The sequence below is a fragment of the Musa acuminata genome, chromosome BXJ1-4, assembly GCF_036884655.1.
Source record: "Musa acuminata AAA Group cultivar baxijiao chromosome BXJ1-4, Cavendish_Baxijiao_AAA, whole genome shotgun sequence".
Classification (NCBI taxonomy): domain Eukaryota; kingdom Viridiplantae; phylum Streptophyta; class Magnoliopsida; order Zingiberales; family Musaceae; genus Musa; species Musa acuminata.
The window spans coordinates 37583346-37653072 of NC_088330.1; the positions used below are offsets into that span (position 1 = coordinate 37583346).

At 38.1% G+C, this 69727-nt stretch overlaps 10 protein-coding genes across 10 annotated transcripts in view; 8 read left to right on the plus strand and 2 right to left on the minus strand.

The window, feature by feature from the left end:
• The window catches only part of LOC135663587 (uncharacterized), a 6020-nt gene extending 3983 nt beyond the window's left edge, over positions 1–2037 (minus strand). Inside the window, exons 1-2 of the mRNA XM_065176845.1 lie at positions 1154–2037; positions 868–1073 (exon numbers count right to left, since the gene is read on the minus strand). Coding sequence (XP_065032917.1) covers positions 868–1073; positions 1154–1814 — 867 coding nt within the window. The 5' untranslated portion in view covers positions 1815–2037. The remainder of the gene's footprint in view (positions 1–867; positions 1074–1153) is intronic.
• Positions 2038–3230: 1193 nt separating this feature from the next.
• On the plus strand, positions 3231–5804 carry LOC135663571 (protein NRT1/ PTR FAMILY 2.11-like). The gene is made up of 4 exons (XM_065176843.1): positions 3231–3484; positions 3680–3897; positions 4212–4765; positions 4895–5804. The coding sequence occupies exons 1-4, from the start codon at positions 3400–3402 to the stop codon at positions 5748–5750; spliced, it is 1713 nt and encodes a 570-aa protein (XP_065032915.1). The 5' UTR covers positions 3231–3399; the 3' UTR covers positions 5751–5804.
• A 438-nt stretch (positions 5805–6242) lies between these two features.
• Positions 6243–9695, plus strand: LOC103983001 (LRR receptor-like serine/threonine-protein kinase FEI 2). Its single transcript, XM_009400121.3, has 13 exons — positions 6243–6494; positions 6583–6718; positions 6788–6859; positions 7113–7184; positions 7277–7348; positions 7427–7498; positions 7574–7645; positions 7828–7934; positions 8063–8248; positions 8323–8655; positions 8738–8992; positions 9126–9259; positions 9335–9695. The coding sequence occupies exons 1-13, from the start codon at positions 6404–6406 to the stop codon at positions 9554–9556; spliced, it is 1824 nt and encodes a 607-aa protein (XP_009398396.2). The 5' UTR covers positions 6243–6403; the 3' UTR covers positions 9557–9695.
• Positions 9696–11410: 1715 nt separating this feature from the next.
• On the plus strand, positions 11411–17227 carry LOC103983000 (uncharacterized). The gene is made up of 5 exons (XM_009400120.3): positions 11411–11525; positions 15865–16037; positions 16116–16214; positions 16323–16474; positions 16567–17227. The coding sequence occupies exons 2-5, from the start codon at positions 15867–15869 to the stop codon at positions 16946–16948; spliced, it is 804 nt and encodes a 267-aa protein (XP_009398395.1). The 5' UTR covers positions 11411–11525; positions 15865–15866; the 3' UTR covers positions 16949–17227.
• Positions 17228–21612: 4385 nt separating this feature from the next.
• On the plus strand, positions 21613–26860 carry LOC135663618 (uncharacterized protein C6C3.02c-like). The gene is made up of 5 exons (XM_065176846.1): positions 21613–21763; positions 25444–25503; positions 26069–26146; positions 26241–26419; positions 26566–26860. The coding sequence occupies exons 1-5, from the start codon at positions 21742–21744 to the stop codon at positions 26653–26655; spliced, it is 429 nt and encodes a 142-aa protein (XP_065032918.1). The 5' UTR covers positions 21613–21741; the 3' UTR covers positions 26656–26860.
• Positions 26861–28960: 2100 nt separating this feature from the next.
• Positions 28961–38632, minus strand: LOC135663634 (methylmalonate-semialdehyde dehydrogenase [acylating], mitochondrial-like). The gene is made up of 19 exons (XM_065176847.1): positions 38561–38632; positions 38352–38449; positions 38171–38245; positions 37211–37372; positions 37060–37138; positions 36718–36872; positions 36517–36580; positions 35474–35553; positions 34954–35019; positions 33597–33647; positions 33313–33464; positions 33050–33140; positions 31931–32011; positions 31211–31288; positions 30272–30307; positions 30155–30198; positions 29998–30076; positions 29344–29434; positions 28961–29241 (listed from the first exon to the last, which is right to left on the minus strand). The coding sequence occupies exons 1-19, from the start codon at positions 38583–38585 to the stop codon at positions 29132–29134; spliced, it is 1617 nt and encodes a 538-aa protein (XP_065032919.1). The 5' UTR covers positions 38586–38632; the 3' UTR covers positions 28961–29131.
• A 3443-nt stretch (positions 38633–42075) lies between these two features.
• On the plus strand, positions 42076–47121 carry LOC135663650 (glycine-rich RNA-binding protein RZ1C-like). The gene is made up of 3 exons (XM_065176848.1): positions 42076–42151; positions 42328–42459; positions 46082–47121. The coding sequence occupies exons 2-3, from the start codon at positions 42349–42351 to the stop codon at positions 46904–46906; spliced, it is 936 nt and encodes a 311-aa protein (XP_065032920.1). The 5' UTR covers positions 42076–42151; positions 42328–42348; the 3' UTR covers positions 46907–47121.
• Positions 47122–51136: 4015 nt separating this feature from the next.
• LOC135663666 (purple acid phosphatase 2-like) lies at positions 51137–56945 on the plus strand. Its single transcript, XM_065176849.1, has 8 exons — positions 51137–51495; positions 52226–52426; positions 52536–52647; positions 53747–53973; positions 55027–55165; positions 55866–56086; positions 56389–56510; positions 56626–56945. Exons 1-8 carry the CDS (start codon positions 51310–51312, stop codon positions 56816–56818), a joined length of 1401 nt encoding a protein of 466 aa, XP_065032921.1. The 5' UTR covers positions 51137–51309; the 3' UTR covers positions 56819–56945.
• Positions 56946–63469: 6524 nt separating this feature from the next.
• Positions 63470–66828, plus strand: LOC103982995 (cytokinin dehydrogenase 5). Its single transcript, XM_009400114.3, has 5 exons — positions 63470–64296; positions 64374–64501; positions 64962–65237; positions 65475–65737; positions 66217–66828. The coding sequence occupies exons 1-5, from the start codon at positions 63708–63710 to the stop codon at positions 66557–66559; spliced, it is 1599 nt and encodes a 532-aa protein (XP_009398389.2). The 5' UTR covers positions 63470–63707; the 3' UTR covers positions 66560–66828.
• Positions 66829–69121: 2293 nt separating this feature from the next.
• Positions 69122–69727, plus strand: part of LOC103982994 (thioredoxin H1-like) — a 3208-nt gene continuing 2602 nt past the window's right edge. The window contains exon 1 of the mRNA XM_009400113.3: positions 69122–69297. Within this exon, the coding sequence (XP_009398388.1) occupies positions 69211–69297 (87 nt within the window). The 5' untranslated portion in view covers positions 69122–69210. The remainder of the gene's footprint in view (positions 69298–69727) is intronic.

Genomic DNA, 69727 nt, shown 5'->3' on the forward strand with positions numbered 1-69727 from the left:
TTGTTATAGTAATCATTAGCTTTCCTTTATACAATTTGTTCTAAAGAATTATATTGGTAAGGCAACTTCAAGCTACTTCATGACCTTTCCACCAAAAAAAAGAAAACCTTTCCTAAGATTTTCAGTATTCCTTATGGGCATACTTGCAGTACGATATGAACCAACTTTGTTGCTTTTCACAATTGTAAAGGTAGCAATATGAAAAAAAAACAGTACAAATAATATATTTCAATAATAACAAATAAAAATATTTGGTTCTACTTTTAGGGGAACGAGAGTGGGTGTCATAGTGAACCTAGGTGACTAGTTTTCGAGTCATGGAATCCTACATTGATCCTTGAAAATACTACATCAGTGGGAATCATATTTACTCTAACACCTCGATTAATCTCATATCGGAAATGAATAAAACTAAGATTGACTTATAAGGATTTGATGGATATACTATTGTTAACTTCAACTAAAGTATTTTGATCAGTGGTTTAGATCAAACGAAGTTGATGAATCAATTAACTTATTAAACCCGAGTCAAACCCTACCTCATTAATGCAGGTTATACTTTAATAACTTCTATGAGTTCAAAAAATTCAACAATCATTCAATTTCCCTGCAAAAGGATTTACTGTCCTTTTTCTTGCCTCAACAGAAATTTGATCATCAGGAACATATATCTGAACCAACCAACCTGGCATTTATGGAAGTTTTCAGGAGTCTAATTCATCCGTCAGGTCAGCATATGACACGAACCAACCAATGCCATACTTACCGTGAAATCCAGGTGCTAAATGATAAATATAGGAACAAAAATAACACTGCAAACAACATGGGTAGAAGAGCAAATTAGTTCCTGCAAGGCAGAAACTTCACCTTGTGCTGATAACCGACTGGAACAGAGGAATCTTCAGTTTGAACCATGGGTGAAGGCATGGTGGTGGACTCACTGATCTGCACCTGACAAGCAGCGCCGTATTTCCCCACTGCTGCTGCCACATCCCCAGGGGCTTTCATCTCCGGCGTAGTGGTGAAATAGTCTGAAGCCAGAATCTTGTTCAACTTCTCCCTCATTCCAGCATCTACAATTCATAACATAAGAGTCAAAACCAAAAACAAAGGGAGAAGAACGCCAAATGATCATCCATTTACGAGCACTAACAGGTAACCGAAGAACCCGGATGAATGGGCTGATCAACGTTCAGCAGCCAAAGCTTCGCATGCTGGAGGCAGACCTGGAGGGCGTTCTTGTGCGAGATCCCAGAGTAGACCGGCCGCGAGGTGACGAGGGAGCCAATCGCTGAGATCGCGTCGAGGTCCTGTTCCCCCAGTAGATCGGTGGCGTCGTCAGTCACGTAGTCGTACGTCAAACAGCAACCACGCTCGTGGGTCCTTGTCAGCATCGTCGCCGCAAACTCGCTCTGCGGCTTGACGTCAAACAGGCAGCCGAAGTAGAGCAAGGTCAAGAGGTCCTCGACGGCGGGACCAAGCTCCTCCTTGTCGTCGTCCGCGGAAGGGGCAGCAGTGGGTTCTTCTTGGGGAGCGGGGGGAGGAGGTGGAGAGGCGGCGGCGGCGCGTGCGAGCTCCTCTTGGACGGCGACGGCAAGGGGTTGGCGGAGCTTCTCGTACTCATCAATGAGAACGGTGATGGCGGGCTTAGAGCGGAGGACCTCCTCCTGCTCCTTGTTGAGGGGCTTGCCCTGGGCGAGGCTCTCCTCCATCTGCAGGATGCGGTTGTACTTCTTGCGCAGGGCCCGAAGGCGCTTGCTCATCAGGTTCTGCACTGGACCGTCCACAGCTGCCTCCATTCCCGATGACGCCATCACGGCCTCCGCTCTCTCTCTCGCTCTCTTTCTCTCCTTTCTTCCTCTTCCTTCTCCTCCTCCTACTGCTGCTACTACTACTATTACAGTCGAAACCGCTCCTCTTCCGCTTACCACTATCCTGCAACGGCAGCTTCGGTGTCTCCTCCCTCGCCGCCGATGTGCGACTTTTCTAGCGGCGGCAGCAAGGGTTTGGGGATTGGGGTGGGGGGGAGAAGAGAATGATTGACTTTAAGATACGTGCCCATTACTTGTTGGATTGGATCTCTTATATTAAATATATTGATGAAGGGCAGTGTCGGTTTAATAAAAATTGATCGTCACCGGATTGGTATACCTGTTTCATGATTTGGGTTGAAAGATGGACCCCATAAACAGTGTCCAACAAGGCAAGACAAGTAATCCGTTGAACTGTACGTATAATGCGTTACTGATAATATCAATAATATTTTTAGAATAAGACGTTCATTTGTTTTTTATAGTAAAAAACATATTTAATTGATGTATTACTATATGTAGCGAATGATATAAAACGAAGCAACCACACAAAGCGTATTTATGCTTGGTGTGCTTATTTATACTAGTATTTGTTGAGAGTCTAAAGTGATAATGCATTTTTATGTTTCCTTTAGAAAAAAGATTGAAATTTGCTAAGTATGTAGTTTCAGTTTGAATAAAAAGTAAAAAAAATAATTATTTATGATATGTTTATGTTAGGATGGTCTTTGATAAAAGATAGTTTTTCTTTTTTGATGTGATTTACAGAATAAATTATTTGTTAATTATGAAAATTACTTAAAACAATAACAAAAAATGCAAAAAAAAAACAAAAAGATGATATGACTAATATTAAATAACAAATTAAAAAAAGAAAGAAAATTTCAATAACAATATTAAAAAGTGAAAAATAGAAACAAAATAACTAAGAAAGTTATGTCGATAAATGGATTCATAAACTATTGACATGACTTTTTTTCTCTTTCATAAAATTATTGTTTCCTTCAACAATTGATCTTATTATTTACCATTTGTAATATGGAATTTGAAGGCAGATAAAATTTAAAAGATTTACTTAATGACATAGTTATATATATATATATATATATATATATATATATATATATATATATATATATATATGATTAATGATGTGTTAGAATAAATGGTCACAACTTAAAGATGGAATAATTCCATTAACCACGTTAACCTGAGAAAGCTATTTTGGTAAGCATAAGCTGTGAGAGGCCAAAAAGACTTGGTTGATCTGCCATTACCTATTCTTCTGTGGCCGCCTCTTACTCGCTCGCGCTCTCTTTCTCGCACCTGCATATCATCACGTAAACATCGGACATACATGTGGGATACCTTCCGTTCATTAATATAACACAATCGACCACCTAATCCGGATCATCTTCTCTTGTGAGGGACTCCTCATTGGAAAGATCTGAGGGATTCGGACATCGCCATGGAGCTCCCTTGATTAATTTTCCTCAGATTGCACGCCTAGGCCATTGCTCCTCTCAGTTGTATGGAGATCTGAAGAGAAGACAAGGGGGAGGGGGAGAGAGAAGAGCCAAAGGGAACAATGGAGGCCTCCGAGAGCGGCGCGGCGGCCGTCGGCGAGCCTCTTATCAAGCACAGGGGCTGGAAAACCATGCCATTCGTCATCGGTACGATCTTCGTGATCCTGCAATCTCAACGGTTTTGTGTCTTGGAACGAATCGATTGATTCGGTGGCTACTCGATAAGATATTTTGCATGAGATCAGATCGATTGCGTTCATGCACGCATGCATGGGATGCGTCGGGTGATCTTACCCTGTTCCTGTCCTCCTAAGATGAGATGAATGGTGGGCGTGCATGCAGGGAACGAGACGTTTGAGAAGCTGGCGACGATCGGCACGCTGTCGAACCTGCTGGTGTACCTGACGGTGGTGTTCCACCTGAGTAGTGTCGCGGCGGCCACCAGCCTCAACGTGTTCAACGGGACGACCAACCTGGCCACCATCCTTGGTGCGTTTGTCTCCGACACGTACTGGGGGCGGTACGCCACCCTCGGCTTCTCCTCCATGGCTTCCTTGCTGGTACTCACGCTCCCCGCTCTCCTCCTCCATCTCTTCCCGTTTGTTCGCATCTCTCTACGCTATATTGTCTGTGAGGCAGAACCAGTCAACAAGGTGATGATGAACAAAGAAATCGATAATCGTAATTAATAATTGAAGAGGGTGAAAACCAGAACCCGATCACGAAAACTTCGAACTGACTCTAATATTCCTATAACATCAAGGATCGAATAGTTCATCTGGATTTGGGCTTCCAACTCAGGGACCGATAAGCTAAGCCTGAGAATGAGCAACCAGGTCCGATACATCAGTAACATACTGCTAAATCTTGGAAGGGAATGGCGATCATGACGCTCACTGCAGCCGTCTCCAAGTTGCACCCTCCGCCGTGCATACAAGACCAGACGTGCGAGGGACCGACGTCATTCCAGCTGTTCTTTCTCATCCTCGGCTTCGGGCTCCTGGTGATCGGCTCCGGTGGGATCAGGCCGTGCAACATCGCCTTCGGCGCAGACCAGTTCGACCCCACGACGGAGTCCGGTAAGAAGGGCATCAACAGTTTCTTCAACTGGTACTACTTCACCTTGACGATCGCCGTCGCCTTCTCCTCCACCGTCATCATCTACCTCCAGAGCAATGTGAGCTGGACGCTGGGCTTCGCCATTCCTACTATGCTTATGGCCGTCTCTTGCGTGTTCTTCTTCGTGGCGTCGAGGATCTACGTGAAGGTGAAGCCCGAGGGGAGCCCCGTCACGAGCATCGTGCAGGTTCTGGTGGCCGCGTTTAGGAAGCGAGGAATGAAGCTGCCTGATGACCCAAAGCAGGCCCTGTTCAACCCTCCACATGTTAGTACTCTGGTCGCCAAGCTATCATACACTGATCAGTTCAAGTAAGCATGCCGTGGCACCAACACTCGTTCCAGTAGTTTGAGCCTTTTGCTTCACCTATTAACAGAGAAGAAGAAGGACAGGCACTTGCATGATTTGTAATCTGGTCTTTCGTGGCTTCGTGGTGTCAGGTTTCTGGACAAAGCTTCAATTATATACTCCGCTGATGAGATCAATCCCAATGGCTCAGCTGCGAACCCATGGAAGTTGTGCAGCATACAACAAGTTGAGGAGGTGAAATGTGTGGCACGAATCATTCCCATCTGGTCCACGGGTATCCTCTACTACATCGCAGTGGCTCAACAGACCACTTACGTGGTCTTCCAAGCCCTTCAATCCGATCGACATGTCTCCAAGAACCTAGAGATACCCGGAGCCTCCTTCACCATCTTTTCCAGCATCGCCCTCACGGTCTGGATACCTCTCTACGACCGGATCGTGGTCCCGCTGCTCCAACGAGTCACCAAGAAGGACGGCGGCATCTCGCTGCTCCAGCGCATGGGAATCGGCATCGTTCTTTCCATCGTCGCCATGTTCGTCTCGGGGCTAGTGGAAGAGCGGCGGCGGAGGATCGCTCTCCACTATCCAAGCATCGGAACAACCACCGGCGGCGGCGGGATCTCCGCCATGTCTAGCTTCTGGCTGGTGCCGCAACTGCTGCTCTTGGGGCTGTCGGAGGCGTTCAACCTGGTGAGCCAACTGGAGTTCTTATACAAACAGTTCCCGGAGAACATGAGGAGTCTGGCGGGGTCGCTGCTGTTCTGCGGCATTGCCATCGCCAGCTACCTGAGCGGGCTGATGGTGATGATCATTCACCACGCGACGGCGGACAACGGGCAGGGGAAATGGTTGGCGCAGGATCTCAACGAGGGACGACTGGAGCTGTTCTATTATTTCATAGGAGTGATTGGGGCCGTTAACTTCATCTATTTCATTGCGTGTGCAAAGTGGTACAGATACCGAATCCTGGATGGGGAGTCTCATTAGCGTAGTCCACGCTAACGTGCCCTTAATAAAAGAGGTAGATTTCAGAGTCCTAGCTGTGCTTCTTCTTACTTATTAATCTACGTGGATGATCATTTATGACATTTTTACAAGCTTTGAATTCCTGTGATTGAGAGAGGTTATTTTTGCTACAATAATAACTCAAAAGTCTCCCCCCATTAAATCAAAATTAAGAAATATAAGTGAAAAATGAAACGAAATAAAAAAAAATCTAGAAAATGCATTTGGAGGCACTCGAGCACCGCAGTTACCCCGAAAACTCCAGATTCCTCTCCTGCATCCCACGTGCCGCCAAAGGAATCCAAAGCCCGGCGTCACGTGCCCGGGAACCCTCGTTCCCTGACCGTTGTCTCCCAACACGCACGTGCCAGTGCCGGGTTCCGCCCCAGCCCCCCTCCGTCGTTTCAAAATCGTCCACCCCCAACGGCTAAATAACTCTCTTGGACGCCCGGCACGAATTCCGACGCCTTGTCCCCACCCATTCCTCTCTCTTCACCGCATGATCATCTTTTTATCGTCGTCTTTTGTTGGTATTAGGGAGAAGCACACTTCCCAAAACCAACCTCTACCCTTCCTCTGTAACTCCATTCCATTTCCTCCTCCGTTCACTCTGATCGAGCAAGCCAACACGGTGAATGGGGAAGCAGAGCATCGGCTCATGGTGGTTCTGCTGGGCTCTCTACGTCTTCGTCCTGCTCCCTTCCGCCTGTGCCTTGACCGCTGATGGTAATTGCTGACAACTCCATCTTTCTTGTTCTTGTTGTTGGAAGAGGTTTAGTGAGGTGAAGAGGATGGGCTTGGTTTGGGCTGGCAGGAGAAGCTCTGCTGGAACTCAAGCTGGGTTTCAACGACTCCAAGCAGATGCTGCGGAGCTGGCGGCCCTCCGACTCCAATCCTTGCTCCTGGCTCGGCGTCGCCTGCCACCTCTCCGACCTCACCGTCCGCTCCATGTCTGCTCTCTCTCTCTCTATGTCTTCTCTGTCTTTCTATCTCTCTGATCTTTTTGGTTGCTGCTGCAGTAACTTGCCCTACATGCAGCTCGGTGGCATCATATCCCCAAGCATCGGCCGGCTCCGAAGGCTTCAGAGACTGTAAGAACATCGCCTTTCTTCCTTTTAATCTTCAAGGAAAAAAATCTTTGGATGCATGTAAGATATCTACAATGTTCTAACATAATCTTTGTTTAATCTTTTAGAATGTCATTTTTTAGTTCGGATTGATTCTTCACAGGCGTTTGATTGTGACTAGATACAATATTTGCACCAGGAAAGGAGACATGTTTCTTTCTGTGTAGAATATCTTTCATCTCAAGTACTTGATGCAATTATATGGGTGTTTTGGCAGGGCTTTGCATCAGAACAGCTTACATGGGCCCATTCCACCTGAGATCAAGAACTGCTCCGAGCTAAAAGCCCTGTATGCTAACTTCTTCTCTCTTTGTCCATCCTTTCACCGAGTTTGACTGCTGATCTCCATTTGGTTGTGCCGCATTGTGTTGCTTTCTCAAGGTATCTGAGAGCTAATTACCTTCAAGGGAGCATTCCACCCGAGATCGGAGAACTCGCCCACCTCACCATCCTGTATCTCTCCATCCTTCTGATCTGTGATTATGTTTTACCTTTGTCTGGGTCTTTATGAGTTTGATGTGCAAAATGCAGGGACTTGTCGAGTAATCTGCTGAGGGGTGCGATTCCTCCATCAATTGGCCGTCTGACTCAATTGCGTTTTCTGTGAGTCTTCGATGCCACCGCCGTTGTTGGTTCAGCATTTCACTATTTGTTTGACTGTGATTCATCGAAGTGCAGAAATCTGTCGACCAACTTCTTCTCCGGGGAGATTCCAACTGTTGGAGTTCTTGCAAGTTTCAGAAACACCTCGTAAGCCCTTCTAAATGTTTGATCTGTGGAAAATTTCTTGTTTTCATCTTCACATGTTTTGATAAAGTAAAAACTGGGTGGATTATGTGGAGAAATAATTGAGACATTAGCATTTGTTATTGTTGTTGTTTCACAATATTTCTACTACAGAACATGATTCTGATGGTGCATAGATAATGCAGGTTTGTCGGGAATCTGGAATTATGTGGCTTGACAATTCAGAAAGTTTGTCGTGGTTCCATGGGCTTTCCTGCAGTGCTACCACACACCAACACTTTCTCTTCACCAGGCATGTCTCAGTGACACTGTGCTTTCTGAACTCCATTCGGCCTTCATTGATCAAAATATCAGGTGTTGATCAACCAGCAGTTGTCTAATGTCTTGAATGTGTCCTAAACTTTTCCTAAAACTTTACAGGAATCTCATCGATCCCGACAAAAAGATCATCACATTTTCTGAATGGGGTTATCCTTGGCGCCATGACCACAATGGCCCTTGCATTAGTTTCGATCCTTGGCTTCCTTTGGATTTGCTTGCTCTCAAGGAAGGAAAAGCTTGCTGAAAACTATGTCAAAGTCCAAAAACAACTTGTGCAAGATGTTGGTAAGCTATATACATCCCTCTAATTCTCCCTCAACCATGATAAAACTTGCTGACATAATTTTCTTTCTGATTAGGCACCAAGCTTGTCACCTTCCATGGAAACCTCCCATATCCGTCCCAGGAAATCATAAAGAAGCTGGAGTTGCTTGATGAAGATGATGTGATTGGTTCTGGAGGCTTTGGCACTGTCTACAAGATGGTCATGGACGATAACAATGCATTTGCTGTTAAAAAGATTGATTGGTACCGCAAAGGAGTCGATCAGATCTTTGAGAGGGAGCTGGAGATCTTGGGCAGCATTAAGCACATTAACCTTGTCAATCTGCGAGGCTACTGTACGCTGCCATCTGCAAGGCTTCTCATTTATGATTACTTGCCCTTTGGCAGCCTTGACCATTACCTTCATGGTAAGCTTCTCCGTTGCTCACTGCTGTAACTTCCAAGCCTAACACCATTGCAAAAGATCTATTGACCGCCTCATAATTTCAGAAAATGGTGGAGAAGATCAACCTTTGAATTGGAATGCACGCATGAAAATTGCTCTTGGCTCCGCGAGAGGGCTGGCCTACTTGCACCATGATTGCACTCCCAGGATCGTTCACAGGGACATCAAATCCAGCAACATTTTACTTGACAGGAGCCTGGAACCTCATGTCTCAGATTTCGGCTTAGCCAAGCTCCTGGTAGATGACGATGCCCATGTCACCACTGTGGTTGCTGGCACCTTCGGCTATCTGGCACCAGGTTTGCTATTTGCTCCTTGCATGACGAGTTGGTTCATCTGCGTTCCTGCTTATCTCGCTGCGACTTGTGTGCCTGTCATGAAGGCACGCCTCTCAGTATGAACTACTAACACACTGGTATTTCAATGCTCCAGAGTACCTGCAAAATGGACATGCAACAGAGAAGTCAGATGTGTACTCCTTTGGAGTTCTCCTGTTAGAGTTGGTGACTGGAAAAAGACCTACAGATCCATCCTTTGTGAGGAGAGGCTTGAACATTGTTGGCTGGGTAATTAGATCCATATTATTGCTCTGCTCTTGTTGATCACCATGTCAGAGGAGCTCACTTCTTATGAATCTGCAGCTAAACACGCTGGAAGAGGAGAATCGCCTGGAGGAAATTGTGGATGAAAAGTGCGGTAACGTCGACGTCGAAGCAGTAGAAGCGATCCTTGATATAGCTGCGATGTGCACCGATGCGAATCCTGATGAACGCCCATCGATGAGTAGAGTGCTGCAGATGCTTGAGGAGGAGATAATGTCTCCCTGCTTGAGTGATTTCTATGAACCTCACTTGGATATCTAACTTCATCTTGGTGGAGTTCTTCATGGAAACATCCTTTTGTACATAACTGCTGGTTGGAAGCTACATGACAATTTCCATATCAAATCCTGACTTGGAAATTTTGTCACTTGGGAATGCACCTTTTTCCTCCAAATCTGATGAGAACAATTTTTTTATCTAAAAAGAAAAAAAATATATTAAGTCAAAAAATAGGTATGTCCTATCATCTGAAGATCAGCACATAAGAAGTTGGAGAAATCCAACAGTCAGTCATTCCTCCAAATAAAATAGGCAATTTTTGTATTGATTTATCTTTCTATACACCGAGTGACAGTTACATTAATAAAATAATACATCAAATGAAAGATATCATACACAAGTTTAGTTTAAGAAGGGTCTAATTCTTTTCTCAAAATTCAAGCCATAACCTCTGCATCAAGCTTGATTAATATTTTTCTTACTCGCATCAAGCCATAACCTCATCACGATTTGATTACCATTATACAGATCTATATACATCATAATATATTAAGCAACAGGCAATATAAAGTGATAAAATATTAAATAATAATAATAAGCAAAAAGATTATGTCAAGTCACATATGTCATCACTCACGTGATTAGCTTGCAGGGCATCTATGACTAGTAATTACATATTACCCCATATAGTTAATCATGATTAGCATCCCAGTCCTTATACTTTAAAATGTAACATTTTAATCCATACACTTACGAAGATAAAATATTTAACCCAAAATTTTCTTATATTGTTAGCTTCATCGATGGAAAAAATCGCACGTATAGTCATGTGAAAACAAACACACAAAAGAAAAGGATAAAAATATAATTTTATTATCTTTTAAATTATTAATTTATATAAAAAATAATTTCCTCTTCTCCTACTCTTTCCAAACTATTTGCCCGTCGCTTGCCACACTTGTCTCTCATCGCTCGCCCACTGCACCCACTCGTCCATCGCACATGTCACTCGCTGCTCACCTACCGCACTTGTTGCTTACTGCACTTGCTCACCCATCGCTCGCTTGCCGCACCTGTTGCTCATTGCTTACTCGTCGCTCGTCAAATAGTAGGAACTCGAGGACGTGCTTGGCGATGGCGATGATCAGCATGCCATCGTTGAACGACATGACTGCGAGCATCACGAGGTAGGCGAGGCTGATGCGCAGCACGTGCAATGCCGTTTGGGCGAGCCCCTCGCCGATGTGATTGGCTCCTGACCTGACGAGGCGACAATGGTGGAGCCACTCAAGGAGCAAGGAGAAGGTAAAGACGATGACAAAAACAAGGGCGTACATGTCACCCTTGGTGCTGAGCTAACCCGTGACGAGGATCTTCGAGTTCTTGCCCCAGAAGATGGTCATGTGGGGGTCGTGCAGTAAGCGAGCGACAAGTGCGACGAGCGAGTGACAGAAGAGTAGGTACGGTGAGTGAGCGGGTGCAGTAGGCGAGCAATGAGTGATAGGTGCAGTAGGCGAGCAGGAAGGTGAGACAAGCAGCGCACAAGCAGTGGGTGAAAAATTTATATAAAATAAATAATTTAAAAGATAATAAAATTTTATTTTATCTTTTTTATTTATGTTTTTTTGTCACGTGATGCAATTTTTTTATCAACGAAATTAACGACGTAAGGAGAATTGAGATTAAATATTTTATTTTTATAAGTATATGGATCATAATATTATTTTTTAAAATATAAAGACTAAGATGCTAATCATAATTAACTAAATGGATAATATGTATTTACAAGGTTTTGAGACCCAGTTTTAAGACGTTTCGATACGACGCGGCTCATAAGAGTAATACAGGTAAAAGGGTAAAATTGGAAAGTGAAATCTGTCTTTTGCATCATATACATGCAAAGGAGTGAGTCCTCCCCATTCTTCCCCAGTAGATCCGTTCGTCTGGCTTGGCCAGGGCTTCGTCGTCCTCTCCCTTCTTGATTCGCCATCTTGCCTTCCGGAATCCTGTGGTATGTCTTCGATCTCCAATCCCTTCCGTCGTCCCCCCTTCTTCCTAGATCTCTCTAGGTTTTGGATCCTCGGAAGATGCTGTGGTCCTTCGCTTTCTTTGTCGATTTCCGTTCATAGTCTGTCGGACTACTAGCTTTCATGTTAAGATATGGTGACTTTATGTGTATCATCTCCATCTAGTTTGATTCATGTATTGCTGTAGAATAACTTTGTGTATTCCAAAATCATCTCTTTAGATGAGAATTGGGGAGTGGATGGATGCATCATTTCTTGTTCAAATATATGTATTTCTTTGAAGAGTAGTATTGTATTGACAAAATTGTAACTATTATTTATTACTATGGATCGCTTGATGGGTGGAACGAGAGCAAATCTTGGTTGTATGGGGCTGACATTAGACAAGGGTTTTGCATTTACTTCAACGCCCGCAAGTTCAGAGTTGCTTGAATTCATCGATTTGTGATCTAATTCTGACATGTTATATTTTACTTTTGGGTCATATAGATACTAATGTGGGCATATGATTGTCGTTATTTAGTGTCTGATTGGAGTCTATGGACCTAAGTGTTATAGGTCTGGGTGGAGTTCTTTCTAAGGGATGAAGTTAACTGGATTCTTTCCTTTTTCTTGGTGAGATAGGGTTCCCAGGTTTACATTTTCTTATTCTTTTGAGGGAAGTTATGGCCCCAAGTTTGATAAGTATAAAATACTATTTCTCATCTTACAAAAGGGGACTAAGAAAAATAGATATTCATGACTTTCATGAGAAATTGAAGGTGATTCGGAATAGGCATCTTCACATTAGCTCTTACTTTCTTTACTGTGTAAATCTCTCTTATACAAACATTGTCTTAGTCTTTTATATGATCAATCCTATTGTATTCTAGATCTTTTGTAATAAAACAACATGATTTGTTATAGAACATTAGTCATCATTATACTGTTCACAATCAACTTTAATAGCAACTTTATTGGGATTTTTTTGTGAATCAATATTTTAATTGACATGGGGGCCTTTTCATATAGCTGTCTTCCTTTGTTTTTCTGAAGAAAGTGAGGTATTAGGAGTCATTCCTCTGACAAAAGGTTTGAAACCCTTGAATATGCATTTGGAATTGCAAATGGATTTAAATAAATGGGTAATAAGATAGTAGAATGGTTTGCTACCTATGGTGAAATGAAAAAAGTTAACAAAAGAGGATGGAGGAAATTGTTACTAATGTGATAAAATGTTTTGATAATCTTATGGAATAATTTAACGTTATTCTTTTCTATTATGAGCTGACAACATAGGTAAAATTTGTAATGATTTAGTTGAAACATCTAAAAGGTGAAAAGTAGCTTAACATCCATATTTGGTGCAGCATATATGAAAACAATTACCTCTTCCTCATCTTTCTCCTACTCCACTCCTCCTCCTCTTATTGGTGTCGACCAGTATTGCTGGCATGCCATATGTCAGTAAACCATATGCCAGTTCGTACACGACCTGTAATGATGATGCACGATAGAATGCTAATTGTACAAATGATTAACAATGATTTATCTTGAGATTAGTAATAATTCAGCTGATACAATCTTCTGACTTCTGATATTGTTGGGGATAAATTGGTTAGTGATTCATTTTCATTTTGCTTTAATTTTTGAATAAATTTTATCCGCTCATGGGGATTATGTGAATATCATATGTTGCAACATTTAATAGTGTTTGACTTGCCTAGGGGAAAGGAAAAATGGAGTGAAAAAAAAAACAAAAGAACCAAATTTCTTATTCCCAGTAATCCTCCATGCATTTTTCTCACATCACATTTGGTATCATAGAATGTTGTTCCACATCATATTGGTACTTTGGTACTACAGCATTTGTCCTGCATCAATTATAATTTGAAGTTTGTGGCAATGATGGCATATATTTGGTGTTAATTATGATGCCGATCCTTAGTATATTTAATTGTCATAATGTCTTCAAGGTTAGTGATTATTGGGAGTTCATTTATCTTAGAGAAACCCATTTTTGACATGGTGTGATCTTCCATAGGGATCGGTTTGGAAGCCTATATATATATATATATATATATATATATATATATATATATATATATATGCATGCATATATATACATATACATATGCATGCATATACATACATATATGTGTGTGTATGTATATATATGTATACGTATATATGTATACATATACATATGTTCATGCTTTTATTGAGATTGTGCAAGATGAGAATTTTAAATAAAGGAAGAATCTATTTAATTGATGTTGTCATAGAATTCAAAATATGGTTTATACAGCCACTTATCAAGTTATATAATGTAGTGTGATGTCAGCATTTTATGACCTTATTTTTACTATATGGTAGTAATTTTCTCATCGCATCTTAAATCCAGATTTTAATGTAAATAGCATATCCACGGGTAAAACTTGAAGCTAAAATCACGACCATCGTCAATGACACCTCCTCGGTTGTACAAACTGAGTCCTTCCTTTCTGAAAACTCATTTCTCCTCCGTGCCTTTCTAGGGTTTCATGCTTGTATGGCTCGAAGTTCCGATGGTGCAACTTTGGTATCCAATGTGTTCCCTCTCTTCTCCCTAGATCTTTCTAGGATCTTGGCTCATTGCTAGAGCCTTTGTTGATTTGCTTGACCTCCTCCTTCGTCCGGATTCTCGTCGATTGCCACTCACGAGTCTGTTGGATTACTTGCCTTCATGTAATGATCTGACAAATCAATATACGTGATGTTGTTCAATTCTGTGTAATTTCTCCTGTTCTCAGTTTTTATACTCTTGGATGGAGTTTAGATAGGAACTGGAGGATGGATGGATGTATCATTATCTCCAGATTTTGTATTTGTCTGTGGTGCTGATATTGGACTGATCTAATTGTAACTACCGTTTTTAGAACTGGATAATTGAATCTCGCGAATGGGAACAAATATCGGCTTTATGGGATGGGTATAAAACAAGGGTGTCACCTTTTGTTGTAGAAGATGAATGTGCATAAATTTAGAGATGCTTGGATGAGTCAATTCATTTAGATTCTAACTCTTACTGCTTTTATTTATTTATGCTAGGTCATCTAGACAATTAGCCATATGATTATATAGTTTTGAGTTTCCTATTTGGGTAGCAATTGGTTTCTTATAAAGAATGAAACTGATATCATGTCTTTCTTTGGTGACAGCAATGTTAAAGTCTAAGATTGATAGTTTGAAAATGCTATTCCTTTATCTCATTAAAGGAGGCTAAGGAAAACATATGCTATATTCTTGAGAAATTAGAGAGTTCAGTATATGGTAGTTTCTTTTCTATAGTGCTCTTATTCTCTTTGTAGGATTAGCATTTGCTGCCTTATTTATTTCTTCTATAAAATAACATGTCGATTCTGGAGCATTAGTAGCTACTGGGCTGTTTGAATTTTATTCACATACAAAAATTATATTGGAGTTACTTCAGTCTATTAATTGGCATGATTAACTTTTCATCCAGCCATCTTACTCTCTTTGTAGAAAGTGAAGTATTCCTCCAACAAAAAAGTTGAACACTTGAAATTTTAACTGGTGCTGGGTATAGATTATAAAAAGATAGAAGAATTGGTACAAGGATAAATTGCTGAAAAGTTCACAAAGGAGGACTGTGGAAAGTTTTGCTTATGTAATTAGTATTGATGATTACATGGGATCTTCAATTATCATTTTACTTGGTTGTATCTAATGATATAGGTGAAGCATCCGATAGCCAAAAAGTTGCATCAACTTGGTAAAATCCACATATGCTGCAGCATGTATGAAAACAATCAGTTGTTCCACAGGTGCATGCCTTGTGGATGCTTGATCTTATGAATAATTAACATTGATTATGGAAGATTGATGATTATTTACGAGAGACACAATTGTCTAAAATTGTTGGTGATATTTAGTTTACATTGGAAGTTTGTGCCATCATGGGATGAATCTGCTGATAAAAAGTAGCAATTGATGTGTTGACTATTTTGATGCTTAAACAACAGTTCAGGTCGGAATGATTGTTTGACTATTTGTCTGGATCAGTATGAAATGGACGGACGGTACTCCTGATCCAAGTGTGAGCCGCTATGTAGACCGCCCCTGTTTCGACGGTTCAGTTCGAATCATTAAAAAAATTATTAAAAAATGCGAGCCCTCTTCACCCTGAATGTGAAGGGTGTGCTTTCTCCTCCTTTAATCCATGCAATAGTTGACCCTTTATGCCTTATCAACTTCATCATGATCATAGATTGCTCAAGTGACTTTGCCGTCAGATATTGACCGCCTGGCCATAGAAATTGACTTTCTTTATGCTATATGCAGACATGTACAATAATTTGGGCAACCAGGCTGGGGTGCAGGGACCCACGATTAATCCACAGCCTAATCCTTTTGGCGATGCATTATATGGAGCTGGGTCTGGACTTATTCGAGGTAGCCTGGGGGCATATGGAGAGAGGTTCTTGGGCTCAAGTTCTGAATTCATGCAAAGCAATGTGAGAAACTATACAGAAAATGGACTTATGGCTTCTTATTTGTGCTATACTCTTAACATCCGATCTCTGATGCAACAGATTAGCCGGTACTTCTCCAACCCTCAGTATTATTTTCAAGTGAATGATCAATATGTGAGGAACAAGTTGAAAGTTATCTTATTTCCGTTCCTGCACAGGGTAAATCAACTATCTTTGCTTACTTCCAGCTTCTAATTTATACCTTTTCTTTTGAACCACCTTACAACAAAAAAGGATCTCTTCACCTGAAAAAAAAAAGTCTTTCAGGGCCACTGGACTAGAATAACTGAGCCCGTTGGAGGTAGGCTATCTTATAAACCCCCAGTATATGACATAAATGCACCAGATCTGTATATCCCCTTCATGGCATTTGGAACATACATCATTCTTGCAGGCTTCTTATTTGGTCTTCTTGGAAAGTAAGTCGGTCCGACTTTTTTTCTCATATATGTCGAAAGCTATCAGTGTCTCCAGAGCAACACTAATCCTAAGCATTGTCATACTCTTGCAGATTTAGTCCAGAAGCTCTGAGCTTACAGTTCACAAGGGGACTTGCTGGCTGGTTTTTGCAGGTTCTGATACTAAAGGGATTGTTATATTCATTAGGTGGTGGGGAAGCACCACTTCTTGATATCGTGGCATATGGTGGGTATGCTTTCACGGGGATGTCCTTGACTATGTTGGCCAGGCTGTGCTGGAGCTACACGTATTATTTTCTGATGCCATGGATGAGTCTCTGCATGGGGGTGTTTTTGGTGAAGACGATGAAGAGGGTGCTTTTCACGGAAATGAGGAGTTATGAGAAGCATTCGAGCCGGCAACACTATCTGCTGCTCTTCATGGCAATTGCTCAGTTCCCTCTATTCTTCTGGCTCGGCAAAATAGCAGCATAAAGTTTTATATCCATGATTATTGTTTAGATGATGTCAATATTTATTTCCCTTTATTTGTTCCTTTAAGGGAGAGTATCTGTGCTGCTCAAAATTATGCAAAAAAGGGAAATAATCTGCTCAGAACAGATTGAATTCTCTTCATGTCTTCAGATGTGGTGATGATGGTTGGGAGTTCATATCTTTGAGAGAACCACTGGAAGACTTCTCAGATGGTGTGACCTTTCTCAGGGATCAGTTTGTAAGCCTGCAAGTTCTAAAGAAAATTGTTATGATTGGATATTGCGATGCCATCTTTTGAATTGGATTTCAAATATTTTTGTGGGTAAAATGATAAAAATACCAGAATCAGATGTGAAATAAGTTTGGATTATGTAATGATTAGCTGAGCTTTAAAATGAATATGTTGTACGTATAACATCTTTTGGGATGGTAAATTGTTTTAATCCGCTTAAATCAAATTGAGATAAGGACAAATATAAACATGTAAAACAGATATCTAAGATGGATGGTGTAATCACGAGCTCAATCTTTTCAATGATGATTAGTCAAAGTCAAAGATTTGAAGGATGATATATTGTTTTTTATTTTTGAAGATTTTACTAAAAAAATAATAATGTGGTTTTAGTGAATGGCGCTCACATATTTATTTTTTTTATTAGAGGATGAATCCAAAAATATCTTTCAATTAGCTTGATTTGACTCAAGGATTGGTTCGATTCAATCTGAGTCTTGATCTTGGTCGATTGGATTTTGGTTGGATCCTAAGCAGGTCGGATTGGATTTGAATCAAAACGCATGGGAGACGGATCGACGAAAGTTACACTCTTATGAGCGATAGTAACGAATAACGATCCTCTTCTCTCCGACGATGAACAATGACAACATCCTCCCCTCTCCGATAGTGATGGCATCATTGAGGAGCGACGACCTCATCTCATCCCCAACGACATCAACCAAGTCACCTCTTCAATGACCTCATCTCCTCTTCAACCATTAATGTGCGATTCTTTCTTCAATGGGCCATGACATCACCAATCACAAAAGTAAGATATTGAAAAGAACCAAAATTTTGAAACTATTGCTAATGCTCCTCAAAACTTTGTAAGATTAAGAAATTTAATTATTTAAAATTTTAAAATTATTTAAATTATTTTATTTTACTTGTTGAGATCACTATAAATAGTCATGCAAATAAAGAGACAAGTATAGTAAGTTTGATTATGGATGTTATATATTGGTGTAAACGTAGATACCAAAGCATCCATATTCAACGATTTAAAATAATTCATATCCAACTAAGCATCCAATACCTTCATAAATATTAGATGAATAGTAACTTAGGGTCCAATACCTTTGGAAACGACACGATAGCAAAAAAAAAAAAGAATTAATGAGTTGAATAATCAAAAAATAAGTATCATGACTAATGTACCTTAGAAAAAAAATCTCATATTTGGCCCTTTATTGACTCTAAAATAAGAAAAAAATATAAAAATAATACAAAACATGTTAGAACATGATATCATGATTTTAAAAAAGTTTAAGTAGATTTAAAAGTAATTGAAGATATTCAAACTTAAGTTACATAAGTTATACTCGAGTCATACTCGAGTCACATTAAACAATAGATTCAATATAGGAATCCTTTATTTCTTCAATTAATGATTAAAAAAATAAAAAATAAAAATAATATAATAGCTATTATAGATATTTTATTATAATAGTAAAAAAGTTTGAGTAGGTCTAGGAATAATTGAAGATATTCAAACATAAGTTATACTTAAGTTACATTGGATCACAGATTTAATATAGGAATCCCTTATTTATTCAATTAATGACCCAAAAAATTAAAAAATAATATAATGACCGTTAGAAATATGTTATTATAATTTTGATGAAGTTTTAGTAGGTTTGAGGATAATTGAAGATATTTACACTTATACTCAAGTTATACTATATTATAGATTCAATGTGAGAATCCCCTATTTCATCAATTAATGATCAAACAATAAAAAAAAAAACTAATATAGTAGTTGTTAGAAATATGTTATTATAGTTTTGAAGAAGTTTTAATATGTTTGGAGATAATTGAATATATTTACACTTAAGTTACGTTTAAGTTACACTTGGTTACACTCCAATTACACTAGATCACAAATTCAATATAGGAATCTCCTATTTCATTAATTAATGACTTAGAAATTAAAATTAATTATATAAAGTGATACTAAACATATTAAGATATGATAGTTTTCAAGAAGTTTGGATAGCTTTAGGGGTAATTTTTCTATTTACACTTATGTTACACTAAAGTTATATTCACTCACTTTATTTTAATTTATTTAGTTAGGCATACTGCATTAATATATTTTGTGATGTGTCTATGTTTGAATTTATCCTTTTTTTTATCCCACAAATTTTGAATATAATATCCCCTATTTATAACCTATAATTTTTTATGTATAAGAGAATGATGCCATTACACAAATCTATATTGCCCTTATTACATGCAATATATATCATAACTCAAAGATTTATATTAATTATTATTAAGTTATATGCAACTAATTAAAATTTATTTTTAGATTTAATGTCGAAGAAGCTTTAAACATCCATTCCTCATTCACTCCATGCTATATTGCCCTTTGATACATCCCCTCCTCCTTCCTCATCTGTCTTTCCTCAACTACCTCTAAACCCATTTTATAATCCATAATTAATAGTCATTGTTACATCGACTATTTTAAATATTATTTTTTATTAATCTAGTGTTAGGTTTTGAGCTGACCTGATTTACATTTCCCTTAGGGTTTGTTATCGCAATATTTATCCAAGGATACCTTTGTGTCATGATCGAATTTAACCCCAATAACATTGCTTTAATTTTAGGGGTTTCCAATCGTGGGGAACTAGAGATATTGAAACTATAGATTTGGGTTATCTTTTTGAGAATTTCTTTAGAGAAACAATCATTTCATAGTTGTGAACTTTCAACTCTCTTAAGAAAGATAATTAACTTATCATAAAATCCATCAAAGTCTTCACGACTTCATTCAATATGTTTTTTTATATGAAACTACCAATCGAAATCTTTATTGTATGTTCGTAATAATTATCTTCGAAGTGTAATATTTATTTGTAAGAACTTATTCTTTGATTTCTATAGACTTGCTAATGCAAGATGGATGACCTCGATTCTCTCTAAACATATTGTATTGTTGCTCGTTTATAAACTTTGTAATCCGACATATATCACTGCCACGAGCAATAATCATCCATCCAAAATTCTCAACCTTATATCACTTCTACAAACTTGAATTTTCATTTCAAAATTCATCGTTTTAACAAATTCTTGCAAAGCTCTTTTAAGCTCTAAGATATCTTTAAATACCTACAAAACATGGACTCAAGTGTCAAATATCACAATAAATCTTTATATTTCATATTGTCATATGAACAATAGCAAATTTCATTTCATTTGGATATGTAGTTAAAATATTAATGTTAAAGTCATATTCTTCTACAACCCTCCTCCAAGATTGAAATAGATCAGCTCACCAATAATATCATGGGCATCAAATGTATAATGATCTACATCTTCTTCTTCGATTTCTTCTAGTATTCTCTACTTAGCCCACTCTTCTTTGAATATCTCATAACTATTTTCATTATCATTACAAATGTTTTGTTTAAATTGAAGCTAGTAAGTTTGAGGTTGTGCAAAGATCCTTCAATTTGTTCTTCTAACTCATGGCCACTCGCAAAAGCAAAGTTTGATGATTTAAGTTGTGTAGAGGTAGATCTTTCAACTTGGTTTTAAAATTATTTCTGATTTCACTATTGACAAAGGTGTTGTTTCATTGTAAGTATTCATCTAATCTAGAAAACTGAATATTTCATTCGAAAGTGAATCATCTGTAATAAGTTACTCATATTTAAATAATATTTGAAACTAATAGACAAAACTACAAAGATATCATCATTTAATACTATATATTTTTTATTATTATCAAGGTGATGCTTTAATGATACTACAAATATTTTATTGATACTATAAAAAGTCATATAGTGATTCAATTAGGTTGTAAAATACTATACGATGATACAATAACGAAGTATTGATCATCGACATGGCATAAAGCTTAATACTCAACTAATGGCCATGGCGACAATGAACAACAGAAAGATCGATGTACTTTTGTCCACCTCCAACCCCATTGGTGATGACAATTATGACCCCCTTCCTCTCGACAATCGCTTCTTGATGAAACACAACAACAATCGCTTCTTGGTAGGACTCGACGATGATGACACCATCATTGAAGCTCGATGCCTTATTGGCAAGAACCACAACCTGATGGCTAGGGCTCACGATGAATGACGACGATGATGTTTATATTAAATACTTAAAAGTTATATTGAAAAGGTTTGGTTCAATAAAATTGGTTATTAAGAGTATTTTGATCTTATTATGTAAATAGGGGTACTCCTAATATTAAAAAAAAAACATGAGGCGTCATACGATAAAATTCTTAGGGGATTCCATTGGCACCGCTTGATTATAGCCATCCTTTCATTTTGTGGCCATTTGATTGTAATCGGACGGCTCATAATTTTCTCATCGCACATTAAATCCGCACATTCATGTCGATAAGAAACTTGAAACTAAATCTCGTGACGTCTTCTCGGCTATACAAACCCGAGTCCTCGCTTCCCGAATACCCATTTCACCGCTGCGCCTTTCTAGGGTTTCGTCCTCCTCCGGCTCTTCGCTTGCGTCGCTATTCGCCATCATGCCTCGCCGAAGCTCTGGTGGTACGTGTTTGTCTTGAATGCCTTCTATCCGTTCTCTTTAGATCTCTCTAGGGCTCTGGATCATCGCCGGATGCCGTGTTGCTTTGCTTTTGGCCTCCCTCCTCATCGAATTCATGTCGATTTCCACTCGTTGGGCCATCAAATTCCTTGCGTTTGTGTTATGATCTGATGACATAATATATATGACCGCTCGATTCTCTGTATGCTATTCCTTATTAGTAAGGCATCTTCTTTTTAACTCTTTGTATATGGTAATCTCTTTTTCATAGTGTTATCGGTGTCTTTCAGGTTTAGTCCATTTGCTGCCTTCTTTATTTCTTCAATAAAAATAGCATTGGTGTAGTTGATTTGGGAGTACTTGTAGCCACTGGCATATTTAAATTTTATTTACATACATAAATTATATTGGAGTTGCTTCAGTCTAGTAATTGGCATGATTTCCTTTTCATGCAGCCAAAGTGAGGTATTACGGGTAATTCCTCCAATAAATAGTTGAACACTTGAAATTTAACCTGGTACCAAGTATACATTATAAAAAGAATAATTTGGTACGAGGATAAATTGTTGAAAAATTCATAAAAGTGGATTGTGGAAAGTTTTGTGTATATAATTGGTAGTATTGATGATTGCATGGAATCTTTAATTATCTTGGTTGTGGACCAACGAAAAAACCTATCTAATGATATAGGTGAAGCATCCGATAGCCAAAAAATTACATCAATTATGTGGACCAATAACTTGTTAGACCCCACATTTGATTCACCATGTATGAAAACAATCAGTTGTTCCACAGGTGCAACCATCATGGAATGCTGATTTTGTGAATGATTAACATTGATTATGGCAGATTGATGATTATTTACAGGAGACATAACTATCTAACATTGTTGGGGATATCTGGTTTGCGTTGGAAGTTTGTGGCATAATGGCATGAATCTGCTGATAAGAAGTAGCAAGTGATGTGTTAACTACTTTGATGTTTAAACAGGAGCCTAGGTTGCAAGTACTGTGTTTCTGTGGAGGCATGAACCTTGCGATGTTTCTTCACCATATTTCTAGCGTCAAAGGCTTATGTTCCTTGTATGATTACAGAAAGGTAGTGATCATACTGTGTCCAGGGGCTAAAGTAAAATGAGCAGTACAGCAGTGATTGAATGTTGTGGTGTATTCATTGTGTGATAAATTATATACTTGGGTACAGATGTTGGAGTACCTGTGCCTGTTCGTCAGTTGCCTGGTAACTTTTCATCGATTTCTTCCTATGGCTGTTAATGGACAAGACCATAATGGAATGTTTCATGATTTCAAATACTGGTTGGTACATACTTTTGTTTCATTGTTTCAAATACCAATTGGACCAGTATGTACTGATCGGCTTTAGATATATAACCAGATACCACAAATTGGTATACCACCTTCTGCATTGGTGCCATACATGTCCGACAAGTGTTGGAACTCGTGTGGGCCTGTTATTTAAAATCTTGGTTTGTGCATTGAAAATTTTTGGGTTAACAATTAGGTCAGGGACATTTGAAGATGATGATGTCTTTATAGCCAGGTAAAGGATATGCTGAAGTTAAAGCTAACAAAAGATGTGCACAGGAAACAAACAATACATATGAGATTTTCAAGATAACCAAGTAGAGGGAAGGATGGTGCCACTTAGAATTGTAAGGTCTCCTACTGAATTGGAAGCAGGCGTAGCATTATTTAATAAATCTATGACCTAGAAGATGAGCCAGTCTTATATGTCTCAGGGTCTTCTACGCATGGTAATGACAAAAGAAAATAGAAAGAACTTGGAGGACTAGTATGAGTTTGCATTGAGGAAAAAGAATTTGTGTATTCTAGATTTTGTCTATGATGGGATCCTCTTGTGATAAGAAGGATTTACACTTGATGCAAGAATGATGTGGTAGCAAACCAAATGCACTTACCACTGTTCTTTCTTCATTGAGAAAATCACTACTTCTATCTGCTGCAACAAAATTCCATAACGATAGATGTGGGAGTGTGCGTGTGCGTGTGTATGAAATAAAATAGAAGAGAGAGAATCACTACTGCTGTTAACTGCAATAATATTCCAGCAAGATATGTGGGGGATAGTGAAACAAGAGAGAACAGAGAGAATCACTACTGTTTTCAACTGCAATAATACTCCAACAAGATGGATCTATGGGAGAGTGAAATAAGAGAGGAGAGAGAGAGAGAGAGATAGAAATGACAAATAGGAAGAGAAATATTAGGCTGATTGTAAAACATGTCATCTAACTTCATTTTTAAGTTCCACAAGTTTTTCTTAGGAATATATTTTATACCTATACAGTTATGTTCAAGATATTTCATTTATAACTCTAAACAACCAAGAAAAATATTTGTAAACATTCAAAACAATCAGTTGTTCAATGTAGAAATGTTTAAATTCATCTAAACTTTGTTATTTGAGTGAACTTGCTGATTGAATTTGGACTTGAATGAGAGGATTCATGTCATGACTTGATACTAATTGATTATCCTAAGATAATCTTTGACTCTTTCATAACCTATAAGACATACTGAGGTTTAAAATTTTGTCAAATACATAAATTCATTTGTATGGCAGTAAAAATAAGAAAATTGCTGCTAAAATAATAGGAGAGAGAGAGAGAGAGAGAGAGAGAGAGAGAGAGAGAGAGAGAGAGAGAAATGACAAATAGGAAGAGAAATATTAGGCTGATTGTAAAACATGTCATCTAACTTCATTTTTAAGTTCCACAAGTTTTTCTTAGGAATATATTTTATACCTATACAGTTATGTTCAAGATATTTCATTTATAACTCTAAACAACCAAGAAAAATATTTGTAAACATTCAAAACAATCAGTTGTTCAATGTAGAAATGTTTAAATTCATCTAAACTTTGTTATTTGAGTGAACTTGCTGATTGAATTTGGACTTGAATGAGAGGATTCATGTCATGACTTGATACTAATTGATTATCCTAAGATAATCTTTGACTCTTTCATAACCTATAAGACATACTGAGGTTTAAAATTTTGTCAAATACATAAATTCATTTGTATGGCAGTAAAAATAAGAAAATTGCTGCTAAAATAATAGAATATAAAAGTAATCTGAGACTTGGAGTCTTGGACTCAAGTAAGATTTGTCCTAATCTATACAAATGCTAGACTAACTTATCTACCTCCGACAGCAGATACATCCAATAGTTCTTTTATTCTATGTTTGTCTTCATTAGTGTCCTTTGTTATTCTTGTGAGTAGACATCAATGTATATATGCTTTGACTTATGTGTCCACTTAGATAATTTTGGCATTTGATTTTTTGCAGCTGTTTCTATTTTGTTTTCTTTTTTTTGGTTTTTATTAAAACAAGTTCTTCTATTGCAATTGATTGGATTTCTAAGTTGTCACATTGGTTCTTAAATATAAATAGTTTCTTATTGTTTGAACACTTCATTACTTCCATATTGCTTTTGCATTTGATCTCTTGGATTCTGTGTTTGGTTTTCTTGTCTCAGGCTTCTTATAGGCTTGCTAATCTAATTGGTGATATGAATCTGGTTTTTTTTCTGGTGATTTTTAGGATGCAATATATTGGTTGTATGTATTGCTTAATTACATTATTTCCTTTATTATGCTACTGAATTGTCCATCATTTAATACTCAGATAATATGTAGGTCGTTCAGCCCCTCGTGCTGCTCGACGTCCTGCTCCTGTGAGGAACCCACCCCAACCTGGTAATACTTGAATTTAAGTTAGTATTGTTATTGAATAATTAAAATATGTGCAATGTGTTTTTACATCTGATGTTGTCTTATCTTATGTGGTTATTTGTTGAAGCTACATTATTTTTTTTTTCATAGTATTAGAATCGAAGTTTTTCATGCAAACTTCTTGTGTGTGTTTTAGTATTTGGATAATTATTTTTAATTTAGATTTTGCTTTAACTGTTTTAATTTCATCTAATTTTCTATTTCTAGTATCAAGTGATATCAATCCCATTGATGGTGCCAAGAATCTCCACACAGATTTCACCCATTCACTGCATCTCGTTTTTGTGCATAAGTTATTGCAAGAACCAATTAGAAAACTGGCAAAAATTAAATAAATTGTACAATAGTCGATCAATTGATAATTGAAATGGAATGACAGCTTGAAAGAGAAGTTTGATTAGATTAATTATTTTAATTGTTTGAACCTTTATTATGCTTTCTGATATTTGTGAACTGTGATATGTGGCAGTCAGGACATTAGTTTAGTGGTGGCAATCAACTTAACAGTTTTTGATTTGTTTTGATGCAGCACGTCAAGCTCCGCCTCCAGCTCCTGTTCAGGGTGGTGGATCTATCCTGGGGGGAATTGGATCCACCATCGCTCAAGGTTATGATGTCATCTATCTGCTTTTCCATTTCACTATAATTCTGCATTCTAAATCTGTGGACAGATCTTGCTCATATGGGATGTTGTTTACCAGGTGTGGCATTTGGCACGGGGAGTGCCGTTGCTCATAGGGCAGTCGATGCTGTTATGGGGCCTCGCACCTTCCAGCATGAGACCATTGCATCCGAAGCTCCTACTGCGGCAGCACCTGCCAACCCAGTGAATTATGCTGGCACAGATGCATGCAGCATCCACTCGAAGGCTTTCCAGGATGTACGTGTTCTTCTGATCTCACCTTTTCTTTTCTCTCTCTCGTCTACTGCTGTCTAATTTTTTTTGTCGATGAGTTACGAGTCTGCTGTGTCTGAAGTTACCGTTGTTGAATGTTTGAAACTAAAGCTTCTGTTTCCATTCTACAGTGCATCAACAACTATGGCAGTGACATCAGCAAGTGCCAGTTCTACTTGGACATGCTGAACGAGTGCCGCGGAGGATCTGGTGCCGCTTGATCTCTTATTATTTCAGACTTGATGATCCCTTGTTTCAAGTAACAATAATAAACCCTGGTGTCAAGAAATGACTTGCAACTTACTTTGTCTTACTTAGTATGGTCAATAATAATAAATCCACTACTTGTAAAAAAAAAATCTCCCAATTGAACATATCATGGATGTTTGAACTTCTGTTTTTCAATAATTGTTGCTTCTGTTTTTATGTTCATTAAATAGATCCTTTTAAGTTGCTTTTGTTTTTAACAATAATTGTTGTCCTTTACTACTAATTCTTTCACATTCATCAACCTGGATAGATTGAGAAAGTCGGATGGTTTTAAGTTTCATTAAATAGATCCTTCTAAGTTGCTTTTGTTTTTCAACAATAATTGTTGTCCTTTACCACTAATTCTTTCACATTCATCAACCTGGATAGATTGAGAAAGTCAGATGGTAATTTGTTTATTATAAATGACATTATAATGATTATACAGGTCAATGACCATTTTTCAAACTTTGATGTTTTTTTCTTTAACCAATATTAATATTTAAATATGCATAATTATTATAAGAACCTAAATAATCATTTAAATCATCTAATCTACAACTAGAGGACTAAAGATAGACGTAATAAGGTAAATGGGTGAAATGTAAGTTACATCATTTTCATTGCCTAAATAATTAATTTTAACTTGTTATCCATTTTATATTCTTTTAAAGTACTAATAATATTAATATATTTAATTATAAGTAAATGATAAATATCAGATAAGGGCAGGATGACAACGATGGGATTACCCTAAAAAAATTAAAAGCTTTGAATTCATCACATAAGGGCAAGACGACAAGGATGAGATTACCTTCACCATCATATCATTCATGAGGGTGAAGGTAGAGACAACATATAAGACCGACCGTAACGAGGGTGAGGGTAGGTAGAGACAACATATAAGATCGTAACGAGATAAAAGTCAAAGATAATTTTATTTTTTAGAGAATAAAAAAAATAAAAAACTTTGAATTTGAAATTTGCCCTGTATGTAACTCGTGCTGCTTTGAGACGTGACCTGCGACCTCTCGTTCTCTTGCTCAATGGCCTCCTTATTCTCCTATCACCTCCTTTTTTTTATTTCTTCCTCCACCTGCTGTTTCATCTTTCCTCTCATCTTCCTGCCTGTAACGAACCTACACATAGCACTAGACCGGATCGGACCTGCACCAATCCGATCATACACTGATACAAGTCGAGTTACTGAAACTGAAACCGCAAACCTTGATTATGTTTTTTCTATAAATTATGTTATAGCAAACATTATAAACATCAAAAAGTAAGCACACTAAAATTAGGCTAATTACAAATTACCCTATAATTAAAACTTCTTAGTATCCCAATCTCTATATTTAAAAAAATTATATTAGACTCCATTAATCCAAACGTCATCGGTTTTACCGATAAAAATATGAAAATAAATAAAAATAATAATTTTAATGTTCTAGTTATTAATATCGAATGACGTTGGTGATGACAAACGTCAATGCTATCGGAAGCTGTGGGTAGCTATTATGGATGAAAAGAATGGCGACAAGATGTGTGAACCACTTTGCGTCTACGTCGATACCGACGTAATTCTCGAGCGACCCTTAAATCGCTATGTATCGACAACCCTTTTGCTACTTGGTAACTACATCGACGTTAACGTAGATGCAGAGTGATGAAAGGGCTGCTCAAGTGGTTGTTATGGATGAGGAGAGCGACGATAGGAGGTGAAGGCCACTTGACATCGCGTCAATGTTAATGCAATTGCTGAACGACATCGCTCTATCGATGCAAATGCTGAGCAACGAAAGGGCAACTTGATAACTGCATCAGTATCGACACAAATGTAGAGCGTCCATCAACTCTCATCCACAATAATCACTCTTGACCCCTAACAATATCGTCCTCCGCCACCATCAACATCGTTCACCACCACCAAATGTTAAATTTTTTTTATTATTATTTATTTTCAATATTATGATAAATAAAACTAAATATTTTACTTTCATAACTATAAAAATCGAGATGTTAAAAAAATCTACCTATAAAAGATAATCTATAATTAACTCATGAAATTATGTTATAGCAAAGGGGTAAGATTGATTGAAATTACACGCATATATAAGTTGTTATGGTACACACAATCGTACCTACGGAAGCATCCACTAGCTATTGCAGACGACGACATGCATCCCCCTTCACAAGTCGGTCTACATTGTCCTGGCAAAGGATGCCTTGATAAGGAAAAGCTTGTGTGCAGTATTATCCTGTAGGCTCGGCCGCGAATAAGAAAGCATGCTTATGTGAAAATGAAAGAGAAGCAAATTCCACCATTATTGTACAATGTTTCCTACCAAATAACATTACTCTTATTTATTATTTGATATCCTGCAAACCAAGCATAAGCATGAGATCCGCAGGAGTGGCACGGTGCAGAGCAGAGCAGGAACAACGCGATCACGATTTATGCGACGTAGGCATTGCAAGTGAGATCCCCTGGCCAGGCGCATCCTTCCACTGTTGAGTCACCGTCTTGAGCTGTGTGTAAAACTGTACACCTGCCTTGCCTGCAAATAGGATCACACTTGGTCAAGGAACAAACAGTTTCTGAATTTTTATGCCAGAGGGTCCTTCTAAACTTGTCCTAATTAATGCATGCAAAGTCATACCATAGAAGTTGAGATCCCCAGCAAAAGAGGCCTTGGAGCCGGTAAATGAGAAGAACGGCAGAGGTACAGGAATCGGCACATTGATACCAACCTTAATGCACATTATAAAACATGTCAGGTAAAGGAAAAGGAGTCCTTCTACCAAACTATTTATATTTAGGACTTTTTACATAAGAAGACATGATGAAGAATATACAAGGATAAGATTTACCATATATGACCAGTGCAATCGGCTGCATTCTAGAATCTTTACGAGGACAATTACGTCACCTAATGACTAGTACTGCTAAAGTGTGCAAAGAAGGATTCATAAACCGGAAGCAAAAAAGGATAGGTGTGCAAATTGTGGAGCCTATTAGTATAGGTAGATATCTTGTTGCCTACAAGCCTAACATGAATGACTGCCCACACTCGCAAAAACAGAGCCATAATCTAGAGTTTGTATGGACTTATGTGCAACCAGCAGAAAAAGATCATAGTGAACATCATGGCAGCATGGCACGTGATATCCATGAATTTTTCAGTAGAACATAATATCCATGATCTATACCAATTATTATATACAAACTCTTCGCAAATTCATTAATTTCCTTTGTGATTTTGAATAAGGTTTAGGCAGACAAAAAATCCATGTATTAAAATAGTACAACCTACCTGTCCAGCCTCAATCTCAGTCTGAAATTTTCTTGCAGCAACACCTGATGTTGTAAATATGGATGCTCCATTACCATATCTGAGATATCGAAGAACCATTCAGTTAAATCAGCAGTGGTTACCAAGTCTTGAAATGAAAAATAGAAGTAAGCTTTACTTGTTACTATTGACAATATGGATAGCCTCATCAAGGCTGTCAGCCTGTCACCAAAAACAAAAAAACTGTCAGATCTAGAGAAGAAAAAAAACTTTAAAGTAATAAAATGAATTTTACCTTCATCAAGAGCAAAACTGGACCAAATATCTCCTCCTGTTAAATTTAATAAAACAATGAAATTAAACTTCGATATTGTTCATCAAAATAGAATTATTCCACCTGGTGTGATTTCACCAATGATACAGTTGTTTTTTGTATATGTACACTTGAAATAAAACGTATTGGCATATGTAACCATCGAAAACTGGATTATGCATTCCTCTTATTGCAAATATAAACATCCTAACACGCTCCTTTTCCATTTGAACGATGTTGGGTGGTATAAGTTACATAAGTGAATGATTAATCCAACAAATCACTTACTATGCTACCCCTTATAATATTGTTCTTTGCTAATGACCCTCTGGTTGCTTTTCATGTTCCCTCCTCCAGTACACCAAAAACAAGTCATGGGATATAAAAGGAAATTAGATTTGTGAGCATGTCAAGCCTGTCTGCCGCCAAGCCCTTCACTCCTATTTCTTCACACTGACACCAGCTCCTTTTCTCTCTCATGGTTTCCTTTACTGTCAACTGTCAGCATGTGATGGTACAACTGAGCTGCCACACCTGCTCACCTTTCAGTAAGTTCACATCCTTAAACTAAAAAGTAGTTGATAAAACTTTTTTGCAAATGACTTTTGTTCTAATACACACAATGTCATTCAAGATAGCAAATGGAGGAGCTAATGCAGGTTTCTAACTATATAGTTATACATGCACAATTCAATTTTAGAGCGGCATATATGCAAATACATTGTGCATGTAGCCAAACCCATATAGTCGGGACCTTACAGCTAATACTTTAGAGGGCCATGCATGCAAAACCACATTATTCAAGTACTGCTTCAAACCAGATCAGACTTCGTAACAAAGAAAATTGTTCACATTTTTATGGTTGCACTGGAACAACTGGCAAAGAGGAAACAGGCAACAGTGAGGGCGAGAAATATGTACCTTGTAACATTCCATGTCACTTGTAGTATCAGCTAAAATAGTAGGACCAACGAAGTTGCCATTTTCAAGACCACGAACCTAACAGAACAGGATCAATGATAATTATTAGTTGACCATCGATTATAATACAAACAAGAAACTCTCAACTTAATTATCACTTTCATAAGCAACCCCTTCGACACCATTTGGTAGATAACTACCTCAACAAAATAGTGACCTAAGCACTTTATTTGCAATATAAACAAGCAACTCTCAACTTAATTATCACTTTCATACAGACTAAGCAACCCCTTGGACACCATTTGGTAGATAATTACCTCGGAAAAAAATAGTGATCTAACCACTTTATTTGCAGTATAATTTTACAGAAAGAGAGAGTTTATTGACCAAAAATGCAATAGAGCTCTTTCTCTAGTCCAGACAACAACAGCATTTAGCAACTAGGATCCCATTCCATGTATACTAGGTTTGTTACTTGTTCCAAAGAGACACACTTTTACTAAGTGGTAGGGTCACCTTAAGGTAAACCCAGTGCTCAAAACTTTCTTTGCAGCATTTCATGCAGGTATTTTTGTTGGGTTCTCATCTTATAGAATAAAAATCTGATAATCAACAATATGATGAAATATTGAAACTTAGCATGAAGTAGAACATGTCAGTTAAATGCGAAAGAAAAATAGTATTTCACGATGAAATGCTCAACATGTGAGACATGCGTACCACAATGTCTCTGCCATCAAGTACAACCCTAGCACCACTTTCTACACCACTTTGGATTAATTTGCAAATCCGATCCTTCGCCTGCCACACAAAGGGCAACAAATTTCAAAAGGGTCAGAGATTGTTTATGAGAAAAGTAACAAAATGTCAATCATATGGAAGATCTAGAGCTTTATTGAAGGGAAAACTGAGGCAACAATAGTATGCAGTAGTCAATCAAAAGACTTGCTAAAACAGGGAAACCAAGGAAATATGATAATTAAACTAAGGATGCAGATACAAAATAAGACATGCCATTCAATTATTGAACCTGAAAATAAATGAGAGAACAACTAGCTGAAAGAAAAAAATGATGCACATTTTCAAGTTAAACAAAACCAAGAAACTTGTCTTTACAAAATAAGAAAATGTAAATTTTGCCATCAGTTTAAAGAGAATTGAATCTTCAATTTGAAGTTCACAAATTCTAAATCATAAAGGGCTCAATGACTCTATATCCGGTCTTCAAAAAACAAAATATTCTCCCTAAGGTAAGATATTAAAGCTTTATCAGCATTCTGAGGTTAACAAGGCTATTCTATGTAATGACATATTTAATTGCCCATGTTGTAACAAAGTCAACAAGGTTATTCTATGTAATGACTGTTGTAACAATGTTGCAAAATTGAAATGTCAGTTCTATATTGTTCCATGCTAATGTGGACGTCCTAGCATAGCTGTCAACTAGATAAGCAAAATTATGGCTTCCATTATAAGAGAACACATTCAAGACTCCCCCAAGCAAACCATAACTTTTACGAAGGGTTCCTCATCAATTCATCACTCATTAGTGTTTTCATATCTCCATGTAGAAAAACTTACAGCAAGCTTACATATCCGGTAAGAGAAACACAATCAAGACTCCCCCAAGCAAACCAGAACTTTTATGAAGGGTTCCTTATCAAATCATCACCCATTAATGTTTTCATATCTCCATGTTGAAAAACATAAAAAAACCTACATATCCAATAAGTAAATATTGTTTGACTCAATGGGATTAGTTCATGGGCAAACTTAATATATGAGAATGCTTACACAACAATGTTTTAGCAGAATGTTGACATCTTTAGATAATAATACCTGTCTGCTAATCACTGGACCAAGGTCTGTCCCTGGCTCTGTTCCTGCATTTACCTTTAGCATTTTGGCACGTTTAATTAGTTCATCCTCCCTGGCGAATTTAAAAACTAATAAGAGGTTTATTTCAAAAAAAGAAAATCAAAAGAGGTCTACACAAACTATGAGCCACAAATTAAATGCCCCAAAATACTATTATTAAGTTTTTTTTTACACACGAGATGATTATGTAACTACCTAATCATGTTCATTGAAATAAAATATACCATGATTTTGAGCCTCCAACAAACACAGCAGTGCTCAGTGCCATACACCTTTGACCAGCAGCACCAAATCCCGCAGCAACTAAGGCATTTAAAGTAGCATCTGGACTTGCATCAGGCATGATAATAGCATGGTTCTTTGCACCCATGTTTGACTGAAGAGAGTAAAGCATTAATGGTACATGCATTGTTTGTGCAAATATATGACAATCATCTAAATGGAAGAAACAGATGGAAAAAGAAAATGATCACTCGAGAATTTTTATCTGATAAAAAGACTAATATACCTGGACACGTTTCCCTTTAGCTGCTGCTCTAGCATAAATGTGCATTCCAGCCTATAAATAAGCAAGCAAAAAGAAAAGAAAAAGTTAAAGTCTAATGAAGGTCAAGTCATACATTCAATTAGACCTACTTGAGTTATACTTTCTGAAGTTCTTTATGAATCATCAACTATAGTTTCTAGAGTGTTTGTTAGCAATCATCTGTCAGGAAAAAGAAAACTATATGCCACTCCTAATAAGGGACTTATCCTACCAGGACTAAGCATCAAGAAGATAGATATGATATATACCTCAAGTCAAATATTTTTAAATACACGAGTATTTCACAACTAGGAATGGTAGGTGTTCTATAATAACAATCATATCACTAATCTAAATCTGAGAAGTCAACTCCACATGCAAATTGAGGAAACTACAAACTATACTACAAGTTCCTGAAACTTCATCTTGGTATGGTCACAAATTTTGCTATGAAACCAACATTATTCAACATAAGGTTGTTATTTGTATGATAGGTCTTGTTGCTCCAGCAATTCAGTTTTTAAAAGTTAGACTTGGGCATGGGCCATCTGAATACATTATTCTGATTGGTCCAGATTAGATGCCTTAATTTTGCAGGTGGCTTAATATGACTAAGTGCAGCTAACACTGATTTGAGTGGGCTTAATCTTGTGAAACTAAGATCTGTCTAGTTAAAGACATTTTGATACCAGTATATCTCACATCTAATCTATCTGTGAAGGTATTGGCATTGAAATTTTCAACGTGATCTCCTAAAATTTAGTCCAAGAAAATTATGTCAGGCCAGTCCCCCAAGTACCCATCCAGGCATAGGTCTTGAATTCTCAGTGCTAAACCATGTCTGCTAGGCCAATTCATTTACATATGATTCTCATGTCAGAATTTCTTTATTCTGGCAAACAACTTAATTCTTCAATTAACACATGAAGATCCAAAATCATCATCCAGCAAAACCTTACACATTAAGACTTAGAAACATCAATATATTTTCAATAATCAAAAAAGGATTTCATCCTAATAGCTAAAAAATGCAGCATTTAGGTAATAATTGCTCACCCCTTTAAGCATAAATAATTAAAATATGTTCTTAAAGGATTGCTCACGAAAGAATGTTCTTAAAGGATTCACTAGGTGGACCACAATATTAAAATAAAAAAGAAATGCATGGACAAAATAAGAAATAAACTGTGCGACAAATTATATTATGTAACAATTTGCTTTAAGTGCATCGAGATGTCATCAAGTGCTAGAACTTAAAGAGTCTGGTAATGTTAAATGTCCAGCACAAAAAAAATGTGATTAAGCAGTAGGGCAAACGACAATCAGAGGTATCACTTACTGTGTTTGAACCAACAAATGATATGGCCTTTATGTCCTCATCATCACAAATATTGTTAACAATATTCTGTCAAATAACATATGTCAGAATTTTTTTAATTAAAGACATGAAATACCAAGAATTAAATTTGAAAAAAATTCAGAAGCTTCAAGAAAGAAAACCCAATGAGAACCCCACCAGCGTTCGTCATATGTTCTTCTTTCACAGGTCAATTTAGTATTACACATAAGAGACATTATAAACATGCCATTTGACACTTTAAAATCCAATATTTGTTGTATAGCTTGCCACTTAAATATGAAAGTCTAAATAACTAAAAATCTCGAGTGTAGGAAAATCCTATTGTGCAACAGACCCTCAGATATGTGTTTCACACTTAAACATTTTGCCATGTAGTATATCTACCCTCCAATGTACCACAAGTATCTGAAGCACTGCATCAACCCTTATGTGATTCACATATTTAGTTAGGAATCACTTAGCAACTGCAAGATTTGCAAGCATCCAGAATAAGACTTACATTGGTGCCGTGAACAATATTTAAGACTCCATCTGGCAACCCAGCCTCCTTTGCTAGTTCCGCAAGCATCATTGAAGCTCCTGAAAGAATACTGAGAGATGTTAACTCTTCCATTTCTGATTTTAATAGTTGGTTCTTTTTCTTCTCCAGTATTATAAAAATAATAACTTATCTTTAAGTTCAATATACAGTTCATGGAAGCTTATCTATTACCCACAGTTCATCTTATTAAAAACTAAACCAACTGATTTCCAAAACCACTATAAAATTATACTAATAGAAGCTCAACAGTCAAACTTAAGTATGATTACTATAATGGATTAGTTCATGATAGCTTCATTTTGCTCATCTGCACCAAAATCATGTAATACATTCATAAAAAGTAACATCAGGATTTGAGTTATAATGCTCTGTTTTTGATCTTCATCACTCTACAATATGGCATTTAGCTCAGTTAAGATGTGTATTTACTGATAGCTATTTGGTTTCTGATCAAGTTGCACAGCATTTATAGAAGAGATATCTGGCCTCTGATTGAATAGCACCTACTCAAGGGATGCCCTTCACTATATAAATATAAAAGAGTTAATTTGTGTAATGGACAGTCCAACACAACTGTCGACATAAAATTGACAGTCTTATTATGGGTAAGCCCCACATCCCTTTTCTGTAGTATCCTATGAAGTCTTGCTAAACTTCCACATGCCAAGTACTATAATAGCTGATAGAGAAGATTATTACAGCTATTACTGTACAGCCAGGATAAAGGATCTTGATAGTGCATGGTTAATATTCCTTCAATGAGATAAAACATGGACAAAATAATCATACAGAGCCAACCTCTCATTCTGAATATTTGAAACACTGACCTTTAAAGTTTCTTACATGATTATCATTTCATTTGATATAACAGGTAGACATTAGGAACAAGCATCAACATGAATTTTGGTAATATTTGTAAGTTCTTTCTTCTTTTTTTTCATTTTTCCAATTCTGATATCAAAATACTAAAATAGTTATTCCAACTGACAAATATGTTTCACCTGGATCTTTCTCTGATGGCTTTAAAACATAAGTATTTCCGCAAGTAACTGCCACTGGGAACATCTGTGTTGAATAGATATAAAAAGATAAATGATGGTAAAGGCATACAACTGAATGAGATCTCTAAAATGCAAAGTCCAGGTGTGTAAACAATTAAGGTAGATCTTATAATATTATCCAAGAAAGGCATGTTCACATACCCATAGGGGAATCATTGCAGGAAAGTTGAATGGGCATATCCCAGCACACACACCAAGAGGTTCTCTAATACTATATGTGTCGATACCATTTGAAACATTGGATGCATATTCACCCATCTGTAATGTTGCCATTCCACAAGCATGCTCGACCACCTCTGGTAAAATGAAACCACAAAATTAATGAACTTAAATTTCCATCCAAAAAATTAGACTGGTCATACTTGGATCTCAGTTATAAAATACAAATCAAGGAATCATAAGGAGTGCATGACCATGGCCTCCCAAGGCATCCAAGAGAGTATGAAATTTGTAAAAACAATAAAGATTATAATCTAAACTGACCTAAACCACGAAAAACATCACCCTGCGCATCCTTCAGTGTCTTCCCCTGTTCAGTTGTAATATTCAAGGCAAGCTTATCCTGAAACAAGTACATAAAATCCAATATTAAAACATTCAATCCCAATAAAAGTTCAAGCTCCAGCTGGATTACCATGTCCCTTCGGATAAGCTCTTGAAGTTTGAACATAATCCGCTGCCGTGTTGTCAAGGGTACATTTCTCCATTGTGGAAATGCACTTTTTGCGGCACCTACTGCTGCTTTGAACTCTTCATTAGTAGTTAAAGGAACCCTCGAGACCACCTCTTGTGTTGCCTATCACGCCCACAAATAAAAGATTCACATCTTCCATGAAAAATGCTATCAGAAAGAACTTTGGTCAGAGTTTTAGCTTTGCACTTATTAAGTCCTTCAGTTACAACAGCACACATGTACACACATGTATACATTCTGTAAACTCAGACTTAAATGGAGTTAGAATTAAAGATCCACACCCTCCCAAGTTAACAGGTTATGTCGGAACTGGATTAAATCCTTGGGCATGATCTCAGCAATAATTATGGTTGTGTTTTAGCTAAAATGAACTGTTGTGTTTTAGCTAAATGTCTCAAACAAACTGTAAGTTCATTTTCATATACTTTGTTTTAAGAATGGAAAGAAGTGATCGATAGCAAAATTAGTAGCAAGAGTACCATAACTCTGTGACATTGTAGAATGAAGTAGAATCACACCTAGATCAAATTACAAGAAACAAGTCCAATTTAAGTTGTATTTCTCATCATCCAAGCCACTCTACACAAGTGAAATAATCAAACAGGCAACCAAATCTTTGAATGGGTAGATACTAATAATGCTTGAAGTAATCTTTATATCTACGAATCCTGAAATTTCAGATCGTTCATTAACATGCATCCGCGTGTTCTTTGGGTACAAGCAGACCATTAAATTTATCAAGCCTATCAGTCACAATGACAAATTCAATATTTAAAACTCAAAATTCAGCATAATCATATAGAAATAGGGATCTAATGATCCAATTGACAACGAAATGTGTAAACTGGAACGATGATTAACTGATCCAAGACAAACATGAACCGTACTCGACAAACTTACAGGGTTTATAACATCGATCCAATCCTCCGACTGTGACTCAACGAACTCTCCCCCGATGAGATTCCGAACCCTCGGCTGCAATTCCTCATCGAGTTAATCCTTCTATCCAGAAGGGCACGATGTTTCGCGGAAAGGATCAAGAGCAAAACGCATCAATCGGAAAAAAGATCCGAACGCTTACGGGATGGGTTCCGTGGATCGACGACGCTTCCGCAGCGGTGGATAGGTGAAGGACCCGAAGGGCGGTGGCGGAACACCGCCATGCCCGAAAGCCGGCAACTGCAGAGGAAGAGAGAAGGTGTGAGAAAGAGTTTGAGAAACGAAATTTCGGGGATTAACGGCGGAGGATTAGGGTTTTAAGGAGCGGAGAGGGGAGGGGAAGGCGGTCACCTCGGTGAAGCGAAGAGCGCAGCATGCTTGGGCAGGCGGCCGAGGGAGATGGAATGAGTATAGTTTGGACTCCACATCATTCGTTCATATACATATATATATACACGCATATACGCAGGCTGACGTACAGCATCCTTACTTAAAAATCGGACCCGCATCAGGTACCTTTCCTGTGATTGTAACATGGGTCCCACGATTACATTATTGCTTCCAGTCACAAGTCAGGTACTACGCACGGGTATGACACGTAATGGTCCACGGAATGAGCTTATCGGACAGGTGCGGAGCATTCGTATAGATGTACATCCTTTTTTTACCAGCGGTTCATTCCTCACGCGCCAGAGATTGCCCGTTTGTGAATGGGCAAAGAATTGGGCCCACATGGGGTCCATATCTTGCTCCAGTGGCGGCAGGTAAGATCTATCGCCTAAGACAGAAGCGGGCGGAAGGTGTTCGTGTTTGATCCGCGGTACATGGTGCTTGCGGGACCCACCTGGCACAGATAAATATTGGCTGACACGTGAACCGGTCAGCGTGAAGTGGCATTAGAATCCAGAAACAAGTCACGAACTCCATCCGTTGTACTTGTTGAGTCACCGGTGACGCCATCATAATGATTTTACTGGTCTCCGTATGTAAAATCACCCATGAGGCAGAAGTATATATATATATATATATATATATATATATATATATATATATATATATATATATAATAATAATGATATCAATGTAGAATATAAAACATATGAAGTTTATATTGTCTGAGAAATGCCAAGTTTCAAAATACACCGGTTGGTGAACAAATGTATCGTGTAGTCCACGGGTCGATGTCGGGAGTCTTCTGTCGATTGAGCTGGATACTGAGGTCGATCGGGCCCTCGCGTCGTGGTATTGATCAGCGTTCCTTGGTGTGCCGATCCGGGCGTCGTGTATGCCGAGCTATGTCTCTCCTTCTTCGGGGTGGTTGTCAGCTCGTTTTCGTGAGGTGGTCGTACCCTCGGAAAGGGGTGCTGGTTGGCGTTGGTCAAGAGCCAAGTCGATTGGCTGCTCTCCTTCGTGCACTAGATGGCGATTCCCGGATGGTTGGCAACTCGCCTACGTGAGGTGGCTGCGTTTTCTTGTAAAAATGGTCATTGTCGAGATCACCCGATGAGGCCCCTTCAATGAGCAAGTCAGTGAGGTGATCAATTGATCCTTTTTTTCTCTCCTCTTCCTGGATCAGGTCAGTGGTATTTATACATGTGTGCGAGAATTGGTCGGGCCCTGGTCCGACATGACCGTTGACTCTGGGGCGAAATAACCTCTCTGACGAGATGACATCTTCAGGGATGCTTGAGCGACGTCAGACAACACTGCCTTAACAGCAAACGGCACCTCCCCAGCTCTTGGGGTGGTCAGGCCGCACAGTCGCACTGTTGGAGCTTGACGTGACGTGCACCCCGCGATTTTGGAGACGTACGGTGTCGCTTCGATCTACAGAGTCTATCGGTGGTTCACATACGACCAAAATACACCCTATCAACTCTAAATGTACAGTATTCTATGTCTCAATTAGTTAAACAAAGTAGGAATCACCATCAGAAGAAGAGACGGAAAAACCAAACCACGTGATGAATCATTTGTTGGTTCTATAAGCACTAGACATCATATAAATTCACTGTTTCAATCAACACTAAGGATTGATGTTTATGGTGCTGCCTCCCTCTATAGCAATCGTGTCTGCGTTCTTAACACCGATCTCAAGCTTCTCCCAGATGAAGCTGACGCTACCGCTGCCTTCAATCCTTAGGTTTAGATCCTTCGCGAGAAGGATGATCAACTCACAGCACTCACACTTGTTGACGGTGCGGTCCTTGTCCAGGAATCCACAGCCGTCGTTGCGGCACGTAGGGCATATAGTATCGCCGTCGTCGTCTTCTCCTTGAGAAATGTCAGCATTCTGTTTGGTGTTACGGCCCATCTGATCACTGTTTGAATCTGCACTGTGATCTTCATCGCCGTTTTGGGAGTTGCCTCTGCTCGACTGCCTCGTCCACGCTTCCATGACGAGGGCTGCGGCCGAGGGGTTCTTGTGGGGGTGTGTCAGGATGGACATCTTCCGGAATTGCTCCCTTATCTTGCGCAGGTCCGCCGATCGGTGAATGCTTTTATGTATGTAAATGTTTTTATGTTTTTATGTATATAAAAAAAAATTTCTCTCTTCTGAATATTCGAAATATAGGTAAGATCCAATCAATTTTACTAACTCAATTCGACAATCAAAATCAATCTTATCAAATTTAAACATGAAAACCAAGTCTATTTGGATAATAATATCTGACATAAGCCAAACTTCAAGTAATCTATTACATGAATTCAATCCCACAAAGGATGGACATATAATTTTGTGTTTTTGTTTAATTCGCTTATGGTGTTTTCAATAGCATTTATAATATTTTATTAATGCATTAAAATACTATAAAAATTATTAAAAAGATACTATAAATGATATAATATTACGTCTCATTAATTGGCATTGCTCATAGATTATTATAATATTATATTTTTTAAATTATAGTTAGTTTAACCGATGTAAGGAGTCCATTTAGATTATTTATATTATTTTTAAGTAGAACCAATAGTAAGTCGATTTTTTATCTTTATTTGGGTAATATTATGTTAATTATTATAAATACTTGTTTGAATATAATATTGTTGAATCTCGAATTTTGATGATGAAACCAATTGATAGTATTTATGTTTTGATCTATATTTTGAGTGACGTAGGATGCTTCGACCAGGATGAAACAATTAAAGTAAGAAGAATCATGTTGGATCGGAGGAAAACATGTCAGAAGATTGGACGTCGATCCGGAGGATTGGTCGACGTATCAACAAAAGGCTTCGACCATGAATTCGAGTATTGACGTAATTTTACCGTTGCACTAATTTACCCCCCTCTTAATGTCGACCCTGTTCCTAACAAATATGATATATTAAATAGTTTATAGTGTATTTGATTTTGACTTATTTATAAAGTTTTTAAGTAGGTCTTATAGTATGGTGGTTAAAACACTATAACAAGTAAAAAAATAAAAAATAATAAATAATATTAATTTTAAAGCTAAAATATGAATATTTTCTAATAAAAAAATTTACTCTAAATTAAATATATCTCCAAGGTGGTTAAGATGTAAGGATTATGAATCTTAACAAAATCTAAGCCTACTTAACATTGGTTTAATTGAGTTTTTATTATTTTAAAAATATAAATACTTAAAGTATGCTTAATATTTTTAGTATCATAATAAAATTTTAAATGATATCAATGTAAACTTAATGGAGATCAACTATGACGGTATATAGGTTTTGCTGGGGCTAAGGGAGACATATGTAATTTAGCTTAAAAAATACATCAACGATCATGGTTCGTTGAATACGAACGGGACCGCACCGGATTCTAGTAATCAGGACCGTCCGATTTTTTGACCAGGTTAAACTTAAATGAGCACCGCGAGGCGTCCTATTGCTGATTTCTCATGGTCTTATAAGTATACGGAGCTCTGATTTAACTCCCTAGGGTTTCTATCTTCGTGCTTCGTTGTTCCGGTAGGGTTCCAGCATCTTCTTCGTCTACCCTCTTTTGCGATCTTTTATTGGTGTCCTGATGATATAGGAACCGAGAGATGGATCGATCTGGAAATCTTTGTGGTTAACGCCATATTTCTAGGGTTCTATTTTGATCGATTGTGTTGCCCTTTTCCGTTTCTTTTTCTTGTTTTTAGATATTGAGATTTTGCGCGGAGATGTCGGCGAAGGAAGAGAACCGGATTTTTGTAGGAGGCTTGTCGTGGGACACCACGGAGCGGCGGCTGGAGGGGGAGTTCGGCCGCTTCGGGAAGGTTATCGAGGCTCAAGTATTGATCGTCCGCTCATCTTTCAATTATTTTCAGCAATTAAGTTTTTTTCTTGTGTTATGTGTGATGCTTCTGTTGGTTATTGAAATTATAACTTATTGTGTGTTTGAAGGATCGAAACTTCAAGGAATATATCATTTGTTTAACATTATTTTTTTAATATTCGTCTGTTTAGAGAAAAAAATAGAATTTTATTATATGAAACACGTTATGTTGTAGACTTTTTCATGTGTATACAAGTCATAGGCGTACAGATAGACTTGGATGTCATGAGATAATTCTTTCCTATAGTTCTTATGTATTATAAATAATTAAGGTTTTAGATGATATTCATTTCTTTTCTAACATGATGTTGTTTGTCGTGTATCATTGTGGCATCTGTTTTCTGAACCTTTCTATATTCCATTGCTAATATTTTGTACTCTTATAATGATTCCACTATTTTTTTTCTTAATGCTTAGCTTTGCATGAATATCAATCTTCGTTCCACTTTTATTGGTGCATGTGACAACAGAACTCCTGTCTAAGTTTCTGAAGCTGCCTATTAAAAAGGAAGGGTTGTTTGTTTTTCCTCTTGATGAATAACCAAGGAGCTACAGACACTCTTTTGGAAGCTGACGAGTCTGCCACTTTCTATTATCTTTCTGTCAGCATTGTTTTAGTTAACAGACACCTGCGAGTGCATTTATGAGTAGAATGCTGGCTCAGAGTGATGCTTCCAGTTCTTAGAGTTGAATATTTGATATAGAGCAGTCAATGTCGAGACAAATCTTTGAAACACAATAGCCTTGGTGACATATCTTGGATTGGATCGTTGGTTTTGATATTGGCAGACGACATTTGCAAAATGCTATATTAATGCCATACTCTGATGGTTTGTGATTCTATGTAGCACTTAAATATAAACTATCCAAGGGAACTCACAATGCCTGCTTTTAGTGGTCATCTAAGGCTTGGCTGTTATTTGATAAAAGTGCTTCATTGTTTGCCAAAACACTGTCAGAAGAGCAGCTTTTGTGATAAAGCATTTAATATGTTACTGGGATCCCTGTTATCTTTGAGGTTTGCTATCTACAGTATGCATGATCGTCCAGAAAAACAATCTCAAGATTATGCTGCACAATCTACTCTTCATTGGACTGCATTGCAGATCGTAGAAGGTTTTAAATTTTAGTGTCAGGCTTGTTTAGTTTAATAGCCTTTTAACTTTAACTGAACTTTGAATTTAAAGGGAAGAATGCTAGATGCATTTGACTAGATCATTCACATCTAATATTGTCCATCAGAAGGGGAAAAGAATGTGTGACCTCAAAACTCAGTTCAATGCTTGATTGTTTCTTTATATGGCTGGCCTCCTGTAGTACTTTGTCACTAAGTTCATATTCTTGGTTTCTTTCTTTTTCTGCTGATAAATCCATTGCAAGTGTCTTCTCTAGATAATATCATAATACATCTAAATTGCTTGATCTGGGAATGTCTTCTCGGCAACACTGAACGATGGGCTTATTATACTTCATGCATTCAATCTGTGCAATGCAGCATGGTTTTTGAACTTTGGTCTTTAGAGTGATTTAGATGGTTGTTTAACAAGCACAGAGACCACAGGGACTGGACAATTTACATGGAAAACCAGCTGGAAGTTGAAAACTTTCTTCTTGGTGATGGTTCAAGATCATGCAACAAAAAAATGTGAAAATGTACTGAATGTGGGAAGGGTGTAGAACAGTGTTCCTGATCTAATATTTTGGTTGGCAATGAATTGGTATTTGAAGCCATTATTAGGAGAGAAAATAGTATATGCAGAATAGATGCTGATTTTTTTTCACAATTTGTCAGATTCTGTTATTGGTCTTTGGATTAGTGTCTGAATCATATCAAGCTCTGGCCCATCATAAAGCTCGCACAAAATAGCTGTTCAAATTCATGCTTATGCTTGTTTTCCCTCTTTGACTTGGACATCTTGAATTAGATCTTTCCTTTCCTTTGAACCTAATGTTCCTTCTACAACCTGATGTCCTCTGAATGACAGATGGCATCATATTGTTTCAGTTCATTTCGTTTACAATGTATCTGCTGTCACTAGCTTTGTTTCATATATTTTAATGGGTTTAGCAGCAATGTTTACGTTGGCCAAGAGTGACTGGAGATGGACACCAAATCACTTATTGTCATGGTTTTCATTGTATTGGCATTTAGTTTGTGGTTTTTCAGATAACTAGCTCTCACAAATTTTTGGTGGTAGTCCTTTATAAAAGTTGCTGGCAGTCAGTCTTATGGCAACACTTTTCTGAATTTTATCTGTTTTGTGATATTTTGGAGATCTTAATGTATCTTCAGATCTGCTTAACTCTTAACTCAGTAAAATGATTCTTTCTGAAGTGCTTGCACCCAATTTCTTCAACTGTTTCATATAAGAATGAGATATACTAACTGACAGTATGCCAATGTGGACTGGTTGGAAGATTTATTCCTTGAGATATTTGAGCCAGTTCGTGTCGGCAGTTGTTTCATTCACTACATAGGAAGATCTAGTGGTTAGGTGTTAAAGAATTGCTCAAATTTATGTAATGATGCACTAAGATGACGCTGAAGTCTGTCAATTGATGTAATCGCAAGACCAGCTGAAGTGTTCGTTAGAACATGTTGCACCTACTCTTGGTTGATTGCACTGAGGGGTGTCTTTCATTTGGATGTAAGACAAGAATTGTACCATTTTTTGGATGTTGTGCATATCCAATATAGATATTGGGTAAAAAATTTGCATGGACTACATTAATCATAGCAGATTATGGCTCATTATACAATTATTATAGTTAGATGTCTGGATGAAGCAAATGGTGTTTGTGACTTTTATGGTGACCTTGTTCATCAATACTTTCTGCTATGATCAGGTAAATGATACATCGATTTTACGCTGATGTCTTTTCATTTCTTTTTCTTCTTTGCAAGTTGTTTTCTTTAATGTCACAACTTCTCATATAAAAATTGATGTTCTCATATAACTAACACAGGCTTACTTTCTCGATCTTCTCTTTTTTTTTTCCTTTTCATAAGTATAGATAAATCTTGTCATGATTTTGCTTATATATAGTCCTCATATACACCTCAATTACTGATGTCAGATTTATTTATTTTTAATGCCAGGGGATATTGTCTTCTGAAATTATTCTCTTTACTTTTATGTTTTATGGCATTCTTGTCAGTTGTTTCATCTTAAATATACTTTCTTAGGGGCTCCGTTAGACATGGAGTTAGTCTGTGTCTAGTATTTGAGAAATATAAAAGAAGAGAGAAGAGGAAATGATGCATCATATATTATTTCTGTTGAAATAAGGATTACCTTTTGGTTCATGCATTTATTTATGCAGTCATTTACCAAAGTGAGATGATTTTGGTTTGGTGTTACTATTAAATTTTCTACTTGGCATTTTCTTATACCATAGCAAACAAATATACTGTCCTTTTATTATTGTGGAAAGAAGAAACCTCATTCTCCTAAAATGGCTTTGATGTAATTCCTGTTCCAGATTAATTTGTCAACATCTTTATATCACTCTTGCAGAGAGCATGGTGCAATATGATGTTGATCAGAATGGTCCAATTGTTGTTTTCCCACTTGTAGGTCATGCTGGAGAGAGATACTGGCCGCCCCCGTGGATTTGGATTTGTGACATTTTCTGATCCTCGTGCTGTTGATACTGCTATCAGTGAGATGCATGGACATGAGCTGGATGGACGAGTCATCTCAGTGAACAAGGCTCAGCCTAAGATGAGCACAGATGACACTGGCTATGGCTACAATGGAGGGGGATACACAGCAGGCAGCAGAGCTAGTTATCGTGGTGATGATGGGCCACCACCCGCAGGGCGTTCTGATGAATGCTTCAAGTGTGGTAGTCTTGGACATTGGGCACGTGAGTGCCCTTTGGCCGGGGGAGGCAGTGATGGTCGTTTCTCTTCTCGCTCGAAGTTCGGCAGGGGTGGTGGCCGTGGGGATCGTGGTAGGGGGCCAGATCGCTACAGTGATCGCTATTCAGATGATCGTTATGATGGGGGTCGTTATGGGGACCGAGATCATTTTGGTAACAGGGACAGTCGTTATAGTGGTGGCCGTGATCGATATGCTAATGATCGTTACGGACCTCCCGGGGATCGTTTTTCGGGTGATAGGTATGGAGGTGGACCTGATCGTTACCCGCAGAATGGATACGTCAGGGAAAGAAGCTATGAACGAGATGGTCCGCATGGTGGTGGTACCTATGATCGAGAGGGAGGGCCAAGAGGCAGTGGCTATGACAGGGATGGACCACGTGGTGGTGGCAGTGATAGATACGGGAGTGGTGGCCCTGCACGTTATGATGGTGGTGGAAGTTTCAGGGACAGGCCCAGGCCATATGATCGACCAAGCAGGGGTGGGCGCCCACCATCTTTTGATGTTCGCTATTGATGAATGTAGGCTGTTAACAGTTAACCTGCAGTTGTTTTTCCTGACTTTGCTCTTTGCTACTCTAGGGTTGATTGTGGAACAATGCAGTGGTTTTTGGTTTTGTTAATATAAGGATGGAAGATCTGTTCTGTCCTTTTGCTTTTGGAATCATCTGAATCCATCTGGCAATGTTAGCAGCTATATGATAGTTTGTCTTATACATTCAGATTGACTCAGTGTCTTGATATTCTTCCATCTGTTGACCTGGTGGATTGTTGCAGTGCAGGCTGTTATAGTTTCTTTCTGTTGATACTCGCACACTTTGTGTTGGTCGATGTGGTAACCATTCACTGACTACTGAGAATACTTTTCTGATCAGAATAGACTCTTGCATTCTGATATGCTCCTAGATCAGCTCCTGTTTAACTAGTCTTGTGCTCCTCTAATGTCCCCATTCGGTGGGTTAGCTTTGATTGGCTCCAAGTTCTCTATGCCTGTAATGCAAGTTTGAGCAAGGTGTTAACTAGCCGACGTGTCACCAGTTTGAATTGCAGCCACTTGCTGAAGGTCGAGGAACCTTTTTGTTTACATGCAAGTCTTTGGTTTATGTTTCCTGATGCCTGGGCATTATGTTGATCCTGTTTATTGAGATCGAATGCTCGTTGTGTGGTTGAATTTTGAAACTGCTCATTTATTGCTCAGCACAGATAAGGATGATCTGAGATGGTGTTGAGAATGATGTGCATGTTTTGGCAAACCCCCTGATGGCAGTGTGCTTTGTGGACGTTATTTTGCTCCCTCTTTTTTTGGGATCATTCTTTTAGGTGATGGCTCTTGTGGTATTAACTTGTCCAAAGCTTAGACATTTGTATTGGAATCTCACGTAAATAAAGTCCTGAGTGTATAGTTAATTTCATGGATTGGGTTTTTTTTTTTGTATCTCTTTTTATGGCGCCTTTAAATGTTTGAGTCTATGCGATAAATGACTGCATAAATTAACTAATTTAATTTAAGTCGACGTGATATTATCTATAAAATTGAGTCTACATTATTTATAAAATTAAGAATCTAAATAGATTTGATTAATCGGTTTGAATCGAGTAAGAGCTTCAGAATTTATTGAATTGATATCTTTCAAATTAAAATTGATTTGGTTTATAATCTTTAAAATTGAATCATTAGTGAATCATTTCGGATCAAATCAATTTTAAATCGATTCGATCCCGTCTGATTCTATTTCTCTTGAGGATGCGGTTTTAGACAAGAAAAAAAGTCAAATAAATAAATAAACGTGCTATCTGATCTCTTCTCACGCTCGAATGATTTGGGTTGTCCAAAGCTATCCATCCACCATTTGGATGTCTTTTGTGACATGTTGATGCTTTGGTGGATCGTCCAAGATCCCCACCCATAGATTTAGTGGCATCCCCTTTGAGCTCGGTTAAGCAATCCGCTACAAGTCATCATCGGCATCTTATCTGTCTCATGAACCCATCCTTGAAAGTGACAAGGCAATGGATTAAAAGATTCCCAAGCCACTTCGTTCAAATAGTAAGTAAGTAGTCAACCATTGGACCATTCTTCCTCAACTACTCTTGAGGGTTATCACCAATCGTTACAGTTCAATAGATTCGAATTGAGAGGGTATGTTAGAGCGGTGCTACAATTTAGGTTACTTAGGTTGTATACAACCAAATTTATGGATCGAATGTTTTTTATTTGAAATTAATACTAATTATAAATGCTACGACGAATATAATGCTAAATCGGATTCGATCGGGTTAAACTAGGCTCTGATTAAGTTTGAGTTTGGTCTCGAGATAGCGCTAACTCGACTCAACTTAGAGTTAAACCTTGAACCCAAAGACCTAATAATTGGTTAGGACCACTCTGCGTTCAAGTTGACCCATCTATTTGACACTGAGATGTGATTGCTTGGAATTTGCTATCATCAAGATGGCAATGGCAATGGCAATGTTATGATTGGTTTTTCTCTCATTTCAGAAAACTTGAGATTCTATTCAAACATGTTTTTTCCATAAAACAAAGAGAAAAAAATGATACAAACATTTATGTTTCTTCTTTCTCTGGCAAATGGGAGGTTTTTCTTTTCCTTGTCAGAAACTTCTTTTCCACTGTCTCTCTTTTTCTTTGGCTTTAGAACACCATTGACCAATGGTGTTCCGATAGTTTCAATCGTAGTGGGGATCTTTCACTTTCTAGTATCAGAGTCAATGATGATGTTCCAAGGAAATCAAATAGTAGAGGGTCCTTTCTTGACCCAGCTCCATCAAACCTCAGACTCTACCTTTCTGAACATGGCAGGGGAAGAAGACATCCTCATATGCTCATCTCAAAGTTCAAGAAAGTTGAAGCCAGCAGACCAGTCTGACCATTAGAACCAGTGAAGTCACTGTGATGGGGTGTGTACATCATGTTGCTTCATGGAAAGGTTATGCAGACTCTGAAGAAGAAGATCCCAACTAGTTGCTGTTGATGGAATGTCATATTTCAAATCTCAATCACCTTTTAATTGATTGATGCTACTGAATTTTATTGGACTTAATTATTGATGTTGATATATATATATATATATATATATATATATATATATATATATATATTCAAGTCCAATAAGTAGAAAAAAATGTTAAACACCTAAAATAATAGATATTATCAAAGATTGAGAGTTCAAAAACAAAGCCAACAAATTTTATGTGTTAACCTCCACTTAGATTCATCATTGATTTTAAAAAGTAATATCTTAGCCTAATACTAAATTAGAAATTTTGATTTTATACTTAAACATTAGTCCGATGGTAATGTACAATAACTACTTGCTAAAGATTGAAAGTTTAGAATATCATCTGATTAGTTTACATATAAAATACTGATACAACGATGATAAATGGATTCACTTACTAAAAATTAAAGGCTTGATTAATTGATAAAAATTTTATCAGATCATTGAAAGATCTTGGAATTAAATTTTTCCTTCATTATTTATCCCCTTGAAAATTATTTGAATAAATTTTTGCTATTGTCACCTAGCCAATTAATGATTGAAATTTTTTTCCTTGAGATCAGCTTAGTAGGTAAGTTTTTTTATTTGATTTACCATTTTTTTTTATTGTCATAGCTGACTAATGATTGGAAAATTAACTATTTTAATTGTTCCAGTAGTGTGTGCCCAATATCTCATTGTTCTTTGACTATTATTTCATTTTACTCATTAAGATGGTGAATATTTTAATTAAAATTATAAATTTACAATTACCAAATAATTTGACTATAATTATTAGAGTTTAGTATAAGTTGGTCCCTTTTGTAAATACATAGGGTTTGTTTTTCCTAATTTGTTGTTATCAAATATGAAATATTTATTATGGTGGCATAGAGGAAGTCATCAGTTTGAATTATAAATCCATCCCTCTCCGTTTTATCCATTGTTTGATATTTATGCAAATCTCCCTCCCTCCTCTTATTTGCTTGCATCATGATTTAGTATACATCAAGTCTAGTATGATTTTTTTAATGATCATACGAGGAAATATTAGAATTTAATATATATTATATATCTTTTTTAATATATTAATATTAGATTTAAATTATCCCTCCTCCTCTTGTATATTATTATCGTCGTCTTCGTCATCGTCTGTTGTTCACCTACTATTATCGTTTATCATCCATTGCTTATTATCTATGGAGACAATACAAGATAGAAAAAGGAGGAGGAAAGGTGGGCGATGAGAAAAGATGAGAGAGGAGAGGGAAGACAAAATGATGGGATTATAGTGACAATGATGATAGAAATGAAAGCAATCAAAATACGACGAAAAGTATTAGAGAAGGAGGACTAGTTTGGATAGTTTTTAAGTTAGAAGATAATATTTGAGAAAAAAAAAATAAGAGTAATTATATATATATATATATATATATATATATATATATATATATATATATATATTCCGACTCAACTGAATTAAATCAAACAAATGCATTTTATATGGAGGAGATTATTCTCTCCTAATAAAAAAAGAAAAAAAATCATATATATTAATAAAAATATAAATCATATATTCTTGTCGACCAGACGACTAGAATATTTCAATGTCAACGTTGTAATGTCATCGTCACGCCATCTCATTTCTACGTATGTCGACGGCAAGATTTGTCCTTTCCTCGTCTTGCTTCCGCCCGCGATTCCGCACAGCTTGAAGTCAAATCTCTTATTTTCCAGTCTCAGTCCCAACTCCCAATCCCCCATCTCTCCCTCCCCTCTCGCCTTCCATTTCATCCGAGCCGATCCCACCGCACCTGCCTCCGCATATTCCCCTGTTTTCTCGCTTCCTAGCTCTCTTATATAAGTGACACCAAGAGGCCGAGGACAGAGACGACACAGAGAGCGATCACGGAGAGATCAGATGGGGAGATGGTTACGGATTCCTCTCCTTCTCGGGCTTCTCCTGGCCGTGGTTGTCGCAGGATTAGTCGACCGGTCCGACGGCGGGGTCACGAGTTCCTTCGTCAGGAATGCGAAGAAGGCCATCGACATGCCGATCGACAGCGACGTCTTCCGCGTACCGCCGGGCTACAACGCGCCGCAGCAGGTGCCTGCCTTTCTTCCTTGTGGTTAAAGCTGGCGCCTTTCATTGTTCTGTTCTTATTCTAGTTGCATCTTCCTGCTGTTGATCGTTCTTCGGATTGTTTTTGTTGGAGTACTTTGTTCGGCGTTATCTCAGATTGTTCTTGCGTTGATCTATGACCTTTTCTTTTGCCATCTTACGGTGTCAAGATCTAAATATTTGATCTTTTAACCGAATAGTAGTTCTTGTTGTCGCTCTGCTCTGCTCTGCCTTTTTTTCTCCTCGTTGCAAAAGACGAGCCTTGTTTTAGAACTTCTCCTTGCTGTGGCATTACCTAAGAATGTTCGTGTGTCGATCGATGCCCTTTTCTTTTGCTATCTTACTGATAACATTTCAAAATTGGATCTTTTACCTAATTGTTTGTTTCCATGAATAAATGAAATCCAAATATAACTCATATCAAAGGAGTATACCCTTTACCAGGGTTTTCTCTTGCTAAGAATGTCCTTGTCTTGTCTCATAATAAATGCAATCCTGTTCTTGCTTGGTCCGTACTATTTTCCATCTTCAATTTTACTGTGTATTGATTTCAAATCTTGATCTTTTACATGATGTATTCTTTCTATGTAATAATTGCAATCTATATATAACTACATCTGTTTTTGGGACAAGAATACTCCTCCAGTGGAAGATCAATTTCTATTTGATTTGTCGCATCATCATAAGCAACTCTTGTTGTTTCCTCTCCTCGAAGGTGCACATTACCCAAGGGAACCATGATGGCTCTGCCATGATCGTATCATGGGTGACCGAGGCTGAGCCTGGCTCCAGTAAGGTTCTTTATGGCACTGACAGCAACAAGCTTATCTTCTCTGCTGAAGGCAAGCATACTCGATACGAGTTCTACAACTATACCTCAGGCTACATCCATCACTGCACCATCAGGAAATTGAAGGTGATTGAGTAATCATTTTCTTTTCTTCCTTCTTTCTCTCTTTCTAATCTGTATGATTGATTCACACCGCCTGCCTCATCACTTGTTTCTCTTTGTTCTTTTGCTACAGCATGATACTAAATACTACTATGCTGTCGGCATTGGACACACAGTTAGAAAGTTCTGGTTCACCACCCCACCTAAAGTTGGTCCAGATGTTCCTTACACCTTTGGTCTTATAGGTATATTTTTTCTTATACTATCTTGATTCATGTCACTGTGATGTTGTATTGCTGCATGCAAAAGTAGTCCTTCCATTGCTGGTGACTTCTGATCATCCTATTAAATGTCAGTGAAATTTTGGAACTTGGATTTGACATGTCTGTTAAATTTGCTGCAGTTGTGTGTATGTATTAGAGCAAGTCACTGAATTGATTTTGTTGTTTTAGTGGTATCTCTCATTATTTTGTTATTTAAGAATTGATTTACTGATATCACCTTCCTGAACATTGAAAGTTTCTGACATTTACCTAAAAGAGATGAGAAACAGAGAAAGAGAAGAGTCTTTTCTCAATAGTGTTTCCAAGAAATTTTGTCGGGAATCTTTCTTTACTTACTTCCAAAGGAAGGTGGATCTGAAAGTTATACAGAAATCAAAGACTTTTATGATGATATTATGCTGATTAAACTTGATTAGCATGTGTTTCATGCATCCGTTTAGCACCTTCTTTGTCAGAAGACGTCCATTTTCTGTGTTGTTTTCTTACTCACTGGACTAACTACCCACCTCCTCCTTGAATGAAGTGGATTTCTTCGTTTTTGTGAGTATAGACTCATTAAATGGTCAAAGAAAATGTCTGCATATTTTTGATGTGATAGGTTGTAACATAAGAAGCACGAAGATACCTCTAAAAGATTGCGGGCATGTGATTTACGCATGGTTCACATAAGATGGGCTTTTAGCTCAATTTTATCATCTAAAGTTGACTATCATGTCCATATCTCTAAAAGATTGTCGGGAATATAATGTTTCTTTCTGTTCATTAAAATGTGTTCTTCCTTTAAGATTCTCTTCACTTCAACTTAGCTAAACTATCACATGATCATATGTGGCATATTTGGTGATCAGTTCGTTCCTATGCAATAGTCATTCTTATCATACACTCCTCTAATTAAGGTGCAAACACTGAAGCTTTTGATCCTTGGTTTTCATTCTGCATCTGAAATTTTGGTTAATTCAATGGATAGTAGTGAATAGATTTTTTTTTCTATTTAGTATTCTGCCTGTAGAATCCTTTCCAGTATTACATTCTTTTTCTGATCCTTTTGCATGATGTGCAGGTGATCTTGGACAGAGTTATGACTCAAATAGTACACTGACTCATTACGAGGCCAATCCAAAAGGACAGGCAGTGCTATTTGTAGGTGACCTCTCTTATGCTGATAACTATCCGAATCATGATAATGTTAGATGGGATACATGGGGTAGATTTGTTGAAAGAAGTACAGCATATCAACCTTGGATTTGGACTGCAGGAAATCATGAGATTGACTTCGCTCCGGAAATTGTAAGTGGGACAGTTACATTCACATACATTTTGGTGTCTTAATGGACTAGATTGATCGTAGTGTTTGAACTCATTTCTTGTTAATTGTGGTCTTCACCATTAACATTTGATATCGGAGAACACAGAAATGCTACATACGTGGTGGCAACAACAAAGCCATTTTACTAATTTTGGAAAATGTATACTGTCAATTCTGTGTCTTTAGAAGATACAAGCCAAATGAACAGAGGATACACATTGGTGTGGAAATTGAATCAATATGTCAAAATGAGGATTGAGATGGTATGGCATGATTATACATAATCAAGCGAAAATAATCCAACAACTAAGAGATGGAGAACTATTTCTTCACTACGACCATTTGGGGGAAACATGCACAAGATTTTGGTGGAAGTCTTTAAAGAAGATACCATGTAGCTTTCACTTATAGAGAACTTGTCCACTGAGAGGAAAGAATATTTATATGGTGCTGAAGGCAGATATCTAAACTTACGAGTATATGATGATTGATCCATAGATATTATAATTTTTATCTGGTCATTTTTCTATTTGTGATAATGCACATTCCACTATTTCTGGCTTTGAAATAACGTTACCAAGTAGGTAATCATTTTGTATCAGTGCCCATCAAATCCGCTTTAGCATCTAATTAGCAAGCAGAAACAGATGCATCCCTCTTTAAGGTTTAAAGGCAAAAATATTCTCATATTAAGGCTTTTAAAGTTTCACAAACTGGAAAATTAAATTAAAATAAGTAGAAAAAGATTAACTGAGACATGAAAGTGCTTCTAATAACAGCATCATCTTCTGGAGGTCTTATCATTTGAAAATTCACACTAATGAATTAAATAGAGAGTATCTGACACAGATAGAAGCTTCAATAACATAAATATAAATAAACATGGATGAGAAATAATGAGGTTAGAAATGATAAACTGATCTCACATTTTTTTGTATTCATTTTGATTCATTATAAATTTTCTTTAGAAATTTTGACCATTTGTCGGTTTGCAAGAATTTGGAAGAGCTGAATTGTTTATAACATTTTTTCAGGGGGAAACTGTACCATTTAAGCCATTCATACACAGATATCATGTTCCCTATAGATCTTCTGGCAGCACAGCTCCTTTTTGGTACTCTATCAAGCGGGCATCAGCATACATAATTGTTTTGGCATCATATTCGGCATATGGTATGGATTTCTAAAGACATAGTGTTATAGAGTGTGAGAAGTTATATGATATCTATATCTAATTTAAATGAGAATAGTAACTCTCTTGTAGTTGCATCTGTTCTCTTTCTGCTTCATAAAAAATAATTTGTAATGACTCAAGCAAGTGTTGTATATCGAGTGTTCTTTTACCCTTTCTTGCCCTGATTCATTTAGCTCATCTGAACATTTTCTGAAGTTTTAATTTTATATTTAGCTCATCTGCATGGACCATTAAAAGTTATATATTGCCATCTTGTGCATAATTTGCACTTCTGTTGTAAAGAAGTGGATCTTATTATAATATGATGAATAAGCACATTTGTATTTGGAAAATTCTTACCATTACACTAGCAGATGCTCTGTCAGGTTTCCATTGCCGACATCTTAACAATGCAAGAGAAGCAGATGACTTTTCAATTTTTTGCATTCACTTTGAGATGAAATGGTCAGTGTATGTGTAAAAGATTGTTATGTTACATACTCAGACATATCTCACATATTTCAGAATAATCTTTTCCATTTGATATTCTTTGGTTGGATTGTCATCAGTATTTGTGTATTACTTTCTTACTAAACACTGGTAGCTTTTGATTGGTAACACTAAATTTACATCTATTTGGCTTTGCCTTCTTTTGTACAAGGTTTTTGGTGTTTAACTGTTTGTGTTTCATTTTAACAGGAAAGTACACCCCTCAGTACAAGTGGCTTGAAGAAGAGCTACCCAAAGTGAACAGGAGTGAGACTCCATGGCTGATTGTTTTAATGCATTCACCATGGTACAACAGCTACAACTATCACTACATGGAAGGAGAATCGATGAGAGTGATGTATGAGCAATGGTTTGTACAAAACAAAGTCGATGTTGTATTTGCCGGGCATGTTCATGCCTATGAACGCAGTGTAAGTATCTCTTGGCCATCTCTTTCCTTCCTACATTCTGGTTACTCTTCTCCATACTTACATCTGACTTGGGTGCTTCCTCTAGTTGTACTGCCATTAACCATGCTATACTTCTTTTTGTAGTGTGTATTCTACTAGTATTTGATTAGATATGGTGGTATAAGAATAATGATACCAGATTTGATGCTCTGATGATATTTTCTTTGATGGAAGATCATCATAATAACCGAATTGATGCCTTGTTTAAAGACCAACCTCAATATGATCTCTCTCTAATGGCCTAAATGTTCATTGTGTTGCAGCACAGAGTATCGAATATAGCTTACAATATAGTGAATGGAAAATGTAAACCAGTTCGAGATGAATCAGCTCCTGTATATATCACCATTGGTGATGGAGGAAATCTAGAAGGGCTTGCTAGCAAGTAAGACTCCACATGAAACATATAGTCTATGCTTGTTAACATTTTAAGATCGCACGAATACAAGGAAAATTTCTTCTTGTTGATCCTTTTTTTTCTTTTTGCATCTAAAATGAAGCATGTCAGAGCCACAGCCCAGCTACTCGGCTTTCAGAGAAGCCAGCTTTGGTCATGCTGTCTTTGAGATCAAGAATCGAACCCATGCCTACTACACTTGGCACAGAAACCAGGATGGAGATGCAGTGGCTGCTGATTCAATGTGGTTCTACAACAGATACTGGAAGAGTGCGGATGAGATCCCAGCAGTGTAATTGCCGATCCTTGATTACGATGTTGAAGAATAAATTCTGGTCTCAATTTGCAATGCAGTCTCAACTTTGGATTCTGTAATAAAACTCTTTTTCCTGTTAATTTAGTAAACTCATTGTTTCTTGATTACCACTATTTGATGCATCTCTGGCTTGTTTGTGTCAAATTACTCATTGGTTGGCATCCTACTTATAGATGAGTAAAAGCTTTCTGGAAAAGTTATCAGTCATCAGAATTGTACTCAGCCTTTTAGTCAGATCAAACTGACTTGACAATGTAAGCTGAATTGATTTCATGGCACCAGTTTGGCACTCAGCACTTAAAACAGAGTCCATGTCTTGAAATGTGGATGACAATAGTAGCAATTTGGACATTGGTGTTCTGATAAAAAAATTTTCATCATAATTATGATCCTTATGACAGTTATTATCTATCATGGTGTTATATCACTGTTCTTTGAATTTAAAATATTAACAGCATTTCTAGTCATTGTAGTAACATAAATATATATTATTTTTGTAATTTTTGTAAAATCCTAAAAAAAGAACTTCTATTGTGATAATATCATAATTGACAAACAGAAAATTATCCAACACATGATAGCTCTGTTAAAAAGCCACTTCTGCTTGGCCTCTTACATATACAAGTATCATCATGGACTCTTACATCAAGAATTAACATTCTCAGCATATTTAATTTCAAGGCTACACCAAGGTTGTGATGCATGAACATTTAACATCTACCCAAGCATTCCTATGAATTCCTATGATCTTTAATGGACACTAAGTAATATACATACACATACTTTAACTTCTTTAAGTTACTATTATACCTCATATCTCTACAGGTATTGTGCCAGGATGACACACAGGTTTCTCTACAAATTAAAAATTATAAAAAATATCTGATAGTAGGAGTCATTTTAGGGCTAATAGAAGCTATATTCCCCATGCACCAAAATAATAATAATAAAAAAAGAGGATGATAGTAAAAGTGGCCATTGTATGTAAGTAAACACAAAAAAAAAAAAAAAAAAAACCTTAAGCAGACTGTTCAGTGCATACTTCAGTGTCACTTAGATCTTCAATTATCTGGCATCAGTTAAAAGATTCTGCAAATTTCCATAGAAAAGGGCATGCAAACAACAGTGAGAATGCACAGCAATGATTTATAAGGACTGAAGGCACAAGGAGCCACTGGAGTTAATTGTGTTTGATGCTTATAATTCTTGACATACAGGAAAAATGTACATTTCCAGAAAAGCCTTTTTAGAGAAACAAAATTTCCCCTTGCTTTTCTTACAAGGAAACATCTCTCAAGGTGCCTCAAGATCCAGTCTGTGCACACCATTAAAGCTTGGATTAGTGAGAATTTCTGTTATAAGCTTAAACCCAAAATTTCCAGTAAATATAATTCTTCAATTCACAAAGTCCTTATCTTCTTATCTTTATTCCATATATAAAAATGTATTCACTGGTTCTACAAGCTAATGCTTGCATAAGAAGGCCATCATGCTAGTACAAGAATTTAGTTTGAGCTGGTGTTGCAGAGAGAGTATACCCTGCAAGTCCAGTAAGCACAAAGGTCCTAATACTTGAATCAATTGGATCAAATACATGGGCACCACCTCCACAAGAATTCAAACTCAGGATCTTGTCATGATGAAAAGTATCAAGGTTGGTTCTTCTGAGATTCAACCAACACCAAGTAGCAAGGTTGGGTTTATTCTGGGAGTCAAGGCTCTGTTTCTTTTTTTTATTTTTCTGAATACTCTCACTTATTTGTTGATATTATCCTAACATGCCCCCTCATTTTTTGCCCTAAAGCATGCAGAAAATTACACAGTGCAGGTCCAATTTGATTGGAATCACCTCTCAAATCCATACAAGATATTGTTGGTTCCTTTTCCAAAGTTTAGCAGACATCTAACTTCAGTTACAGCTACTGATCAGTTGTCCCGAAAATGACATCTATTTTTTAAAGATAAAAAAGTAAAGAACTTTATTGCCGAAAGAAAACAAAAGATTTAAGTTGGTAGGAAATGAGTTCCTTAAAAGATACTAAAGTTTACTTGCCCAAGTTTTTTTTGTTTTTTTTTACCAAATAGAATATCATTTTATAATTATCGATAGTAGACAGCAAATGAAAAGTATCCCAACAATTCTTAGAATTCTCCAACGAAAAGAGATTTGTCTAAAGAGGATATGGATCATCAACTATCATAGTTAAGTTGATCCAATTAATTACTAGAATTTTTCATTAAACAGAGTACAGATAAGGCCTAACACTTTCATCAGGTTTAATCGATTTCATCATGTACTACTGGCAGAATTGCCAGCAATAGTGTACAAATACATAAAAGTATATGCAGTATATGATAGCTTATAGTGTAGACATTACATAAAGGCATGTACTGCATAACTTTGAATGCTTTTGATTCTCTTCCTATTTGATGTAGTTATTGGAAACAAGAAGCAAAATGAAACCAGAGATGAGAAAAATACTTGGATCTTCACCCACAGTCATCAAGCATTAGTAAGGAAATGCAAAAGGCATGCAGTACTCATTTTTATCCCTTCACTATGACCTCAATGCTTTTTTATCTTAGAAATGTGCCAAGTGACCAATGACTTATCGACACATGGATCGATCGAGCAAAGCGCCGAAAGAAACCTAGTTAGAACATTATAAAAAGCAATCTGTGATCCTCAAATCTGTGGACTACTTTTGAGAGTCCTGATGGCATCATGTTGCTTTCGATATTGCTTTCTTTTGAGAGTCTTAATGGCATCATTAGCTTCGCTGCTTTCTCCTTAACCATCGTTTGGGATTCTCTTCTTTAAGGTATCCACTGATTCAGCAAAGCAAGCAAAGAAGAGACCCAGTTTGCGTCACACACCATGCAGCAAGAAAATTACATGGAGTTGCACCAGAGTTGGTGACAGCCTACGAAGGCCACTCCAATGCTGGCTGAAGCAAAAGGGAGAAGAAGAACAAAGACAGTGGCCAATGGCCATATCATATGAGCTCATTGCCACCAAACGCGCATGCTGCCACCTTAAAGCCAGTATCCAATATTCCATCACAGTCTGCGACACTACCTCTCTCTTTCGGAACCAGATCATTCTCCCATATCTTCCTTGGTATCTCAAAAAGATGAGGGAATCTGAAGCCTCTCTCACCATCCTTTCACCAAAGCTGGGTTGCTGTGTGGCTTTCCAAGTCTGAGTCCTGATGCTAGCTGTGGCCACATGATATCAAACCCTAAAAATGGGCACTGGATGGGGCTGTCTCACCTTTTGAGAAGCTGAAACATGCAGGCAAAAGATAGATTACGGGGAATAAAGCTACTGAATATAAATCTCACATTTGAACTATCTTGTTTTCCTTTTCTTGGATGCATATATTTCTTTTCTGACCAATATGGGTCCACATCAACAGTATCAAAGTGGGTTAAAAGCAGCACTATCATATTTGCCTCTTGTTATCTGTATCCTTCTTTTTCTCTTCTTTTCCTATTTGCCTGTTTGTCTAACTATGCTTTTGAGGGTACGTTTGGAGTTCATCATGGTCACTTTGCAGCCATCAATTCTTTTTTCTTGTCTTATTCTAAAAGTTGTCTCATTTATAGTTCCATCATTTATCACAAACATTATATATATATATATAATAAATATTGGTGTTGTGAAGTCATAGTAGTAGCCAGTGGGAGACCATATACGCTTGATATTGTCTAAGCTGAAACTTATTTTGCGTGCGTGATTGCAAGCCAACCAAATTGATTTGCTTGAGGGGTAAACATAGGCTTGGATGTACAGATTACTCCGAGGAGGAGGTGATCATTCCATGAAACAATTGGAATAAGAATCAGACAGGAGATCCAAGGCATGATAAGAGGAGAGAAATCATTTGGCCACAAGGTCCCGAGTCACCATCATCGATGATGAAGGCACATCTATTATGTAAGTGGGGGGGGGAGTCCACATGAATCACTAAAGTATAGGGCCATGCTCTGAGGAGGTGATCATTCCACGTACATGAGAAGAGAGAGAAGAGGATGATTTGGGCAGACAAGCCCCAGGTCTCCATCATCGATAACGAGGACTCATCTACTAAGTACGTAGGTGGGGAAGGCAATGTGAGTCACTGAGATGTACGATACCAGCTCGCCCTGAAGGCCTGCAGGCCAGCCGCCATGGCCGACCTCGATGCGACGAGCAAGGCTGGCAGGCACAAGCCATGTGCTCCGCGTGGTGGTCCTCCTGCAAGCAACACCGGGCGCCATGTCGATGGCTTTGGAGCATGCAGGTGCTGCCACGAGTTCATGGAGGAACGTAACAGGAGAAGCTTTAAGGGACAACGTGAGAAGCCATGGTCCCAACATGGTGCAAGGAGCGGAGGAAGCGTTGGGCGTCTTGTTCTTGGGTGGAAGAAGAAGAAGAAGAAGACAAAGCTTGGGAACAGGAGGAGGAAAGGGATTTTGCCCATGGGTGGTGGGGTTTTCTACCATGAAATCGTGCACTGATGAGCTTCCACGGATGGCCATGTTGTGCTGCTGCCAGAGCCAGTTGATGTGGTCAGGCACTGTTTGGCCAGCTTAGGTTGATGCAAGCTTTTGAGCATGAGTTTGGAATTTTGTACCGACGTTATGGATTTGGCAAAGATCTAATAAGTGGGCTATTGGAAGTTTATAATTAATTAATGTTGTATTTTTGCACAAGTTATGGGACATGAAAACTTTGGTAAGTTGCTTCATTTCCTATCTTAGTGTAATGCTTTAGCAAAAAAAGACGATAGGAAGAAAAGAACCATCATCAGTCATCCTCAGGGAAGTGTTCGACATCCAAAGGATGTGGATGTGCTTCTCTCGGGATGCACAATATCTAATTCTCATGTGGTGGGGAATTGGTGGTGAGACCACATGAGATCGAGGCCACGAAGACATGTAAATTGTGACCGCCTGCCAAATTATTCTTTCTCATCTTAAGCAGCAGATATGAACTGCATTTGGTTGGCTGTAGCTTCTTCATTAAAGCTGTAGCTGTTCCTGCCATGCCAAATCCCCACAAACCACATATTTCTCATTATAACTTGTGAGTACTGATTCTTGTAACTCGAATATAATATATGAACACGATTTGATTGGGTCACACTCGCTGTCTTTTAGTAATGAATGGCAATAGATTTTCGTCCTACTTTGAACTTAAATTCAAAGATTAATTATGTTTGAGCATATGGTTCGTTCGTTAGTTGTTGATTTGAAGATTCTATTAAATATCGAATCTATGTAGAAGCGCAAATATATTAAAATAGTATAATTCTTTAAAACTTTACTTGAGGGATTTTTTGAATAATGTGATGTGAGACTATTACATTTAAGATCATAGTTAAATACTCGGAATGATTACATATTTTCTCCGATCATAAGTTCGATCATAACGATCTACTTAGTCAACTTCTTATTTGTGTATGATGTGATTAATTTTATCGAATTGAATCAATCTCCTAACTAGTATAATGCTAGTTGCAATGTCGACCGAATGAGATTGAGATATTGAAGAAAATTAAGATTGACTTATAACGATATAAATAATATATTTTTTTAAATAATTTTAACTTAAATATTTCGAGTATATTTAATAAAATTAATAGATTAATTATCCTATTAGATCAAATCATGATAATTCCCCTTGTGGTTTTATAAATGTCAGCTGGATCAAATTTCCAATTTCCAGCTATCTCCATCTTAAAATATAAACTCATATCCACATCTATTTATGATCAAAACGTATATTGATAATTTATCTTCAAAATGTGTCACAAGGACGGGTCCCACTAGGTCGCATCCATATCTACCTGTCTGTCTGTCTGTCTGTCTGTCTATAAGGTCATCTCAACCACTACCTCCACCACCATCCATCCATCCGTCCATCCATCCATCCATATGCTATCACCATAATTATCTACTTGATTTGATCAAACTAATTTTTTGAATTTTTTATTTATATATGATATGAAATAATTGACATGTGAACGCTCGAGCATTGTATTATTGCCATCCCGACACCCACTGAGGCACGATAATGTTGATTACAACATCTGATGTTTCGTCATATTTGAATGATGCCCGATAACTACGCGAAGTTGCTTTCATGGAATATCTTCCCATTAAACACTGATGATTAACAGAATCATCAACAAAATAACCTCATAAGTTTCATCTTCTTTTACTCCTTTGAAATCATCGTTCTTACTTATTGTCGAGTATGTCTTCGATGCGCCTTCCATTCAATTGGCCACGTAACGGAATCGGACTCTAACCAGATTAGTTCCATGATCCACATTAACACGTCAAATAACCAAAAGTAACAACAAACGGTTTAATGTCGATCATCTATAACAAAGATATATGGAAGGAAGCTATGTGATTCATTTGATCAAAACAAGAAGGATCGTTCTTTTGGTCGTAACATGTTTCGTGGTAGGTGGCAGTTACGGGGAGAGAGAAGAGGTGGCGAACAGGTGTATGGGGTACGTAGAACGTTTCTGCAAGCGTGAGTACGTCGTCCGCGGAGGAAGCCTGCAGAGTGGGAGTGCGAGGGAGATCTTTAAAGCGCGATATCGGCTTACGTTCCCAATCCCCGCGAGTCCCCACGCCCTGCCACAAGATTTTGTCCCCCCCTCCCCTCCCCTCTCTTCCTCCCCACACACTTCCACATCCACCTCTCTCTCTCTCTCCTTCCGTATAAATCCAGCGTTCGCCCACCTCCGTCTTCCTCCCTCCTCGGGCCTCACTCCTCCCTACGGTACGGCGCACGTTAGCGCCACACAGCCGTGCCTGCAGATACCCCACCACCCCGCAGCCTCCAAAAGCTTTTGTGGTGCCGCATCATGGCGCAAACCCTGGTGCTGCTTTTCGCCATATGCAGGCTGATGTCCACCGTCGGGCTGACGGTGGAGCCCGCGGAGCTGCTGCCCCGGCTGGCCGTGGAGGGCCAGTTGAGTCTGGACCCCGCTGAGGTCGCCGCGGCGGCCGCCGATTTCGGAGGCCTCGCTAGGGCCGAGCCGGTGGCCGTGATGCGCCCCGGCTCGGCCGGAGACGTCGCCGGCCTCGTCCGGGCCGCGTACGGCTCCGCCCGTGGGTTCCCGGTCTCCGCCAGGGGCCACGGGCACTGTACCGGCGGCCAGGCCCTCGCGCCCGGCGGGGTCGTGATCGAGATGAGCCGCGGCCGGCTCGAGCCCCGGCCGAGGCCGGCGTACTCGCCGTCGACGGGCGAGTACTACGTCGACGTCTGGGGTGGAGATCTATGGATCGATGTGTTGAACTGGACGCTGGCGAACGGCGGCCTCGCGCCCAAGTCGTGGACCGACTACCTCTACCTGTCGGTCGGCGGGACGCTCTCCAATGCGGGCATAAGCGGGCAAGCCTTCCACCACGGGCCTCAGAGTAGCAACGTCTATGAGCTCGATGTGGTCACAGGTCACTTCTCCAAAGCAGAATCATCATTCCCCTCAATTTTTCTCATCGACAATATCTCCTAAATCTAAAATATTCAGGTAAAGGAGAGCTCATTACGTGCTCGGAAGAGCAGAACTCGGAGCTATTCCATGGAGTTCTTGGTGGTCTGGGTCAGTTTGGGATCATCACCAGGGCCAGAATTGCACTGGAACAAGCTCCCCAGAGGGTACATCTTCCTTCTCCTTCTCCCCTCTTCCATTCCTCCTTGCTCCCAACTCCATTGAACATCAACTTTGGCCTTCATGTCCATCACTGTGCTCAATGATGATCGAGAAAGAGGTAGTCGCTAGGACCACTTCATCTGCAGGCTAATCACATCCACGCTAGCCTTGGAGCAGTCGAGTTGTTTATGGTTCCTACAAGGGACACATGGACATGAGATCACGATCCTGTTTGTACTTTGCACTGCTCCAATAGTGTGCACCCTGCATGACGCCGACACCCAACCCATCTAGTGGATAAAGCCATGAGAGCCAGCTTGTAGGCAGCCCTGACATAAACGAAACCAGCCAATTGACTCAGAGAAGCAGAGCTGGATCCGTAGCCATGTTCCATATGATCTCTCATCATCATCATCGTCAGTACTGGCTAACATTGCCTTCTGCTGCTGTTGTTGTTGTGGTTAGGTGAGATGGATCCGCGTGCTGTACTCGGACTTCGGTGCCTTCACCAGAGACCAGGAGCACCTCATCTCCCTCCATGGCGCCCTCCCGAGCCAGAGGTTCGACTACGTCGAGGGCTTCGTCATCGTCGACGAAGGCCTCATCAACAACTGGAGGTCGTCCTTCTTCTCCCCCAAGAATCCTGTCAAGATAAGCTCCGTCGGCTCCAACGGCGGCGTCCTCTACTGCCTGGAGATGACCAAGAACTACGACGACTCGACCGCCGACACCATTGACGAGGTATGTCGTCCGCGCCAGTCTCTTTCCATGGACAACGAGGAACATGAGGCCAAGGTTTCTTAATGTTTCTTGTGCTTCATTGACACCTAACGGAAGCACTAAACTACACCCACATGGAGAACATGGAGGAGATCTGCACGCTAGATTTTGTTCCATCATCTTCAAATATTCTATTCGCTTTGCGACCTACCCTAATACCGACATCGATCTTATTCAGCTACAATGGACATGTCGCAGGTGGTGGAAGCACTGCTGAGGCAGCTGAGCTTCATACCGGCGACGGTCTTCACGACCGACCTGCCGTACGTCGACTTCCTCGACCGCGTCCACAAGGCAGAGCTGCGGCTCCGGGCCAAGGGGCTGTGGGAGGTGCCGCACCCGTGGCTCAACCTGTTCGTGCCGGCGTCCCGGATCGCCGACTTCGACCGCGGCGTCTTCCGCGGCATCCTGGGCAACCGGACCAGCGGCCCCATCCTCATCTACCCCATGAACAAGCACAAGTAAGCAGAAGACTGACCACGCCGCTTGTTTGCTTGCACTCATGCATGTGACTCTTGTATGGTCTCTGCCATGTCCACTCGCATGTAGCCGAATGATAATTGAGCTCCAACACAACACGTTCTATACGCTATTAGATTAGCATGAGAGCTTACATATTTGCACAGTGTCCAATGTTTTCTATGAATCGGATAAGATCTTATCTCTGCTTCCTTCCTGCTAAAGTAGAAGTTGTGGTTGGTCAGCTTCCATCTACCTTAACCTGTTCTGCTCCTTTATGGTGCCAAAGCTGTTGCTTTGAACAAACCCTAAAAAGTAACCCTAAAACCCTTCGAGAGACTTAATTAGCTACAAAGAAACATAACATGCCACTAATCTTTTACCTTAATGATTGAAATCATCGAGAAGAGCACTCTTGGTTTGTAGGGATAAGACTTCATCATGCTCCAGGTTAACGCTACAATATTTGTGCTTATTATAGGTGGGATGATCGAAGCTCGGTGGTGACACCAGACGAGGAGGTGTTCTACTTGGTTGCCTTCCTCCGATCGGCTCTATCGGACTCCGACGATCCGACTCAAAGCTTGGAGTATCTCAGCCAACAAAACCAGAAGATCTTGGAGTTCTGTGACGAGGTTGGAATTGAGATGAAGCAGTACCTCCCCCACCACCCATCACGGACCGAGTGGGCTCGACATTTCGGGCCTAAGTGGGCCCGATTCGTTCGTCGTAAGGCCCAATTCGACCCAAAATTCATTCTGGGGACAGGCCAAGGCATCTTCCAACCCTCTTCGTCTCCTCTCTCCCTCCTGTTCCCCTCGTGAGGACCCCATGGCTCAGCTCACATCAATAAGGCAGCTGCGGATTCTCCCTGCTGTTTGGCAGCCAAGAAAATATTACCACAGTTATCTGACATGAAGCTGTAAGGTGATGAAAGAAGTGAGATAAAATGTGGGAGGAGACCATGGTGATGTTAGGAAGAGCATGAGAAAGTTCTTAGGACTGCCATGGCTGTAAAGGTATATATACATAGATTGTGTTGTCAATATGGATATGTACATAACAAGAGCCTAAACATTAAATGTTCCTTTCATGTGATGCTTCTTTCATTCTGTGGTTTCATCACTTGATGCACATCCAATGACTCAATTAATTATAATGCATGCTTAATTAAAAATATGTAGTAGTAGTAGTAGAATATTCATTTGTTAATTTGAGAGAAAAGATTAGAAAAGGGCAACCAAAAAAATAAGAAGAAAATAGAGGAATAATAAATAGTCTCAATTACACTTCATAAAATATATTATTAGCATAAGAAAAATAGAAAATAATTGACTGGGAATTCAATTAGGTTTTAAGCTAATATTCATTGGATTGATGTAGCTAAATTGAACCTGCAAGTGGTTGATTACCATTATAAAATCAAATAAAATTTAGGTGCAATCAATTAATTAGAAATTGGTCAAAGAAATCCAACTTTATACTAAAAAACAAAATTATATCATGCAATTAAGGCAGTGAATTGGAAATCATATCAGAATTAATGAGTCACATAAGTTAACTTGAGGAGGATGCTTAACAATCTCCAAAAGTCAGTCTCATCAAGAAAGCAATGCATTTCGTTACATTGACAAGATTGAACATTTGGCTAAGATATTGAGATCGAATTCTACCTTTATACTATACTATAAATAAAATAATACTGTTATCAAAGGTAGGGAATAAATTAAAGAACATATATTCTTAAAAATGGGGAATGGTTGCTGTCATATTTAACAATCCCACAAGGAAGAATCAATGACTTGCATGTATTGCTTGTTTGCCTCATCACGTCCACCATTCGTAGTTGATGGGGGGAATAAAGTCCAAATAGCAAAAAAGCCATATAAAAACATATATTCCTTTGATTTGTCTTTTGAGAAAGCAGATAGGACCACCTATACATTGAATGCAACCATGTCCATGTTCATTGAACCTGCTACCTTCATTAGAAAGGAATTGTCACATCAACTTTTGACATATGGCTTTTCATTTTCAAATTTCATAGAAAAATCATATACATGTTCAGATATTATGACTATTAAACCAAGGGATGGGGCTGAGTTATAAATACAAGAAGATCACAGCCAATCAAAGAGAGGAAGTCACATTCAAACGTATGAAAACAAGAGAGAAAGAAATCTTTGCTTTGTCTCTTCTCTATTTCTAATATCTTTATGATCAACAATGAGAGCATGGGAGAGATGGAGGACTAAATTAAATCTTAGGCTTTTATGGGGAACCTTGCAGACAAAATAGATCATAGAAAATTAAAGTTGATGCTTTAATTTTCATTATAAACAATTTTTTTGAACAAAGAAATTAAGAAAGGTGCTTGTTGCTATGTCCTTATTCACCAAATGAGCATTCTAAATGTGAGTTATCATAGATGATTAAACAAAAAAAAAGGTTATCATACATAGCAAAAATATTTTTGCAGTGACATATTGGTTTTAAATAATATTATTTAAGTTGTTATTATAAGAAAGTCTATATTAAGTATTATTCCTTCCATTCAGAGTCACTGCATCTGGTTTTTTAAATGTGTGCTGGCCAAACTAAATCACTTTAGGTTTACTGTGGATTTTATTTTCTATATCATTAACATATTATTATTATTATTATTATAAAACATTTAACATTAGTTAACTGCAATATTAGATGGTATTGTCAGTCTTACAAATCCAACTTTTTATATAAAAAGAAAATTTTCACTATTTTTATTTTAATTATAAAAAAGAATAATTTGTTGTTTCAACAAAATGTGTATATATATAGGGCGACTATTTGAGAAGATATTTTATTTTTATTTTTTCAGTTGGTATCTTTTTTCATAATTTCATCTCTTATTTTTAATATCTCAAAAATATCCTTTCAAAATGTTATCAGTTTTTTGGTCCAAATAAAAAAAATCCATCAATTATTTACAGTGTTTTGTGGGCTGATTTTTGTCCATAAAAATATAATGTAGTGTTTTAAAATTCTGTATAGTATTTTATTTTAAAAATATTTTAAAATTTTGGATTTCAATAAAAAAATATGTGATATCATTCAAAGGATATTTGAATTTTTTTTTAAAGAATGATTATTTAAGAATTATAAAAAGAGGTATCATACAAAAAAAATATTTTTTCGGACAACCGCAGACACGCTTTTATTGATAGTGGGCATATTCGCATCTACAGCGGCACGTGCAAAAGATACTGAAAGATGACACACTGATATCACCGGTGGTGTGAAACGAACGGTTTCGATCGTTTGGGTATGCGTTTGGGTAGATTTGTGTTTGGGATAAAGATCAAAGGCGGCATTTCCGTAATTCACCAAAGTTCTTCCCCATATAAGGGGCGGAGAGGGGTCTCACGGAACCCTGTGAGTTCTCAATTTCATTTTAATTAATTCTGCGATCGAGGGTTAGGGTTTGTAAGAGAGGGCAATGGCGGAAGAGGGTGCCGTGATCGGTTGCCACAGCGTTGACGAATGGAAGCAGCACCTACTTCAGGCTAATGAATCAAAGAAGCTGGTAAATGCCCTCGCTTTCCTACTTGTTTTGTTTCCGATTCCTCTAGTAGGTTCTCGTTTTTTTCTGGGTCTCCTTTTCTTTTGCGATTTATATGCCATCGATGTGGAGTTGCTATCGGATCAATGGCCCCTTTTCTTGTTTCCGTTTGGATCTAAATGACCTTTTCTCATCGTCTCTCTCGGATTAAGGGCTCTGCATTTTGTGTCTGGTGTGACCGATTTGATTTGTGGTCTGGTTGATCTGGTCCTTTTCCGGGGTCTATAAAAACTTGGTTTTATTACAGAGATCTAGGTATAAAACGCTCAGTTGAAAGGCTTGATTTTGGGCTCAAGTGATGGATATTATTTCTGAGTATTCGAGTATGTTCTTTTTATGTTTCTGGTCCCTATTTATTGTGCTTTCGAAAAGATCTCGGGCAGTTTTATAGTCG

Bases quoted from the DNA above. Each gene is read 5' to 3' on its own strand.
- LOC135663571 (XM_065176843.1), top strand. From the start codon at position 3,400: ATGGAGGCCTCCGAGAGCGGCGCGGCGGCCGTCGGCGAGCCTCTTATC. The intron at 3,485-3,679 runs GTACGATCTTCG...GCGTGCATGCAG, and splicing joins AACCATGCCATTCGTCATCG to GGAACGAGACGTTTGAGAAG. The intron at 4,766-4,894 runs GTAAGCATGCCG...TCGTGGTGTCAG, and splicing joins TCATACACTGATCAGTTCAA to GTTTCTGGACAAAGCTTCAA.
- LOC103983001 (XM_009400121.3), top strand. From the start codon at position 6,404: ATGGGGAAGCAGAGCATCGGCTCATGGTGGTTCTGCTGGGCTCTCTAC. The intron at 6,495-6,582 runs GTAATTGCTGAC...TTGGGCTGGCAG, and splicing joins CTGTGCCTTGACCGCTGATG to GAGAAGCTCTGCTGGAACTC. The intron at 9,260-9,334 runs GTAATTAGATCC...ATGAATCTGCAG, and splicing joins GCTTGAACATTGTTGGCTGG to CTAAACACGCTGGAAGAGGA.
- LOC103983000 (XM_009400120.3), top strand. From the start codon at position 15,867: ATGTACAATAATTTGGGCAACCAGGCTGGGGTGCAGGGACCCACGATT. The intron at 16,038-16,115 runs GTGAGAAACTAT...CTGATGCAACAG, and splicing joins CTGAATTCATGCAAAGCAAT to ATTAGCCGGTACTTCTCCAA. The intron at 16,475-16,566 runs GTAAGTCGGTCC...ATACTCTTGCAG, and splicing joins TTATTTGGTCTTCTTGGAAA to ATTTAGTCCAGAAGCTCTGA.
- LOC135663618 (XM_065176846.1), top strand. From the start codon at position 21,742: ATGCCTCGCCGAAGCTCTGGTG. The intron at 21,764-25,443 runs GTACGTGTTTGT...GATAATATGTAG, and splicing joins GCCTCGCCGAAGCTCTGGTG to GTCGTTCAGCCCCTCGTGCT. The intron at 26,147-26,240 runs GTTATGATGTCA...GTTGTTTACCAG, and splicing joins TGGATCCACCATCGCTCAAG to GTGTGGCATTTGGCACGGGG.
- LOC135663634 (XM_065176847.1), bottom strand. From the start codon at position 38,585: ATGCTGCGCTCTTCGCTTCACCGAG. The intron at 31,289-31,930 runs GTACGCATGTCT...CTGTTCTGTTAG, and splicing joins TTGATGGCAGAGACATTGTG to GTTCGTGGTCTTGAAAATGG. The intron at 30,077-30,154 runs GTAAAGCTTACT...TCGATATCTCAG, and splicing joins CATATTGTCAATAGTAACAA to ATATGGTAATGGAGCATCCA.
- LOC135663650 (XM_065176848.1), top strand. From the start codon at position 42,349: ATGTCGGCGAAGGAAGAGAACCGGATTTTTGTAGGAGGCTTGTCGTGG. The intron at 42,460-46,081 runs GTATTGATCGTC...TCCCACTTGTAG, and splicing joins GGAAGGTTATCGAGGCTCAA to GTCATGCTGGAGAGAGATAC.
- LOC135663666 (XM_065176849.1), top strand. From the start codon at position 51,310: ATGGGGAGATGGTTACGGATTCCTCTCCTTCTCGGGCTTCTCCTGGCC. The intron at 52,648-53,746 runs GTATATTTTTTC...CATGATGTGCAG, and splicing joins TTACACCTTTGGTCTTATAG to GTGATCTTGGACAGAGTTAT. The intron at 53,974-55,026 runs GTAAGTGGGACA...ACATTTTTTCAG, and splicing joins TTGACTTCGCTCCGGAAATT to GGGGAAACTGTACCATTTAA.
- LOC103982995 (XM_009400114.3), top strand. From the start codon at position 63,708: ATGGCGCAAACCCTGGTGCTGCTTTTCGCCATATGCAGGCTGATGTCC. The intron at 65,238-65,474 runs GTATGTCGTCCG...GACATGTCGCAG, and splicing joins CCGCCGACACCATTGACGAG to GTGGTGGAAGCACTGCTGAG. The intron at 65,738-66,216 runs GTAAGCAGAAGA...TGCTTATTATAG, and splicing joins TACCCCATGAACAAGCACAA to GTGGGATGATCGAAGCTCGG.